The 68,349-nt window shown below is 54.0% G+C and overlaps 2 protein-coding genes across 2 annotated transcripts in view; both read right to left on the reverse strand.

Moving 5' to 3' along the window:
• Positions 1–4,726: 4,726 nt before the first annotated feature.
• Positions 4,727–26,877, reverse strand: LOC137484395 (centrosome-associated protein CEP250-like). Its single transcript, XM_068208269.1, has 30 exons — positions 26,863–26,877; positions 25,868–25,915; positions 25,486–25,718; positions 24,888–25,041; positions 23,383–23,573; positions 21,950–22,077; positions 21,602–21,771; positions 20,681–20,857; positions 20,368–20,382; positions 19,928–20,062; positions 19,508–19,651; positions 18,765–19,045; positions 17,853–18,012; positions 17,033–17,276; positions 16,252–16,406; positions 14,967–15,308; positions 14,119–14,309; positions 12,693–12,820; positions 12,345–12,514; positions 11,424–11,600; positions 11,111–11,125; positions 10,674–10,808; positions 10,254–10,397; positions 9,511–9,791; positions 8,598–8,757; positions 7,718–8,021; positions 6,974–7,128; positions 5,690–6,031; positions 5,128–5,262; positions 4,727–4,771 (listed from the first exon to the last, which is right to left on the reverse strand). The coding sequence occupies exons 1-30, from the start codon at positions 26,875–26,877 to the stop codon at positions 4,727–4,729; spliced, it is 4,974 nt and encodes a 1,657-aa protein (XP_068064370.1).
• A 23,768-nt stretch (positions 26,878–50,645) lies between these two features.
• The window catches only part of LOC137484396 (centrosome-associated protein CEP250-like), a 20,098-nt gene continuing 2,394 nt past the window's right edge, over positions 50,646–68,349 (reverse strand). The window contains exons 5-28 of the mRNA XM_068208270.1: positions 67,255–67,445; positions 65,822–65,949; positions 65,475–65,644; positions 64,554–64,730; positions 64,241–64,255; positions 63,803–63,937; positions 63,383–63,526; positions 62,640–62,920; positions 61,728–61,887; positions 60,908–61,151; positions 60,126–60,280; positions 58,812–59,153; positions 57,964–58,154; positions 56,531–56,658; positions 56,183–56,352; positions 55,262–55,438; positions 54,949–54,963; positions 54,519–54,653; positions 54,099–54,242; positions 53,356–53,636; positions 52,443–52,602; positions 51,564–51,867; positions 50,782–50,936; positions 50,646–50,726 (exon numbers count right to left, since the gene is read on the reverse strand). Of these exons, the coding sequence (XP_068064371.1) occupies positions 50,646–50,726; positions 50,782–50,936; positions 51,564–51,867; positions 52,443–52,602; positions 53,356–53,636; positions 54,099–54,242; positions 54,519–54,653; positions 54,949–54,963; positions 55,262–55,438; positions 56,183–56,352; positions 56,531–56,658; positions 57,964–58,154; positions 58,812–59,153; positions 60,126–60,280; positions 60,908–61,151; positions 61,728–61,887; positions 62,640–62,920; positions 63,383–63,526; positions 63,803–63,937; positions 64,241–64,255; positions 64,554–64,730; positions 65,475–65,644; positions 65,822–65,949; positions 67,255–67,445 (4,083 nt within the window). The remainder of the gene's footprint in view (positions 50,727–50,781; positions 50,937–51,563; positions 51,868–52,442; positions 52,603–53,355; positions 53,637–54,098; positions 54,243–54,518; positions 54,654–54,948; positions 54,964–55,261; positions 55,439–56,182; positions 56,353–56,530; positions 56,659–57,963; positions 58,155–58,811; positions 59,154–60,125; positions 60,281–60,907; positions 61,152–61,727; positions 61,888–62,639; positions 62,921–63,382; positions 63,527–63,802; positions 63,938–64,240; positions 64,256–64,553; positions 64,731–65,474; positions 65,645–65,821; positions 65,950–67,254; positions 67,446–68,349) is intronic.

Genomic DNA, 68,349 nt, shown 5'->3' on the forward strand with positions numbered 1-68,349 from the left:
CCCATGTCCTGGGCTGGCCCCACAGAGTGGGCAGCAGGGGACAAGGGGGATTCTGCACCTCTGCCCTGCTCAGGTGAGACCCCACCTGCAGAGCTGCCTCCAGCCCTCGGGTCCAGCATCAGAAGGATGTGGAGCTGCTGGAGTGAGTCCAGAGAGGCCAAAGAGATGCTCCAAGGTCTGGAGCCCCTCTGCTCTGAGCCGAGCTGGGAGAGCTGGGAGTGTTCAGCCTGGAGAAGAGAAGGCTTCAGGGAGACCTTAGAGACATTTCCAATGCCTAAAGGGACTCTAAGAGAGCTGAGGGCTGACCTTGGACAAGGGCTTGGAACGCCAGGACAAGGGGAATGGCTTTCCACTGGCAGAGGGCAGGGTTAGAAGAAACTCTTCCCTGTGGGGATGGTAAGACACTGGCACAGGTTGCCCAGAGCAGCTGTGGCTGTCCCGTCCCTGCACGTGTCCGAGGCCAGGTTGGAGGCGGCTTGGAGCAACCTGGTCTGGTGGCAGGTGTCCCTGCCCATGGCGGGGGGTGGAATAGGATGAGCTTTGAGGTCTCTCCAGCCCAAACCAGTCGGGGATTCTATGCTGAGGTGAAACATCACCATAGTTGATGCCAAATCCAGGGGTTGCCAAGCTGCCATGGCATCATGTCCATTGAGTGGTCCCTGGCAAGGTCAAAGGGCAGCTCCTGAGGAGACAGGGTCATCTGACTGGGCCAAAGCTGCAGAAGTGGGATGCCATCACTCAGTGCTGAAGGCTCACTGTCAGGTGCCCTGACCCTTGACCGGTAGAAGCTGGAGGCTCTTGTGCCTTCAAGGCGGGGCAGCCTGAGCACATGGCTTCTGCCTCTCCTGCCTGTGGTTCTCCCCTGTCTGGGCAAGGGATGCGAGCTGAGCTGAGGCTGGACATGACATCAGTGCGTGGCATGTCTGTCAGCCGCAGGGACCACAGAAATGGGGGTGGCTCCAGCCAGGAAGACGCATTGCTGCCACTCACCGTGACAGAAAACGTGGAAAACAGAAAGTGTTGGTTGCAAAATACAGCTTAAAGACTAACTAGCAAATGAGATAAAAGAATGTAAAAGTAGACAGACGGGATGTTGAACAGAGCTGGAAGCAGTGGAAAAACAGATTATAAGGCACCCAAGTGGGTTTTGTGGCAAAGTTATGTAACAAGAAACAACAGTGCATGCCCTAAGAGAAGTTCAAGGCAAGGGCACTTCCAGTTTTGAGGGCTCACTGTGAATATGACCACCAGAGACCTCTTTAGATGACCCTCCAAGACCATAAAGGGACTTCCAGCAAGAGGCAGAGGTGGGTAAAATAGTTCTATGAAAAGTAATGTTTATGTATGAGCTAGGAACTACCTTGTGATATGTATGATCATGGTGGAATAAACCCCCTGTTGTAAAGTTTCTTCGATTAGAGGAGACATTCTCTGCATATAAATATTAGTCATTAATCAACAGTAATGCTGGCTCCAGGGATGATCTGGAGTGGGTGGTGTCACCACAGCCTGGCCACTTCATACATCTGATCCAGCAGCACTGAGCCCGCTGGTTTGGGCGGTTTTCCCTTGGCCATTCACTCAGTCCATATCTCACCAGTCGGGCTGTAAGGGGACTGCGTGGCTGCTGAATGTTTTGCAATGTCGGGCAACACCATGCCTGGTCTCCCGTAATTTGCAGAGTCGCTCAGGTTGGCCAGGCACCATGTCCCTGTGCTAAATCTGTGCTGGCTGTTCCCAATGCCCTTCTCTCTCAGTTGCTTGAAAGGGTGTCCAGGAGGATTTGCTCCATCACTTTCCCAGGGATTCCAAAGCAGCTGATTAGCCTGTAGGTCTTCAGACCCTCCTTTGTGCCCATCTTTAAGACTGCTGTAGTTCTCAGGAAGTTCTCAGGAACCACCTGCACTGGCCAGGCTCTTCTGAAGACAATGGACAGCTGACGTAGCTTCCTCCAGTCCTTAGACCTGGTGTATGCCTGGCTTAAGATTCTAACTATTCTCCCTAACTATTCTCCCCCTTCCCTACTGCTGTGGCATATGAATGTGAGAGACACAAGCTAGAAGCAAGTGAATTGGGTTTATTGCAAAGTTAAGACATTATTTATACATTTTATTGTGAGAAACTGTGCTCAGCAGTTTGCTCAAAAGCGGTTGCAGGCCTGTAATAAATCCGTCCTTTTGACGGCTTGTTCTTCTTCTCACAAGGTTTACAGGCTTGACAATCAGGACGCCTTTCCAGTTTTCAGATCGTGTGTAATCAGCTTTCTTCCCCATTTCTCAGCATTCTTGCTCACATGATGCAGGGCAGGCTTCCTCTTAACTCCATAACTGCTTCCACAGCAATGTCTGTACACGCCCCCTGGATAACTTGATTCTTCTTCCACATCCCTCCTTTCTGAGATGAGGTTGGTCAGAAGTTTCCGGTTCACTTGATCTCCTATCACCCAGGGTTGTGATTCTGCTTTTCACTTTGCTAAGTTATTTTAAATTATGCCCTCAACCCTTGACCTTGTATGTCACACCAGTCTGGCACAGTTCCTCTGCAGGTGACCTCCACTGTCACCAACAACAGGACCTCTTTTCCTTTAGCCACTGCCAGTGAGAGGGAGCATGGATCATTACATTTTTTCCCACTTAAGATATGGAGCAGAAATGCCTGTTGTAAATCCTGCCAATTCTTTCTGAATTTGTGCATACAAGCAAAGACGCCTTGCACAGAATCTACCTTCTTGGAACCCTGGAGATCAGTGGCACAAAGTCTAGCGGTGGAGCCTGGAGGACAATGCTGAGTCCAGTCCTTGCTGACACCTTTGTCAGTAAACTGGGTGATGGGGCCAGGGGGTGCCCTCCCACAAACCGGGAGCGGTGGCTGCTCTGCCAGAGAGAAGTGCTGCCATCCCGAGGGACAGTTCAACAAGGGTGACAGTTCTATGACAGGTGCTGAGTCCTGTCCTTGGGAAGGAACAACCACAGGCACCGGTATCTGCTGGGGGCCACCCGGTTGAAAAACTAAAGTTTGGCAGGGTCCTGCTGGACACCAGGATGCCCACGGGCCAGCAATGTGCTCCTGCAGCAATGCAGAACAGCGTCCTGGGCTGCACCGGGAGCTGCGACACAGCTGCTGGAGGGAGGGGATCCTTTCCCTCTGCTCCACAGCAGTGAGGCCAGCCCTGGAGTGCTGGGCCCAGAGCTGGGCTGCCCAGTACAGGAGACAGGGACAGACTGGACAGAGTCCAGCACAGGGCCATGAAGGTGACGGAGGGACTGGAGCATCTCTGCCGTGAGGAGAGGCTGAGAGAGCTGGCACTGCCCAGCCTGGAGCAGAGCAGGCTCAGAGCATCTCATCCCTGGGGATAAATACCCGGGGGGAGGCTGCAGAGGGGACAGAGCCAGGGACATTCCAGGGGCCTCGGGCACCAAGTGACACACAGGAGGGGCTCTCTGAGCTCAGGAGGCACTTCTGCACTGGGAGGGTGGCCGAGCACTGGTGCAGGTGCCCAGGGAGGTGGTGGAGTCTCCATCCCTGGAGAGACTCAAAAGCCACCTGGACACATCCTGGGCAGCTGGCTCTGGGTGGCCCTGATGGAGCAGGGGCTGGGCAAGGTGACCTGCAGAGGTGCTTCCAGCCTCCCCCGGCCTGAGATTCTGGGACTCTGAGAATAATCAGGCTGCAGTTTCCTAAGGACAAATGACAAAGCTCCACACATGGCAGGTTTCTCCTGCTCTCACCAAAGTGGTTCATGTCACATGTCTCCCTTCTGCAGATTCCACCCTGGAGTGAGGATGCTTCTCAAGGTCATGCCTTGAGGCTGAGAGAAATGTTTGCCCGTGGTCCTTGCTTTGGGTGAGTAGCATCAATCTTCAAGAATTGGTTTTGCTGGCTTGACTAGAATTGCTACAATGTTGCTTCAAAACATAATGCACTATACTGGAAGTTATAGGTCTCTGTACTGGGTAGTAAATAACCCTGATAAAGATCTATTAGTTTAATCATGATCATCATAAACTCTTTATTTTTCTATAAATATGTCTTTCATCCTATGGAACACAGTTGTGTAAAGGTTCAATTTCACCTATACTATCCTTTAAACATAAACTACTGACTAAGTCTAAGACTGCATCCAGCTGCACCCTGGCTGCTCTCTGAGTCGTTCAGGAAGCAAGGAGGTCCCTTCTGCACCTTGTGTCTCCTGCCTGCTCCCTGCACAGCTCTCCAGGTGGTCCTGTCGGTCTTGGGCCAGCTGTGACTGCAGCAGGGACACCTGAAAGAGGCACAAGGCCCGGCTCAGACAAGCCCACGCTGGCAGGAGCACCTGCAGCCCCACGGTACCGGCTCTCGGGGCAGACACAGCCTCCAACTCCAGCCCTCACCAACTCTCTGCCCTGGGGCAAGGGGAAGGGAACAGGCTCCCACACAGAGCAGAGCTCAGATGATCAACAGGTCCAGTTCAAGGCTGGCAAAGCCTTCCCACGGACATCCCCCAGCCACCACAGGTCTGTTAGAGAGAGTTCCGAGGGGATTTAGGAACCCAACTCTGATTTCCAAATTTGGGCCACTGACCCCTTTCTCCACAGGCTGTGCATCAGCAGGAGGGCTGCTGCTTCCCTGAGCTACTGGAGGAGTCTTCTGTTGTAGAAGTCGACGATTTCGATAGGCAGGCTTGTGGACAGGAAACGTAAAGCAATCTGGGGGGAACACTCTCCTAAAAGTTCTGTTTCTTCTCCTTTCAGGTTCCACCTGCACGTTGGATGGGAGAGAGGGTCACAGAAACCTGTCAGCAAACACGGAGCAAAAAGACCTGTGGACATCATGGCAAGGAGATCTCTGCTCTGAGACCCTGAATTGCACTAGACAACACTGGGGGCAAAAAGCTCTCGCTGGGGGCTGTGCAAGAGAGGCCAGTGTGTGTGCGGGGACACAGGGCCAGGGAGGGAGGCAGCGGAGTGAAGGTGCCCTTGTGAAAGCCATGGGCTGCCCCAAGAGAGAGGACAAACAAAAGGGTGTGCCCACAGCAGGGACAGGGAGAGGCAAGGAAACAAGCAGAGGTCTCCAAAGCACTGCCTGGGCTAACGTGCCAAGTTCCAGAGGAGCCTGAGGCTCGGCAGAGGCAGTGAAAGCCCAATTTACCCGCTCGCCACTTCTGGGCTCAGTGGTTAATTCAGGCCTCTCTCTCTTCTCCTCTTCTAGTGATGCAATTGGTTGCTTGGATTCCAGGATGGTCCCTGAGCCACGTAACAGCTGTTCCACTTGTGCTCCAACAGCCTGCAGGGTATTCAGAGAGGAGATGATGCCCATATTTCAAACACCACAGAAGCTGTCCCTCAGGAATCTCCATCTCAGGAAGCATCCTCGAAGCACCAGCAGTGCAGCTGCTCTTCAGCCCTCTCAGTACAAAACTCAGCTGGGTTTAGTGCATCCCTCTGCTCACCTGCTCCATTACTTCCCACACCAAATCCAAACCCCCATGTGTTGCATGGGCACAGGAAAAGCAGCTCCCCATGCCCAGCTTTTGGCCTGGAGCAGATTGGAACAGTAAGCTCCAGAGCTGGAGCAGTCTTTCTGGGCGAGCCAGGAAACAATCTGGCAGTCAATGGTCTCTGGCTGGAGCCAGGCAGACAGACAAGGCTGCCTGCTGCAGCCCGGGCTGCTTTACCCAAGCAGGCCTGGACTGACAGGGATAGAGACCCACCTCCTCATGGGAAACAGCACTGGAATAATTCAGGGACCCTGGAGTGGACTTAAGGTCAATGCCAGTGCCTGCCTGGATACCAGACTTTCCCTTCAGGATGTACAAGTGTTTCATCAGAGTCCCTTTGGCAATTTCACTTTTCTTCAGTGCAGCACTCAGTACTTGGGTGTTCTCTCTCCATTTCTTCAAAGAAGCAGCCCCATGCTCCAACTCTTCCTGCTCGCCTTCTCTCTCCACTTCCCATTCTTGAGTATTTTCCTTATGAATTCTTAACTCATCTGCATGCATTTCATTCTTCTCTTCCACATCTCTCATGTGCTGCTGGTTCAATTCCTGTCCATGCTGCCAAAACAGGGAGAAAAAGGGTCACTCATTCGCCCCCTCGGTTTGCTTTTCAGACCAGATCTGGACTCCTGCTGCAGGGGCAGGCACTGGCTGCCCCTCTCTCTCTGCCCCTCGGGATGCTGCAGACCTTTGCTGGGTTCCCCCCTTGATTCTGCTCCTTCCCTCAGCCTGTCCCAGCTTCCTTTCTGCCCTTCCCCAAGCTCTTGCAGCCCCACTCCAGTGCTCCTCTGGGGAGGAGCTGCCAGAACTGCAGCCAGGATTTCAAGTCCATGCTAAGCAGGATTTAGGCAGTGCCACGAGGATGTGCTCTCCATCAGGGAGGAAGGGAAGAGCAAACACCGCCAGCATTTCCTTCCCTGGGCTTGGGCTGACAGCAGTGGTTTTCCAGCTCTGCTGTGTAGAGTTTCCATGGCTCCATCCCCGAGAGCCCCACTGCCCTCTCTTGGAGCAGCAATGGCCAGATCCCTCTGTCATCCTCTGCTGCCACTCAGGACGAGTTCTCCCCTTGCAGGCACACGTCCTGGTGTGGATCAGCACTTGGCTTTCCTCTCTTCTCTCCCCACTGGCTGCTCTCAGATGGCCAAGGCCAAACACCTTTCTATTCACAGCAAACTTGGTCTTCTCACCCCTCCTTCCAGATCCAGATATTTAGGAATCTGGACATGGGTTTGGACACGAGGAATTCCCCAAAGCATGCAATGTCCATAGAGGCAGTGTGGACATTGAGGACTAAAGCTTCTAGGGCACAGAAGCCCAGCATGGAGGAAAATCAGCAGGCTCAGCATTAACTGGCTTTGACATGACTACAACATCTTCTCCTCCTTATTCAGAAGAACGCAGTTGGAGAAGTTTAACTGGAAAAAGGTGCTCCTTAGAACTATTAACTGAATGTGCAAACACAGCTAGGAAATGGCCCTTTGTGGCATCTGCCAATCTCACCAGCACATCCATCCTTTCCTTCTGCAGGCTCTCCAATTTCCTCTGCAGAGATGCCACCTCCTGACGAAGAGCCACAGCCTCTTCCTGCCTTTCACAGGCCTCTTTCTCCAGGGCAGTTTCTCGAGAGGTGTGCTTGACTGCTGCCTCCCACAAATCTGCAGCAGGGAGGGGGAAGGAACAGGAGAAAGGAGAAGGGGAAAAGCAAAGCAAAGGCAAACTGATGTGCATCCTGCAGACAACAGCAGTGTCTTCTCTGCCTGCCTGAGTTTGCCAGGCCCTGAGCCCACAAGGCAGAGAAAAAAGCAGGAATGAAAGGGGAAATGTTCAGAGGGATGGGAAAGTGTGTTTGCTCTAGGCCTTGTGCAGAGTGAGCAATCCAAGAGAGACAAAGGAGAGGGGATGCCTGTGCAGCTCTGCTCCAGAGAAGCCAGTAGCCTGGAGGCTCTGGCAGGGCCTGGAGTTTGGGGGAATCGAGCTGAGGCATCCAGCTACAGCTCCTCAGCACAGACACGGCACCTGGAAGGCTCCAGCTGTGCACGGGATCAGCCATGGCACAGCCGGATGGCACTGCCAGCCACAGCATCTTTCTCAAGAAAAAGCTTTCACTGGCACTTGGATGGATAAATCTCCTGCTGGTTGTTTTTCCCCTCTGCCATCTCTGGGCACTTTTCCTCTGCGAGCCATCAGCGAGATCCCTGCAGGTGAGGCAGGATGGGGCAGTGAGTGGGAGAGGAGAAGCTGTACCTTGCTCACTTTGCTCCAGCTGTTTCAGCAGCTCCTGATTGTGGGCTCTGAGATGGTCCCTCTGAGCCTGTGTCTTCCTCAGCTCCAGCTCCACGTCCTTACACTGTATGGCCATGGCCTCTGCTCTTTCCTCAGAGCTCTGGAGCCTCACACGCAGCTCAGACACCTCAGCCTCCAGCACGTCCACAGAGTCCCTCAAAGCCCATTCTCCTGCTCGAGACTCCTCAAACGTCTGCAGCAGCTTCTTCTTTCGAGTTGTTTGGGAAGCCTCCATCTGCAGCACTGTGTCCTGCAGGGCCTGGATCTGGAAGATGGATGCACAGAGCCTCAGGGACAGGGCTGCTCCTGAGGCTGCAGAGTGGGCCGCAGGGAGAGCAGCAAAGAAGAAATGATTTCAGACAAAAACCATGCCAAAACCAAAAGGCAGAAAAGCAAGGATTCCAAAGGAGACCAATGTAGAGAAAAGAGGGAAAGGGAGGCAATGGGCATCCTTGAGGCTGCAGCTCTGAACAGCAGCTGAGATGGCTGCGCTGGAAGTGCCCTGCCCAGCCTGCCATAGCCACCTCTGTGTCCCCACATTGCTCAGTGCCCGGCACAGGCACCAACTCTGTCTGGGACAACACTGCTAACTGAGGGACACAGAGGCTCCAGAGGAGTCTGCTGCTGCTCCCCTCCCAGATTTCCTGCTGGGAGCCGGGAGAGAACGGTGCAAAACTTGGGCAGCAGACAGCAGATCCAGCCTCGGCCTCAGGGTGCAGCAGCAGCCCCGGGCAGAAGACGGCAGCTGTGCGTGCTGCTGGGAGGGGAAAGAGGTTGGGGCCTCCAAGGCAAAGGTGCTGTTGTGTGTCCCTGGAGAAGAGGATGCCACTGCACAGCTTACCTGGGTGTTGAGCTCCCGCAGTTGTCCAGCGCGGTGAGAAGAGAGCTGCTCTGCCTGCTGAAGAGCAGAGTGATACTGAGACACCTGATAGTTCAGCAGCAGGTTCTGTTTTTCCAGAGTTCTGAGGCGCTGGTTCTTCTCCTCCAGAGACACTATCAGCCTAGAAGGGAAGCAAGCAACTCATTGCTACACGGTATCAGATTTTATAAACTCTCAGGACTTGCAGCACCTCAGGGAAAAACTCCTCTGTCTGATGAGGTCTGTCTAAACAACTTGGCTGTTTGTTCTCCCTGCAGTCAAAGCCCAGCATGTGCCTACTCTGCTTTTGGCCCTGAAAGAACAGGGAGTTCCTGCCTACATGCCCTACCTTCTTTTTGAGGTGGGAATGTGAATACAAACCTAACAAAGTCTTGCAATGAAGACGCCCTCCAGGCACCGGGGCACATTTTATGAGGAACCATGCAACAGAGCCGCTCTTGTTGCTGGGCTGCCTCCGAGGGCAATCTGGCCTAGATCAGCAATCAGGGCCTTCAGATGGTTCTGCCCAGAAAAAGCATCAGAGGCCAGGCTGATCCACATCCCAGAGGCTTCAAGTTACAGGACCCAAGGTGGAGCTGATGGATGTATCCAGCTCCTTACAATGCAGCTCGGGCAGTGTCAACACACCCACCTAAAAACACAATACCCCCTAGAGGGAAAGAGCTACCCCCAAATCCTTTCTCTGCAGAAAAACTCTGTTTGAAGTCTTAAAAGTAAAGAAAATGAAAGACAACATCCAGACAAGGAGAAGTGTCTGCACGGAGAGTTCAGAATCTGCCACTTAGGAAATGCTGCCAGAGCCCCTGGCAGGTGCAAAGAGGGCAAAGAGGGAATCCATTCACCACAATGCAGAGTCCCACAGGCTTTCATTTACCTGGCTTTTTCACTCTCTAGGACATCCACCGAAGCCTGCAATTCTGAATTTTGCTGAGCCACTTCTTCCCAGCGATTCCTTTCCCTCTTCAAGGACTCCACATGCACTTGCAGCTCCTTGTTCAGATTTTCTGCCTCCTCCAGGATCTTCTGGACGTGTTCAACCTCCGACAGCTTCTGCCTGGACTCTTCCTGGGCCTCCCTCACCTCTTGCTGGGCTCTCTGGACAGTCGTTTCCCGGGACTCTCGGGAGGCTGCCAGCTGAGATGTCAACTCTCCCACCTCCAGTCAAAGGGAACAAAGCAGTCAGGGGCTGCAGCCACAGCTTGTCACTGTCAGCCACAGCACAGGCTGAGAGGAAAGGCAAAGGACAACTTTCCATTTCTCCCTGTCCTGAGAGCACCAGATTCACACTGGATATGGACAACTTGTTTCAGTCTCTAAGTGGCCCACCACCAAGGGCACCTGAAAAAGCACCTCCCAAACCAAGGCTGGCAAGGAGAGGCCAGCAGGAATCCATGCTGATGGTTGCTGGCCAACAGCCCAGAGGACTAGCCCAGCTGTCCAGAGCAGCAGCTGAGATTCAGCAGAGCACTGTGTGTCCTACAGAGCAGCTGCCATGGAGCCCCCAGAGCCCGAGACAGCCCCAGGGATCACCCCACCAGCTGCTGCTCTGCCATGGAAAAGCAAGAAGGCCACAGACCCCTCGCTGCATGGCTGCCGTGCCAGTGCTGTTTCACTCACCTGCTTTTGTAGAGCCTCCCTCTGCTCAAGGAGCAGATTCATTTCCTCTTTGAGGCCGTGTAGCTCTTCCTTGTGCCTCCTCTGCACTGCCTGGACTTCACTGCGAGCTTCCTGCAGCTCAGCTTGCAGATTTGCCTTGATGGTCTGGCAACAAAATGCAGAGCAACTTCCTGGGACCTGCCCTCAGGCTCAGCTTGTTCCACGTGCTGCCTCAAAATCCCATTCCTTCAGCTGCTTCTTTTGGCTTCTCTAGCCAGCTCTGCTTCCACTGCAAGCCTTCCTTCCTGGGGCTGAGCTCTGGAGCTTACCAGGCTCTGTGCTCCCAGGGCCTGAAGCAGCCCTTGCCTCCTCAGTCCCAGGAGCTGCCTTTTGTGCCCTTGTCCCTGCCCTGCCCTCTGTTGCCTGCCTACTCACACTTACCTGCCCCTTCTCTTGCAGCTCTTTCACCTCCTGCCTGAGCTGCTGGACCTGCTGGTGGGCTCGGCTGAGCTCTCCCTGAGTCTGGAGCAGTGCCTCTGATAAAGCACTCTTCTCCTTCTGCTCTTCCAGCAGCACCTGCACCGAAGGAAAGAGCAGAGGGCTTCACACTTCTCCTGCAGCATCCGTGTGGCAGAGGCAAAGACTGATGGGCTCACGTGCTCTCACAGCACTCGGCTGCTGCTCCCCTGGGCCACTGCCTGCCCCGGGGCCAACACAGCTTCCCAGGAAGTGACTTAAAACACAGCCCAGAAGACATCTCTGGGTTACTGTTCAGAAATACTCCAGGCAAGTCTTTAAAAAGATTTTTCTCTTGTCAATGTTGCTGCTGCACCCCCCTCCCCCCCCGTTCCCACATAAGAAAAGAGCTACAAACTCACTTTGGCTGTGAACACCTACCAGTACACACCAAAAGGGGAGCGGAAAGAGAACAGCGAAGGTACCCTGAGGTACATCTTAGAACAACAGAGCACAAGAGCAGCACAAAGATCTCAGCTGATAGCTGATGTTTCTGCCTGGCTTCCTATGAGAGGGCTCATTGCTGGTCCCAAAGACAGCCCCGTTCAGCTTTCACCTCCCCCAGTTCAATGTAGAAGACACGGAGGGCATGCTCCACACAGCCCCATGTCCTGCCATCTCCCACAGCTCCAGCCTTGCAAAAAATCACACCAGTTCTCCTCTCTCAGTCATTACCTGTCGCTTGGCATTTTCAAATCTCCTTAGTTCTTCTTGTTGGGCCAGCAGGGTGGCATCTTTCTGCCTCATCTCAAACAGCACCTTCTTGTGCTCCTGCTCTCTCTCTGCCTTCTCTTTTTCCCATTGCTCCAGCGTCTCCTGCATCTCTGCACGGTGCCTTTCGCGCTCACTTGCCTGAGGAGGGGAGGAGAAATTTGCAAGATGAAGTCCCAGGCAAGCTCCCTGCTGAAAAAGGTGAAGCTTCATCCCTCCCACAACCCCCAACCGGAAAAGACAACAGCACTCCAGAAACCGTGTCCTGTCATGGAATTCAAAAGGAGGCTCAGCAGGTGCAAGAATCACAGACTCGTGGAATCTCTTCTGTTGGCAAAGACCTTCCCAAGCGTTGAGTCCAAGTGCTCAGAAAAGGAGGTGTCACCTTCCCTTCCCTGACACCCCAGTCACAAGGACTGAAGGACCAGGGACAAGGGGCCTGTTCCCTTTGCTTCCAGCCCAAAGCTAATCCGTCTGTCCTCCATGGAAGCACAGCAAGAAAGGAACCGAGTTCCCACGCCTGCAGCCAGCAGCACTGTTGGCATCTGCTCCATGCCGGCAAGTGCTCCACGCTGGCATCTGCTCCGTGGCAGGTGGGACTCAGGGACAATCCTGCCCTGGGCTGCCACGCTTTGGGTGGGCACTGCCCAACCTGCTCTGGAACTCCTCTTACGCCCTCACTGAAGCTGTGGCTGCATTTACTGTCCCAGCACCATCCTGGGGGCTCTCAGGCACCTCCAAGTCCAAGCTGCTGCCTCTGCTGCCCGGCCCAGCAGCGGGAGGCCTTGGCAGAGGATTGCTGCCCTTTCACACCCTCAGGCTCTGCTTGTGCTAAACCAACCCACAGGGCTGGCTTGGACACTCCAGAAGTGTACTGTCCCCTACCAGGTCTTGCAGGAGCTTCTTTATTTCCAGTTGCTGAGCAGTTCCCTGAAGCCTGAGGCTTTTGTGATGCTGCTGCTCTGCCTGCAGGAGCTGTTGAGCTGTGTCTTCCCGTTCCTGCCTCCTGAGAGATCTCTCTGCTTCCAGCTCATCTTGCAGGCACTTCACTTCTCCTACAAACACGACCAACAGCAAGAGTCAGAGTCTTTACTGACTTTACTGACCTCAGGCCCTTTCAGTGCCACCAAGCCCCACCACTTCTCAGAAGCTCTGTGGACAGAGGCAGCTTTACAGGGTGCTTAGTTCTCTAGGCAGGGGCAGCACCACAAACAAAGCACACGAGGTTCTCACCTTCTATCACCTCCTTGGCCTGTGTGACTGTGAGCACTTGATCCTCCAGATGGTTCCTGGTGGTCTCCAGCTGAGATATCTGCTGCTGAGCAGCACTCAGCCTGGATTCCAGGCTCTCCTTTGCTGACCTATGAGTTGCACATACGGAGAGACATGAGTTGCTTGCTCCAGACACCCACAGCCGGGTATTCCAGGACGACGTGGCTCAAGATCCCCACACCTGAGTATGGGAAATGGGTCACGTGGAAATTCGCCCAGGCAAGGCACATTTGTGCCATCTCAACAGCAGAGCAGGGCCCTCTGAGGGACTGCCCAGGCCTTCCCTATGGCCTGGCACAGCACAGACAGCCCAGCCCAACTTGGCCTCAACAGCCAAACCTTCAGTTGCTGATCCTGACCTATGACACTGGCTAGCTGTGTCCAAACAGGCTGGGGCGACGAGCAAAAGCCCAGCCCCTGCTCACAGCCCTTCTCTCATTAGCACTTCCAAGCTGCTCTGCAGGGGGACACAACAGACTCTTGTCCTTGCTGACTGCTGACTTTTTAATGCTCTTGATAATGGACATAAAGGTCCATCATCTTCCAGACACCCTGTATTTATGTGGCTTCAGAACTACTTTGCGTGACACAGTAAAATCTCATGGTCATCTCACAGCAGCACTTGTAAAAAATCAGGACACCCTTTTGTCTGAACAACAACTACCTGAATGCAGGGACTGCAGTTTAAACTCTTGCAAGGTCATGGAGTAGACTTGCCACCTTTATTTTAGTGTTGCGGGGCAAGCAGGCAGTAGCCCGAGGCACTTGTCCTTCTTTACAGAGTGAGAGGGACCATCCAAAGGGAGGTTGGCAGGTTTGGCAGCTGGGTGCCCATCAACAATCAGCAAGAATCCCCAGAGGCTGTTGAGAATTCCAAAGAGCTTTCCCTGCTGCTCTCCAGCCAGCTCTAGGGCCTGTCCCACACTTCTCAAGAGTGTGCTTGGAAGCAGAAAGCCCTCAAGATTTTCAGCAGGAGCCTCTGGCTTCCCCCTGAATGGCAGTGTGCTACCCCCAACGTGCCAAGGTCGGAGCCTGGAATGCTGAAGACGAAGCTTCAGTTCTGAAGATCAGGATCATGTCAAGCTACTTGCTAAGGAATGAGGGACGTTCAATGCCCAGAAGAAGAAACCAAAGCCAAGAGAAACCTGAGGTTTCACTCAGCATCGGCATGGTTTACCTACTACTCAGTTCAGGGCTGGGTGGATTGCTTTGGACTTCCCACAGGAGTGTGCTCGGCAGCACAAACAGGAGCCCAAGAGAGCTTTGCTGGCTTTAGGTGTCAGAAAAAGAACCTTCACATTGTGGCATATTTTTGTTCTTGGGACTCTTCCATATTCTGTCCATGGAATGTAAATAGATCTGAAAAGGTTCTGCTCCCTGCCTTTACCTGGTCTCCTCCAGCTGCCTGGAAAGGTCTTGTTGGAGCCACTCCATGGCTGCCAGTCGGCCCTCAAGGTCAGCCTTCTGGCCCAGCAGCTCCTGCTCTCGGCACACCTGGGCCAGTGCGTGCCCTTGGCCAGAGGATTCCGGGCCCAGCTGCTCCAGAGAGCAGCTCGATGAATCTTGCTCCTGGGAAACCTGGAAGTGGGACAAGGTACAGCTCGAGCCCTTCCTCGGGAGCCCTGTGCAGAGCCAGCCAGTGGCACCTCGCAGGCAGCCAGAGGACAAGGAGCACCTGTGCTCTGGGCTCAAAGTTTCACAGCATCTGCCCTATGCAGCTGTGATAGCCGGGGCTGCCAAAAGCCTCTGGCACTGTTACCTTGGAAGTGCTGTGTCAGGCCCTGCTGGCTTGCCTGGGACCAGACAGCTCCTTCCCAACAAACATCCCCACTCCAAACTCCGTGTTGTCACCCAAAAATACTGCATCTTCTGCAACTGGCAATACCATTTACTCTAAGCACCAGGAGTGCAGCTGATTTTCAGCCATTGGTCCACTTTAGTCCATCACTCAGTTTAGTCCATCCCTCTGCTCACCTGCTCCATTACTTCCCACACCAAATCCAAACCCCCATGTGTTGCATGGGCACAGGAAAAGCAGCTCCCCATGCCCAGCTTTTGGCCTGGAGCAGATTGGAACAGTAAGCTCCAGAGCTGGAGCAGTCTTTCTGGGCGAGCCAGGAAACAATCTGGCAGTCAATGGTCTCTGGCTGGAGCCAGGCAGACAGACAAGGCTGCCTGCTGCAGCCCGGGCTGCTTTACCCAAGCAGGCCTGGACTGACAGGGATAGAGACCCACCTCCTCATGGGAAACAGCACTGGAATAATTCAGGGACCCTGGAGTGGACTGAAGGTCAATGCCAGTGCCTTCCTGGATACCAGACTTTCCCTTCAGGATGTACAAGTGTTTCATCAGAGTCCCTTTGGCAATTTCACTTTTCTTCAGTGCAGCACTCAGTACTTGGGTGTTCTCTCTCCATTTCTTCAAAGAAGCAGCCCCATGCTCCAACTCTTCCTGCTCGCCTTCTCTCTCCTCTTCCCATTCTTGAGTATTTTCTTTACGATTTCTTAACTCAGCTGCATGCATTTCATTCTTCTCTTCCACATCTCTCATGTGCTGCTGGTTCAATTCCTGTCCATGCTGCCAAAAAAGGGAGAAAAAGGGTCACTCATTCGCCCCCTCGGTTTGCTTTTCAGACCAGATCTGGACTCCTGCTGCAGGGGCAGGCACTGGCTGCCCCTCTCTCTCTGCCCCTCGGGATGCTGCAGACCTTTGCTGGTCTTCCCCCCTTGATACCGCTCCTTCCCTCAGCCTGTCCCAGCTTCCTTTCTGCCCTTCCCCAAGCTCTTGCAGCCCCACTCCAGTGCTCCTCTGGGGAGGAGCTGCCAGAACTGCAGCCAGGATTTCAAGTCCATGCTAAGCAGGATTTAGGCAGTGCCACGAGGATGTGCTCTCCATCAGGGAGGAAGGGAAGAGCAAACACCGCCAGCATTTCCTTCCCTGGGCTTGGGCTGACAGCAGTGGTTTTCCAGCTCTGCTGTGTAGAGTTTCCATGGCTCCATCCCCGAGAGCCCCACTGCCCTCTCTTGGAGCAGCAATGGCCAGATCCCTCTGTCATCCTCTGCTGCCACTCAGGACGACTTCTCCCCTTGCAGGCACACGTCCTGGTGTGGATCAGCACTTGGCTTTCCTCTCTTCTCTCCCCACTGGCTGCTCTCAGATGGCCAAGGCCAAACACCTTTCTATTCACAGCAAACTTGGTCTTCTCACCCCTCCTTCCAGATCCAGATATTTAGGAATCTGGACATGGGTTTGGACACGAGGAATTCCCCAAAGCATGCAATGTCCATAGAGGCAGTGTGGACATTGAGGACTAAAGCTTCTAGGGCACAGAAGCCCAGCATGGAGGAAAATCAGCAGGCTCAGCATTAACTGGCTTTGACATGACTACAACATCTTCTCCTCCTTATTCAGAAGAACGCAGTTGGAGAAGTTTAACTGGAAAAAGGTGATCCTTAGAACTATTAACTGAATGTGCAAACACAGCTAGGAAATGGCCCTTTGTGGCATCCGCCAATCTCACCAGCACATCCATCCTTTCCTTCTGCAGGCTCTCCAATTTCCTCTGCAGAGATGCCACCTCCTGACGAAGAGTCACAACCTCTTCCTGCCTTTCACAGGCCTCTTTCTCCAGGGCAGTTTCTCGAGAGGTGTGCTTGACTGCTGCCTCCCACAAATCTGCAGCAGGGAGGGGGAAGGAACAGGAGAAAGGAGAAGGGGAAAAGCAAAGCAAAGGCAAACTGATGTGCATCCTGCAGAGACAACAGCACTGTCTTCTCTGCCTGCCTGAGTTTGTCAGGCCCTGAGCCCACAAGGGCTCCAAAGCTGACAGAAATGAAGGAAATTTGCAGGCAGAGAAAAAAGCAGGAATGAAAGGGGAAATGTTCAGAGGGACGGGAAAGTGTGTTTGCTCTTGGCCTTGTGCAGAGTGAGCAATCCAAGAGAGACAAAGGAGAGGGGATGCCTGTGCAGCCCTGCTCCAGAGAGGCCAGTAGCCTGGAGGCTCTGGCAGGGCCTGGAGTTTGGGGGAATCGAGCTGAGGCATCCAGCTACAGCTCCTCAGCACAGACACGGCACCTGGAAGGCTCCAGCTGTGCACGGGATCAGCCATGGCACAGCCGGATGGCACTGCCAGCCACAGCATCTTTCTCAAGAAAAAGCTTTCACTGGCACTTGGATGGATAAATCTCCTGCTGGTTGTTTTTCCCTCTGCCATCTCTGGGCACTTTTCCTCTGCGAGCCATCAGCGAGATCCCCGCAGGTGAGGCAGGATGGGGCAGTGGGTGGGAGAGGAGAAGCTGTACCTTGCTCACTTTGCTCCAGCTGTTTCAGCAGCTCCTGATTGTGGGCTCTGAGATGGTCCCTCTGAGCCTGTGTCTTCCTCAGCTCCAGCTCCACGTCCTTACACTGTATGGCCATGGCCTCTGCTCTTTCCTCAGAGCTCTGGAGCCTCACGCGCAGCTCAGACACCTCAGTTTCCAGCAGCTGCTTCTCTTGAGTTGCCTGGTGAGCTGTCTGCTCTATCTCTGCCAGCAGCTTGGCCTGGATCTGGAAGATGGATGCACAGAGCCTCAGGGACAGGGCTGCTCCTGAGGCTGCAGAGTGGGCCGCAGGGAGAGCAGCAAAGAAGAAATGATTTCAGGCAAAAACCATGCCAAAACCAAAAGGCAGAAAAGCAAGGATTCCAAAGGAGACCAATGTAGAGAAAAGAGGGAAAGGGAGGCAATGGGCATCCTTGAGGCTGCAGCTCTGAACAGCAGCTGAGATGGCTGCGCTGGAAGTGCCCTGCCCAGCCTGCCATAGCCACCTCTGTGTCCCCACATTGCTCAGTGCCCGGCACAGGCACCAACTCTGTCTGGGACAACACTGCTAACTGAGGGACACAGAGGCTCCAGAGGAGTCTGCTGCTGCTCCCCTCCCAGATTTCCTGCTGGGAGCCGGGAGAGAACGGTGCAAAACTTGGGCAGCAGACAGCAGATCCAGCCTCGGCCTCAGGGTGCAGCAGCAGCCCCGGGCAGAAGACGGCAGCTGTGCGTGCTGCTGGGAGGGGAAAGAGGTTGGGGCCTCCAAGGCAAAGGTGCTGTTGTGTGTCCCTGGAGAAGAGGATGCCACTGCACAGCTTACCTGGGTGTTGAGCTCCTGCCTTTGTCTTCTATGCTCAGAACAGAGCTGCTCTGCCTGCTTAAGAGCAGAAAATAACCGAGATACGCGATTGTTCAGCAGCAGGTTCTGTTTTTCCAGAGTTCTGAGGCGCTGGTTCTTCTCCTCCAGAGACACTATCAGCCTAGAAGGGAATATGCAACTCATTGCTACACGGTATCAGATTTTATAAACTCTCAGGACTTGCAGCACCTCAGGGAAAAACTCCTCTGTCTGATGAGGTCTGTCTAAACAACTTGGCTGTTTGTTCTCCCTGCAGTCAAAGCCCAGCATGTGCCTACTCTGCTTTTGGCCCTGAAAGAACAGGGAGTTCCTGCCTACATGCCCTACCTTCTTTTTGAGGTGGGAATGTGAATACAAACCTAACAAAGTCTTGCAATGAAGACGCCCTCCAGGCACCGGGGCACATTTTATGAGGAACCATGCAACAGAGCCGCTCTTGTTGCTGGGCTGCCTCCGAGGGCAATCTGGCCTAGATCAGCAATCAGGGCCTTCAGATGGTTCTGCCCAGAAAAAGCATCAGAGGCCAGGCTGATCCACATCCCAGAGGCTTCAAGTTACAGGACCCAAGGTGGAGCTGATGGATGTATCCAGCTCCTTACAATGCAGCTCGGGCAGTGTCAACACACCCACCTAAAAACACAATACCCCCTAGAGGGAAAGAGCTACCCCCAAATCCTTTCTCTGCAGAAAAACTCTGTTTGAAGTCTTAAAAGTAAAGAAAATGAAAGACAACATCCAGACAAGGAGAAGTGTCTGCACGGAGAGTTCAGAATCTGCCACTTAGGAAATGCTGCCAGAGCCCCTGGCAGGTGCAAAGAGGGCAAAGAGGGAATCCATTCACCACAATGCAGAGTCCCACAGGCTTTCATTTACCTGGCTTTTTCACTCTCTAGGACATCCACTGAAGCCTGCAATTCTGAATTTTGCTGAGCCACTTCTTCCCAGCGATTCCTTTCCCTCTTCAAGGACTCCACATGCACTTGCAGCTCCTTGTTCAGATTTTCTGCCTCCTCCAGGATCTTCTGGACGTGTTCAACCTCCGACAGCTTCTGCCTGGACTCTTCCTGGGCCTCCCTCACCTCTTGCTGGGCTCTCTGGACAGTTGTTTCCCGGGACTCTCGGGAGGCTGCCAGCTGAGATGTCAACTCTCCCACCTCCAGTCAAAGGGAACAAAGCAGTCAGGGGCTGCAGCCACAGCTTGTCACTGTCAGCCACAGCACAGGCTGAGAGGAAAGGCAAAGGACAACTTTCCATTTCTCCCTGTCCTGAGAGCACCAGATTCACACTGGATATGGACAACTTGTTTCAGTCTCTAAGTGGCCCACCACCAAGGGCACCTGAAAAAGCACCTCCCAAACCAAGGCTGGCAAGGAGAGGCCAGCAGGAATCCATGCTGATGGTTGCTGGCCAACAGCCCAGAGGACTAGCCCAGCTGTCCAGAGCAGCAGCTGAGATTCAGCAGAGCACTGTGTGTCCTACAGAGCAGCTGCCATGGAGCCCCCAGAGCCCGAGACAGCCCCAGGGATCACCCCACCAGCTGCTGCTCTGCCATGGAAAAGCAAGAAGGCCACAGACCCCTCGCTGCATGGCTGCCGTGCCAGTGCTGTTTCACTCACCTGCTTTTGTAGAGCCTCCCTCTGCTCAAGGAGCAGATTCATTTCCTCTTTGAGGCCGTGTAGCTCTTCCTTGTGCCTCCTCTGCACTGCCTGGACTTCACTGCGAGCTTCCTGCAGCTCAGCTTGCAGATTTGCCTTGATGGTCTGGCAACAAAATGCAGAGCAACTTCCTGGGACCTGCCCTCAGGCTCAGCTTGTTCCACGTGCTGCCTCAAAATCCCATTCCTTCAGCTGCTTCTTTTGGCTTCTCTAGCCAGCTCTGCTTCCACTGCAAGCCTTCCTTCCTGGGGCTGAGCTCTGGAGCTTACCAGGCTCTGTGCTCCCAGGGCCTGAAGCAGCCCTTGCCTCCTCAGTCCCAGGAGCTGCCTTTTGTGCCCTTGTCCCTGCCCTGCCCTCTGTTGCCTGCCTACTCACACTTACCTGCCCCTTCTCTTGCAGCTCTTTCACCTCCTGCCTGAGCTGCTGGACCTGCTGGTGGGCTCGGCTGAGCTCTCCCTGAGTCTGGAGCAGTGCCTCTGATAAAGCACTCTTCTCCTTCTGCTCTTCCAGCAGCACCTGCACCGAAGGAAAGAGCAGAGGGCTTCACACTTCTCCTGCAGCATCCGTGTGGCAGAGGCAAAGACTGATGGGCTCACGTGCTCTCACAGCACTCGGCTGCTGCTCCCCTGGGCCACTGCCTGCCCCGGGGCCAACACAGCTTCCCAGGAAGTGACTTAAAACACAGCCCAGAAGACATCTCTGGGTTACTGTTCAGAAATACTCCAGGCAAGTCTTTAAAAAGATTTTTCTCTTGTCAATGTTGCTGCTGCACCCCCCTACCCCCCCCCCGTTCCCACATAAGAAAAGAGCTACAAACTCACTTTGGCTGTGAACACCTACCAGTACACACCAAAAGGGGAGCGGAAAGAGAACAGCGAAGGTACCCTGAGGTACATCTTAGAACAACAGAGCACAAGAGCAGCACAAAGATCTCAGCTGATAGCTGATGTTTCTGCCTGGCTTCCTATGAGAGGGCTCATTGCTGGTCCCAAAGACAGCCCCGTTCAGCTTTCACCTCCCCCAGTTCAATGTAGAAGACACGGAGGGCATGCTCCACACAGCCCCATGTCCTGCCATCTCCCACAGCTCCAGCCTTGCAAAAAATCACACCAGTTCTCCTCTCTCAGTCATTACCTGTCGCTTGGCATTTTCAAATCTCCTTAGTTCTTCTTGTTGGGCCAGCAGGGTGGCATCTTTCTGCCTCATCTCAAACAGCACCTTCTTGTGCTCCTGCTCTCTCTCTGCCTTCTCTTTTTCCCATTGCTCCAGCGTCTCCTGCATCTCTGCACGGTGCCTTTCGCGCTCACTTGCCTGAGGAGGGGAGGAGAAATTTGTAAGATGAAGTCCCAGGCAAGCTCCCTGCTGAAAAAGGTGAAGCTTCATCCCTCCCACAACCCCCAACCGGAAAAGACAACAGCACTCCAGAAACCGTGTCCTGTCATGGAATTCAAAAGGAGGCTCAGCAGGTGCAAGAATCACAGACTCGTGGAATCTCTTCTGTTGGCAAAGACCTTCCCAAGCGTTGAGTCCAAGTGCTCAGAAAAGGAGGTGTCACCTTCCCTTCCCTGACACCCCAGTCACAAGGACTGAAGGACCAGGGACAAGGGGCCTGTTCCCTTTGCTTCCAGCCCAAAGCTAATCCCTCTGTCCACCATGGAAGCACAGCAAGAAAGGAACCGAGTTCCCACGCCTGCAGCCAGCAGCACTGTTGGCATCTGCTCCATGCCGGCAAGTGCTCCACGCTGGCATCTGCTCCGTGGCAGGTGGGACTCAGGGACAATCCTGCCCTGGGCTGCCACGCTTTGGGTGGGCACTGCCCAACCTGCTCTGGAACTCCTCTTACGCCCTCACTGAAGCTGTGGCTGCATTTACTGTCCCAGCACCATCCTGGGGGCTCTCAGGCACCTCCAAGTCCAAGCTGCTGCCTCTGCTGTCCGGCCCAGCAGCGGGAGGCCTTGGCAGAGGATTGCTGCCCTTTCACACCCTCAGGCTCTGCTTGTGCTAAACCAACCCACAGGGCTGGCTTGGACACTCCAGAAGTGTACTGTCCCCTACCAGGTCTTGCAGGAGCTTCTTTATTTCCAGTTGCTGAGCAGTTCCCTGAAGCCTGAGGCTTTTGTGATGCTGCTGCTCTGCCTGCAGGAGCTGTTGAGCTGTGTCTTCCCGTTCCTGCCTCCTGAGAGATCTCTCTGCTTCCAGCTCATCTTGCAGGCACTTCACTTCTCCTACAAACACGACCAACAGCAAGAGTCAGAGTCTTTACTGACTTTACTGACCTCAGGCCCTTTCAGTGCCACCAAGCCCCACCACTTCTCAGAAGCTCTGTGGACAGAGGCAGCTTTACAGGGTGCTTAGTTCTCTAGGCAGGGGCAGCACCACAAACAAAGCACACGAGGTTCTCACCTTCTATCACCTCCTTGGCCTGTGTGACTGTGAGCACTTGATCCTCCAGATGGTTCCTGGTGGTCTCCAGCTGAGATATCTGCTGCTGAGCAGCACTCAGCCTGGATTCCAGGCTCTCCTTTGCTGACCTATGAGTTGCACATACGGAGAGACATGAGTTGCTTGCTCCAGACACCCACAGCCGGGTATTCCAGGACGACGTGGCTCAAGATCCCCACACCTGAGTATGGGAAATGGGCCACGTGGAAATTCGCCCAGGCAAGGCACATTTGTGCCATCTCAACAGCAGAGCAGGGCCCTCTGAGGGACTGCCCAGGCCTTCCCTATGGCCTGGCACAGCACAGACAGCCCAGCCCAACTTGGCCTCAACAGCCAAACCTTCAGTTGCTGATCCTGACCTATGACACTGGCTAGCTGTGTCCAAACAGGCTGGGGCGACGAGCAAAAGCCCAGCCCCTGCTCACAGCCCTTCTCTCATTAGCACTTCCAAGCTGCTCTGCAGGGGGACACAACAGACTCTTGTCCTTGCTGACTGCTGACTTTTTAATGCTCTTGATAATGGACATAAAGGTCCATCATCTTCCAGACACCCTGTATTTATGTGGCTTCAGAACTACTTTGCGTGACACAGTAAAATCTCATGGTCATCTCACAGCAGCACTTGTAAAAAATCAGGACACCCTTTTGTCTGAACAACAACTACCTGAATGCAGGGACTGCAGTTTAAACTCTTGCAAGGTCATGGAGTAGACTTGCCACCTTTATTTTAGTGTTGCGGGGCAAGCAGGCAGTAGCCCGAGGCACTTGTCCTTCTTTACAGAGTGAGAGGGACCATCCAAAGGGAGGTTGGCAGGTTTGGCAGCTGGGTGCCCATCAACAATCAGCAAGAATCCCCAGAGGCTGTTGAGAATTCCAAAGAGCTTTCCCTGCTGCTCTCCAGCCAGCTCTAGGGCCTGTCCCACACTTCTCAAGAGTGTGCTTGGAAGCAGAAAGCCCTCAAGATTTTCAGCAGGAGCCTCTGGCTTCCCCCTGAATGGCAGTGTGCTACCCCCAACGTGCCAAGGTCGGAGCCTGGAATGCTGAAGACGAAGCTTCAGTTCTGAAGATCAGGATCATGTCAAGCTACTTGCTAAGGAATGAGGGACGTTCAATGCCCAGAAGAAGAAACCAAAGCCAAGAGAAACCTGAGGTTTCACTCAGCATCGGCATGGTTTACCTACTACTCAGTTCAGGGCTGGGTGGATTGCTTTGGACTTCCCACAGGAGTGTGCTCGGCAGCACAAACAGGAGCCCAAGGCTCACGAGAGCTTTGCTGGCTTTAGGTGTCAGAAAAAGAACCTTCACATTGTGGCATATTTTTGTTCTTGGGACTCTTCCATATTCTGTCCATGGAATGTAAATAGATCTGAAAAGGTTCTGCTCCCTGCCTTTACCTGGTCTCCTCCAGCTGCCTGGAAAGGTCTTGTTGGAGCCACTCCATGGCTGCCAGTCGGCCCTCAAGGTCAGCCTTCTGGCCCAGCAGCTCCTGCTCTCGGCACACCTGGGCCAGTGCGTGCCCTTGGCCAGAGGATTCCGGGCCCAGCTGCTCCAGAGAGCAGCTCGATGAATCTTGCTCCTGGGAAACCTGGAAGTGGGACAAGGTACAGCTCGAGCCCTTCCTCGGGAGCCCTGTGCAGAGCCAGCCAGTGGCACCTCGCAGGCAGCCAGAGGACAAGGAGCACCTGTGCTCTGGGCTCAAAGTTTCACAGCATCTGCCCTATGCAGCTGTGATAGCCGGGGCTGCCAAAAGCCTCTGGCACTGTTACCTTGGAAGTGCTGTGTCAGGCCCTGCTGGCTTGCCTGGGACCAGACAGCTCCTTCCCAACAAACATCCCCACTCCAAACTCCGTGTTGTCACCCAAAAATACTGCATCTTCTGCAACTGCCACTTGGGAAACACAATTATTATCTGGATATATTTCATTGCTGGACATTTTCAGGAAGATTTGTGAAAACAAATTTGCTTGCTGAATCAAGGGGAAATATACAGGATTTCCCCCTGCCACATCAAAACTCTCGTCTAAGTTTCTCCTCCTCACATATTCTACGCAGCTCTCTGCAAGGAGAGGATGCCTCGCCGGGAAATGGCTCTTGTGCTGAGCAGACATTTTGTGACTTGTGGACGCCTGCCTGATGTGGCCAAATCAGAACGTCTGCTGTGCATTTGCCCAACCTATCACATTCCCCAGAACTGAGACTGTCTGACAGAGACCATCAGAAACAAAGCCTTCTCTTGCAGCTATCCTGTAACACCCAATCTAAACCTCCTCTGGCACACCTTGGGGCTGTTTCCTCTTGTCCTGTCCCTTGTTCCCTGGGAGCAGTGCCTGACCCTCACCTGGCTGCAGCTTCCTGTCACAGAGAGCTGTAGAAGGCAAGAAGGTGCCCCCTGAGCCTCCTTTTCTCCAGGCTGAGCCCCCCCAGCTCCCTCAGCTGCTCCTGGTCACACCTGTGCTCCAGACCCTTCCCCAGCTCCGATCCCCGTTTTAGAGGCTCTGTGGCTGCCCAAAGCAACACATTTTGCAGAAGCATGCAACACTTTGCTGATGAACACGCATATCCCTGGCTCATAAACGCATGTGCCGTCTTGAGCCAGGTGTGCACAGCAGTGTGCCCGTCTTCTCCTGCCAGCAACAGCATCTGGGCTGATCTGGCTGCCACAACTCCCCCTCCCACAGGTGCTGCCGAGCAATAAGGTGTTCAGAGCCGTGCTAACATCATCCCTCTCCTGCTGCAGCAGATCCCTCTGAAGCTGCAATTCCTCCAATGACTGCCTCTTGACTTCCAGCTCGCTCTGCAACAATGGGTCTTCTCCCTCGAGTGCAGCCAAGTCCTCCAGTGTAGAAGAAGGGGCAAGACGAGTTTTCAAGGGAAAACCAGTCTCATTTCCAAAACCAACCTCCATCCTGTCCTGCTGCTCTGCCTGTTCGGCCTGGGCTGATGCTTCCTTCCGCTGCTTGGTGTTCTTCAGATGCAGACACAAGGCTCCTGTCTCCGGGATTCCAGTGCATTGCAGCAGCATTTCCCTGGACTTCTCAAGGTTTGCACAGTCACTGCAGAGACAAGGCTCAGTCAGAAGAATCAAGAGGCCTGAAGAGTCAGCAATGCCATTTTCAGCTCTCCAGGATGGAGCTGGGGGCAGTGGGCTAAGGAAGACCTTGCTCTTTCCCTCCCAGGAAAATCCTCCAGAGGCTGCCTTCTTTCAGTGAGAAGCTATGGCTGGGCAGGGGCACTTAAAGAACAGAATTCAGGGAAGCAGCACGGCGAGAAGGAGTCTCCTATTGCAACATGGCTCTGCAGCTCCCAGACAGCCTTGGGAGTCACAGAAGAGCATGGAAAAACCAGACAGGACCATGCTCGAGGGCCACACTGAGGACTACACATGGTAGGCAGGTGACTTCTTCACCAGGGACTCCTCTGAACTCCCCGGCCTGGAAGCAGATTGTTTCTGGAATGCAGGAGGAGGAGGAGGAGGAGGAGGAGGAGGAAAGACTCACCTACTGATTTCTTCTAGCAGAGAGTCTATCAGCTGGCAGCGGCTTCTGATCCTCTGAGTTCTCTCCTCCATTTGATCAAAATGCCGCTGCATGCGCCCCCAGTTCTCTGTAGCTTCCCGAACCAATTCAAAAGGATGCTGTTCATCAGTGGATGTCAGAGTTGAGAGGATGTTCCCAGGATTGTCGGTGCAGATGATGGAATTGGCCATGCTGTCACTGTCGCCTACCAGCGCCTGAAAGCCCACATCCAGCTGTTAGTCAGGTGTTCTGTTCCCATTCCAAAGCAGCACTGAGATACCTCTTTTCTGATCCCACAAGAACCAGCATCCATTCATGGAGAACCAGTTTCAAAATGCCAGCCAGCTCAGCACACTTTACTCACCTCAGGGGCTCCGGAGGAACGTCCCTGCTGAGAAAGCCCTCGAGCTCCCTGCAAGAGCACGGGGAAGAGCACACTCAGACTGCATGGCTGCCCCTGAGGCAGTCGCCTCTGAGTGCCTCCCAGCCTGTCCCAGAGCACAGCAATTCCAGCTGAGCTCTTCCTCCCCTCCTTGGGAATATTTTCAGCCCAGTAGTTTGACAGCAGCAGAAATCAACATGCTGGAAGGTGTTTCATCACTTCTAAGAGCACCAGAAGGGGAGTTGCCCAGAGCCCCAGCCAGTCTGGCCTTGAACACTCCTAGGGATCCAGGGGCAGCCACAGCTTCTCTGGGAAACCTCAAGCCTGGGTGCCAGGGCCTCAGCACCCTCAGAGGGCAGAACTCCCTCCCAATATCCCATCCATCCCTGCCCTGTCTTGGTGGGAAGCTTTTGTCATTTGTCCTGTCCCTGCAGGCCTCTGGCTTAAGTCCATCTCCAGCTCTCATGCAGCCCTTTCATGCATTGGAAGGGGCTCTAAGGTCACCCTGGAACCTTCTCCAGGCTGGACAACCCCAACTCTTGCATCCTTTTCCCTTGCCACTGGTGCTCCAGCCCTTGGAGCATCTTCCTATCATGCTTGTGACCTCCTCTGGGCCACTAGGGATCATTTCAGAGATGTCTGGGAGAAACTCATTCTGGACTCTGGGAAGCACTGAGGCTGTGCTGTAATTTGGGTGAGGGGAAGGCAATGAAAAGCTGCTCCCTTGTTTGTGCCCACAGCCTCCAGTGGGACAAGGATGGAGGAGGAGATGTGGCTGTGCTCTGGGATGGCCAGGAGCCACCCATTCCCTCCCACACCTGTCCCCACAGCGAGCACCAAAGCTGCTGCCAGCTCCGGAACAGCCAACTGTTAATCCCTTGCTATTGCCAAAGGGAACTGTTCCCCGAGGCCCAGCCCAGGCCCTCCCAGGTCCCTGCTGGGCTTGGCACAAGGAGAGCAGTGGCTTTCTCACTCACCCGCCGGGTCTCCATCCTCCCCTTGGCACGAGCAGAGAGTAAACAGCAATGCCCAAAGGCCCTTGGACTTAGCAGGGTCTAAACCCCAATATCCAAAGGCCCTTGGCCTTTGTAGGGTCTAAACCCCAATATCCAAAGGCTCTTGGCCTTTGCAGGGTCAATAGCACACAATCCAAGTGCCCTTGGCCTTTGCAAAGTCCAAGCCCCAAAGCTCATGAGCTGTTGACAGCTCCAGGGTCCAAACCCCAATAGCCAGGAGCTGTTGGTTGTCGCCAGGGTCTAAGCCCCAACATTCCATGGCCTTTGTGACAGTTCTCGGGCTCCAACCCCCAACATTCCATGGCCTTTGTGACAGTTGTCAGGCTCCAACTCCCAACATTCCACAGCCTTTGCGATGGTTACCAGGGTCCATAGCCCAGCATTCCAGGGGCTCTTGGAGAGGCCCTCCCTGGCTCTCCCCCCATCCCATCTTCCTGCTGGTCCTGGTGTTAAAAGCAGGCGAACTGGAGCCAAGACATTTTAAAAGGCCTGGGCCTGTTTATTAAAAACAAAGACAACTGAAGACGAGGCCCCAGGATAAGCCCAGGGCCTCAGGGGCAAGTCAGAGATCCAAGTAACTCTGTGCTACACAGGGAGTTTCTGTGGATACTAGTTCTGCAGAAAGACCCGGGTGCTCGGCACCCAGGGGTTTTTAAAGTCTCTGAAAGGTGCAAGACTGGTGCACTTTTGATCCACTTGTTGATTGGTCCACCTCCTGGTAGCTGGTTGCTCCATAAGACAGCGCATTCCTGGCCAATCATCCTGGAATTCTGAGGCACTATTGGCTGGTTAGTCTCCCAGTCATAGGTTGAGTTGCTGACATCGCTCCATGATGTAACCCGTCTAGAAGATTCTTGCCTTGACACCTTTTCCGACCCCTCTTTTCCGTGATTGACAGCTATGCACGCACACTTGACCGACAATACCTTTAACTTTGTAACTTACTAAATCAATTCCAACAATTAATTATATTAATTAGCAATTCATTACAACTCATTAAAACGATGAACTATTATTAAGCCGGCCTATTAAAACAAATTTATTTATACCACTGGCACGGGCCCTGCCTCCCCCGTGTCCCCAGAGCCCTGTTGGGCAGCTGGGCAGGGACCTGGCTCATAACATGAGTTCAAAGTTGCTGGTGCAGACAGTGTCAGTTTTAAGGCTCAGCGTTCTCAAGACCTGCGGGCTCTTTAGGGATGTGCTTGGTTCCTGAGCCACAGGAATTCTTCTGTCTTTCCTGACAAAGGAGAGATGGAAGAAAAAGCCTGCAAAGGTTCTTGCTGCTTACAAATATTCATGAAAGTAAAGCTTTGCCTTTAGAACAGCCGCATGAGGAGGAAGAATGGTGTTTCAGGGGCTTTTCAAATTCCTACAGAGAAATGCCAAGAGCTGCAGTGTTTAAGGCTTATAAAAGTGATTAAGAATGCTGAGACAACCACAAGTGCATTTTTTTTCTCTGCTCTCTGTTTGGCAATATATCACTAGGTTTTCTAGGCAGAAGAAAAGTCTTGCTGCTTACATCAGAGATTCCTCTCTAGGAACAGACCTTCAAGAACTAAATGAGCCTGCTTGTAAAAGCTTTGGCAGGTATTTTTTGCCCTCATCTTCGATAGCGTTCATCTGTGACCTAGGGAGGAATTTTGTGCCCCAGTCGACAGGAATTGGCTTCTGAGCAGGGCACAAATCCTGCGTGGAAGAGAAGAACTGCACCTGTCTTCTGCAGGGCCTGTCTCTCCAGAGACGGACAGCCCCTGGATGTCACTGCCAAGTTAAGGTTCAGAGACCGATGCAGCTTCAAGTGTCTGCTTCCACAAGAGCAGCTTTGGGCTCCTTGAGCAGAGCTGCAAAGGAGCAGGACAGCTCCTGCTGAAGGTCTGACAGCTCCTGCCTGGTCCTTGCACAGCTCTCAGTGTAGTTCTGCCGGTGGTCCTGTCGGTCTTGGGCCAGCTGTGACTGCAGCAGGGACACCTGAAAGAGGCACAAGGCCCGGCTCAGACAAGCCCACGCTGGCAGGAGCACCTGCAGCCCCACGGTACCGGCTCTCGGGGCAGACACAGCCTCCAACTCCAGCCCTCACCAACTCTCTGCCCTGGGGCAAGGGGAAGGGAACAGGCTCCCACACAGAGCAGAGCTCAGATGATCAACAGGTCCAGTTCAAGGCTGGCAAAGCCTTCCCACGGACATCCCTCAGCCACCACAGGTCTGTTAGAGAGAGTTCTGAGGGGATTTAGGAACCCAACTCTGATTTCCAAAGCACACATTTGGGCCACCGAGCCCTTTTTCCACAGGCTGTGCCTCAGCACGAGGGCTGCTGCTCCCTTCAGTTCCTGGAGGACTCTTCTACTTGAGCTGCTCAACAGCCAGCCCAAGCATGAGGGGAATGTGGTGCTTGGGGTTTCCTGGTACTTTCTTGAGGCATTTGAGCACCCCAAGCCCCATATTACACATCCCCCTTTTATACTGATATGTTAATTATGGCTTTAACTGATTTATATTTATTGATATTTGTTATGCCTCTACTCAATTTTACTTAATTTTCAGGGATTCTTAAAGGGCCTTTGGGGTTTTTCTTGGTTTTGCCACGTTTCAGTGCATAGTCTGCCTTTCCCACACTCCATTGTCTAAATGGAACTAAAATATAGCCTGAAATATTTCCTACTTATTCAAATTTATTCCATTTTGGTCAGTTTTGTGTAAATTTCGAGGAGGTTTTGAGGCTTTTTGGGGTCATTTTGCGTACCCTCCCAGCCAATCCCTGAGGGCACTTTTCCCCGTTGTCACTCACTGAGGGGGGTTGGGCTGAGGCCGGAACTCCTCCCCGCCCTCCCCTTGCCCATCACTGCCGCCGCTCCCCTGCCTCGCTGCCAGTGGCCCCTTGTGACTCTGAACTTTGCCCAGCTGCCCCAGTCTGGACTGGTTTATGCTGGTTTATTCTCCCCCCTGCCCAGGTAGTGGAGTTCCAGCACCCCCCACCGCCCAGAGCGTCAAATTCACGTGGCTCGAGGGTCGTGTCCACAAAGGAGACAGAGGAGTCCTGTAAAAGTCCCTTGGCTGGAACAAAGGGAGGGAGTCCATCAGGGTCTCTCTCAATTAGCTGGAGCAAGCAGCCTTCTTTTCTCCTTTCCCGGCTGCATTTTCTCCTCAGTCCCTTTCCCCTTTGGCTGAGCTACTTGGGAGGTACTCGGGACTTCCTGATCCGCCTATCCGTGTCCCCCTTAGTATGTGCCCTCTGTAAGACACACAAGCCATGATCATTGCAATCAGCTGAATCCATTAATTTATTTTAGAAAGCTTTACTAATTGCCATGGACTTCTTCTCAGGGAAGAAGAATAAAGACTTAATAGGGTTTTGAATATTAACTTTGTGAGAAATTATGCTCACTTTTAAAATTCCAAAGGTTTATTAAACCTGAACAAAATTGCAGCAAAAGTCTGTGTAAAATGACTACATAATATTGGCTTTCACCTTTACGTATTAGCTTTTGCATGTGGTCAGTGATTATAAGTATTTAGAAATAGTACCAACTGTAACTCTTTTTAGCTGCTTGTGAATATAATAGAATCTATCAGCTTAAGTGTGCATTGTATTGCTCATAGAAATAGTGTAATGAATATAATATCTGTGTAGCAGTTATGGAAATAAGAGTGTGATGAACGTATTGTAGAATAGAAAAGGCTTTTGTGTAACTAAGAAGAACAATGTAAGGCCGTCCACTGACCGACCCGTCCAAGTGATAAGATAACCGTCACACAAACCAGAGCACCGGAGGACAATTAGAGAATGCCATGTTCCATTTAAGGAGGACACACTAAATCCTTAACAGAGGATGTAAAACAGCAGGATGGAGACACAAGAAGAAATAAAATATATTGACCTGATACCCAGGATGTTATGCAGACAAGCCGGAGTGTGAAGAAATCAAACAAAGGAGTTCCCGAAACCTCAGAAAGTTCAAAAGAATGTTTGACTAATGTACAAAACACACGAATATGCATGTATCTCGGTGATGTAACTGTATAAAGGTGATGAAGGTGATGTCACCTTCTCCAGACCCCCAAAACCTCCCCAGAGACCCCCCAACCCTTGCTGCACTGGTGGATGAATGGCTCTATGTGTTTGGAGGTGGGGAGGGGGCTCGGGGGTCCTGGGTGAATCCTAGGGGGATTTGGGGCAGCTACAAGACAAGGGGGCCTGGGGAGTTTGGGGGAGTCAGGGAAAATTCAGAATGGGGGCAAGGTGGTGGCGTCTGGGGGGCTGGGGTTGGCAGCTCTACATGACTGGAGGTCAGGAGGAGCCCTGAGGGGCGTTCTAGGGGGGTTTAGGGAAGGTTTTGGGGTTCTACAGGATGGAGGGGGGGCTGGAGGTGCTGGAGGAATTTGGGGACGGGTGGTTGGGGGCTTTTGAAGGGCTGGGAGACAACTGGGTCTCCTTGTTTGGAGATGGGGAGGAGCTTCAGGGAGTCTGAGGGGAGCTCTGGGGAACTTTGGGCAGGGCTAAATGGGCTGGGAGAGCTTCAGGGGATCTGGGGGGGCTGGAGGACATTTGGAATAGGGGAGATATGGGAGGGCTGGGGTGGCTGGTGGGCGACTTGCTCTATATCTTCGGAGGTGTGGAGGGGGCTGGGGAGGCTGATTTTGGGGCCCCTCCTGATTTTTGGGCGGGGACCACACAGCTCAGGCCATTTTCTCCTCTCATCTGGGTGGGGGCTTTAGGGGTCCCAACTTCTTAGGGTCCAGGGTCCCTTCCTGATTTTGGGGTCCCCTCCCCAGGCTGCACATCTGAGGATGTTTTCTCCTCAGAGCTGTTCCAGTTCCCGCTGTGAGGGGGGGCCCTTGGGAGTGGTTGGGGCTTGGGGGAAGGGGAAGCCCTCCACCTGCCCACCACCAGCTACTCCATGGTCTTCCACCCCCCTCCCACACCCTCATCCTCGGTGGGTGGCACTCCACTGCCGGGGGGGATCTGGGGAGGATCCTGGGGGCTCTGTGGGGGAAGATATGGGGGACACTGGCTCTCCACCATCAGGTACAAGCCATCCTGGGGCAGTCCTAGGGCAGGGCTCGGGGGATCTCTGGCTATCTGGAGGGGGCTGAGAGGGTCCTTCAGGGGTCTGGTAGGGGAAACAGGGGGAGATATGGGGGGAATATGAGGGAATACAGGAAGCTATGGGGTCCCGAGTGGGGATATGGCTGGAGAAATGGGGGGGGATACAGGGGGTACAGGGTCCTGGGGGCCTCATGGAAGGGAGACATAGGAGAGATATGAGAGGCACAGGGAGCTGAGGACTCCTTGAGGGGATTCAGGCAGTCCTGGATGGGCTGGGAAGAGATATATGGGAGGCAGATGGGTAGTACAGAGTCCTGGGTGGGAGATATAGGAGGGGAGATGGTCGGGTCCTGGGTGGCTCTGGGGAGGTCCTGGGAGATCCTGGGGGCTTCTGGGCAGGTTGTGGGAGCAGACTGCGGGGGAGAGATGGGGGAACAGGGAAAATGCGTGGATGCAGTTTGGCCTGGTTTGGAGGAAGCACAAGCAAGGCCTTATGGATAAACTCTTTATTGATGGAACAAGGGTGTGAAGTTTGCTGTCTAGAGGCCCTTCAGCTCTCCTGCCACACGCCTTGCTCGCCTCAGACGAGCTTTGAGTGCACTGATCTGTGCCGTGCTCTGTCCTGGGCAGGGGGCGTTGGACCCTCCGGAGGGATGGGCTGTGGGGAAAACTGTGGGTCCAAGGAGGGGAGAGTGTCCTCAGCAGCACAGCTCTCCTCTCTGCCTTGGCACGTGGCTGGGTTTGGGACAGGCCATTGGAAATTCTGCCTGCAGGTTGGTGCAGGCCTATGCCGAACAACCCACCCTAATACAGACTGAACGATCCAATTTGCCATGGTCCTTATGTCCCAAGTGTTGCCTGAGATTGCTGGGTTCCTTTCTCTCACCAAGTCCCCCTTCACCATTGCTGGATACTCGGGCTCCATGGTTTTGGCATAGCCTGTCCCTTTTGCATGGAGCTGTGTTCCTAAGGCAGGCAGCTTTACTCCCGTGCTTTCTTCCTGGCTCTGTTTTTCAGATGCTCCAGGGAATCCTGGTGGCATCTGTCCTCTGGAGACCTTACCCTTGGGAAGCTTCAGGATTTTGGTGTAGTCACAGCTGGAGTCTCCTCCAAACTGAGAAGCTACCATGGATTTCTAGAGGCAGGGAATATTCTTGACAACTTGGATGGTGAGATAGTCAAGGCAAGCGTGTAAACGTCCTCTGTCTGTTTCAGCTTCCTTGGGTGTGTCTGCTTGGGTGGCTCCTCCATCAACAAGCTGCTCCTTCTGCCTGGCTGCCCTCCCTGACTCAGAAGCTTTGGACTCCAGATGGTCCCCCAAGATCTCCAACACCATCGCTGGAAGCTCCTTGGCCACCAGTTCTATTTCCTGTTGGCGGTCTAGTGGTGGCTCTGCAGGCTCTGTTCTCACAGAGCTGCCAAAAACTCTTCCTCTGATCCCCTGAGCAGTGTTTCTTAAGACACTGACACGCTGGTCCCAAGGAACCTTCTGCCTCGCAAACACTTTGTACACAATGGTCTCAACCAGCTCTTGGAGCTTCTGGCCTTCTGCTGTGGTCAGCTGCTCAAAGACAGCTTTAAAGAGGCCATCGGCAGTGTTGTCCGGCTTCCTCTGGGAGCCAGCGGCTCTGCTGGCATCTTTCTGAGCCAGCTCAGCTGTGGAGTGGGTTTGGCCCTTGTCTAAAGGTGCTTTCACTCTTCTGAATCTCCCTGATTTCAGGGGGGGTCTCTTTGCTCTTCTGTGGAGGTGGGCAGGGAGGTTTCTGAGGCTGCAGCTGCCGCTGTGCCCTGCAGGAAGTGTCAGTGGTTCCTGACAGTTTGGGACCATCCTTTAATTTGGCCAAAAGTGGCAGAAGCCCTTCCAGAAAGGTGACACCAGGTTGTGGGTCATGGCGCCTGGACAAGCACTCAGCCCCTGCGTGCTGAGGATTCCTGCGGGCCCAGGCCGGCACTCTGCTTCAGCCAGGCCACGAGGGCAGGAGAGAAGGGCTTCCCTCAGCACGGGGTGTGCCTGCACATGGCCCTGCTGCCCGTGCCCAGCTCAGCGCCCTGCGCTGGCTCAGCTCCCAGCCGTGGAGTCCTTTCCACACCACAGCACCCAGCCCAGCAGCACAGCCCTGCACAGTCCCATGGCCCTGAACACAACGCTTTGCCTACCTCTTGCCGCCCCAAGATCTGCTCCGACTGCAGCTTGGTCCTGGTCAGGCACTGCCTGCACTCGTTGAACTCCTTCACAGTGCAAATCACCTGTGGAGGGACGAGGACAGAATCCCCCAGAAACTGTCAAGCCATGCTGTCGGCCTTCCCCAAAACAGCCTGACCTCAGTGGGAGAGGAGCTGCCCCCAAGCCCTCCCCCCATACCCTGGTGTTGGGGCCAGTGATGTCCCCCCAGCCAGGGCTGAAGAGGCAGCGTGGGGCAGGCTGAGAAGGGCAGGACTGGGGCTTGCCAGGGCGATGTTGGCGCTGCTTCTGCTCCCAGAGACACCAGCGCACGGCTCTGTCCTCTGGCAGCAGCAGGCGGCTGCAGCAGGGGCTGTGGGAGCCCTGCTTGAAGAGGGCTGTTCTTGATCAGCCTGATGTCCAAACCTACCTTGTTGTCACTGGTGCTGCAGCCCTGTTTCTTCAGCATCCGCAGGATGTCCTTGCGCTTGTGGTAGTCCTGAAGGTGGGGGTCATGCAGGCAGTTGTATTGCAGGTTCAGGTGGTGCATGTAGGGGTCGTCCAGACTGAAAGAAGGACATTGCCAGTGAAGCTGTAAGAGACATTTCCCAGAGTATGAAGGAGGCCGGAGAGCTGTAAAGAGGTGCCATGCGGTACCTGTGGAAAGAGCAAGGTACTTTGAAGACCAACACTTTGAAGACCATCCTTCTGAAGACACAGAGACCCTCACAGAAAGACTGCGGGGCCGTGCTGGGCCAGGCTGGGCTGTGATGGGATGGGCTGAGGGAGAGAAAACAAACCCCAGCAGCAAATAGACACCTTAGGCCACCAGGAAGAACTGCTGACCCACCCACAAATGAACCTTCCAGCTGAAAAGGTCAGGCCCAGTGCTTCAAATGCAGACAGTGGAGAGGGGATGAAACCAGTCTCCTCGGGTTAGGCAGGCTCAAGGGCTGTGTCAGCCTGGAGCTTCCCTCTGCTGCCCAGCCCTGCCTGACTGTAGGGCTGCGGCTCCTGCTGTAGAGGAGGTGGCCACAAGAACTTCTGTGCATGATGAGGACCCCATGAAAGAGGAGAGCTTTTCTGCGCTCTTTTATTTCCTTACCTTTTCCCCCAGCTTTCCCTTGCAGAAGACAGAGTTGGACTTGGGCTTCACCTAGATCTTGACTCCGAGTGGGAGGTCCAGCAGGTCAGAATCCATCAGCCCGGTGGCTCAGTCTCCCAGGTGTGGCGTTCCGGGGCCAATCTGTGAAGACACAGACACTTGGGCAGTAGCTCAAGAAGCCTCCTGCACAGCAGGTGCAGGAGAAGGAGCTGAGGCTCTTGAGGGTCCTTAGGCCTAGAGCAGACCCGCATGCCCCAGGCTCAGCGGCTGAGCTCTCTCTATCAGCCCACTGCTTTCCTCCCCGTCATTCCCAGTGCACTCAGCAGTGCCTCTGCCTTTTGGCAGGACACCAGCAGTGAGATGGAGCTCCACAGCTCCTTCCAAGAGCTCTTGTGGTGCTCCTGTCCACAGGCCCCTTCCCCCCTCCCCTGTTGTGTCATTCTGTCAGGCAAAGCTTCCTCACCAACAGGAAGGAATGGGAGGAATTGCCACGCCAAAGATGCCCAGTTTGGGGGCTGCTTTTCCTCCTTTCCCTTTTTAGGGCTTCTTCCCTGTCATGGCCAAGCAGCAACGGCTGGGGAAATTGCAGAAAACTGGATATTTGGCCCATCCCTGGCAACGTGAGATTCCTTGGTCATGTTTTGAGAAAGAGAAGAGAAGCACGGGCTGAGGGAAAGCCTTCTCCTCCCCTTTCCTCAGGATCCCCTTCAGCCCAGACACCTCTCTGCCACCTTCCCAGTCTCCCCTGCTCTGGCTTCTGCTGTTCCTGTCTGCTCTTGTGATGAATGCTTTGATCAAATAATCAGATCATATAAAAGGGTTACTATGATTATAAGTAGACAGTTGTGAAGTATAAGGTATAGAAATGTCAGGAGCGCTGTGTTTGGAATGTAACTGGTGAAACCTCCCCAGGAAGTTACTGGACCCTTCTGTTGCAGTCACGCTCACCAGTAACACTGCTTGGAAACCCACTATCCTTCCCATCTTGATTTTAAGATTAAGGATTCCAGTCAGTAGACCTCAGGAGAGATGAGCAATGATTGGTTTAGAATATTGGCGAAGTTATTAACTCTTAGAACCAATCAATGTAAAGGTTAAATTTAAGAGTGGGCATAGTATGCGCAGTATGTAAAAGAAGGCACATAATGATGATTCAGCAGAAAAAGTAAATAAAATGGATGGGTTTTGTTTGTTAAGTGGAACACATTTCCAGAGGAGTTATCCCTGTGTTCCCAGCACCTGAATAAAGAAGTGTCTGCTTATTCACATCAAATTGGTATTGGATAAGTTCCCTTTTTCCTGTTTGGTGACACTCTCTGTTCCTACCCCTTCTTGGCTGGATGTGGCGAGGTCTCTGGCGCCCGTTCCTCCAGCCTGTCTGGTTCCTTGGGGCAGCTTTCACCCTACAGAGCCCTGCCAGCCTCGCTCTTTGCACAAAGGCAAGAGACAGGCAGAGCAATCTGTTGGAGGTGCAGTGATTGATCACCACGGGGCTCTTGGGAAACAGCGAGGGGCGCAGCCCAGGGACACTGTTCCTCTGCTCCCAAAGCAGTTCCTGGCACACGCTCCAGCTGCAGCTCTTCTCCAGCTTGGCCAGGGGAGGAGCAGCATTGGCTGTGCCCCAGCTTCCCTGGGCCACGTGGACTGCTCAGCCACGAGGGCCGTGAGCCCCGCAGCGCGTTCACGCACACCCGCAGCTGGGGCAGTGCTCAGGCAGCTCCAGCAGCTCCAGCGTGCGGTCCCGGAGGCCGAGTGGGCGGTCCTGTGTGCAGTTCCTCGGCAGCTGCAAAGCACAGGTGCTGAGGAATACACCTGGTGCAGGTAGCTCGGGGTGCAGCTGCAGTGCCAGCTCCAGGCTGAGCTCTGGCTGGCAGGAGCCCAAGGGAAGAGCCCGTGACCTGCTGACCCTTGGCATGACAAAGAGCCCAAGGACCTGTGGCACAGCCAGAGACAGTGGCCGCTCAGAGACAGGGCAGATGCCAAGCCTCGGGAGGAAGAGCTGAGACTTTGATGTGCTCTGACCGTGAAGGCGTAACAGCCCAGGGGTTCGAGGTCCCTCCCTGGAGGCACCGGCTCGGGCTATTTCTGTGTTCCTGTGCTGCAAATAAATTGTTTTTTGGAATGAGACACGTGAGACTCTGCTGTGGGAAACCTGGCCTGACTGTGTGAGAGTGGGGGGAGTGCAGGGAGTCAATGGGGGCACCCTTTGGCTCACCTGAGCCACCCACTGCAAAGGGGATTTGGTCCCTGCAGGAACAGTCTGGTGATGGGAGTGTGAATGCCAGAGTGCCTCGGGGATGCTCAGACAGGGAAGTTTCCTTAACAACAGGGCTGCCTGAGAGCTGGAGCAGAGCCCAGGCCGTGCATCCGCTGGGCTCTGCCCGTAAGAAACCGGGCAAGGTGCAGCAGGGTTCCCTGGTGTGGCAGGGCATCTCCCCTGCCACGAGAGCTTATCTATTGCTTGTTCTTGCCAATTGGTGGGATAACTCTCTCAAGACCCCTTGTCTCGTCTTAAGTAGTCCATTGTGCTGTTTCTCTTTCTGTCCTAGGGTGATGTTATGATGCTTGTATCCCCAGTCGTCTGTTCTGTTTATGCTGGATATTGTATTCAGTGCCTTCAAGACTGGTTCTGAGAGCAAAGGAGGGGAGAAGACGAAGCACGGAGTTTGTTACCAGATCGCACTCCTCCACATTCTGCTTGACTGTGTTGTCTGGGCACAAATGGAGCAGAACAGAGCGCTCCTTTGCTTTTTAGTTAGTTTAGCTAGCTGAGGCAGTGAAGTTTTCCCTGGACTGTCTTTCTTTCTTTCCCTTTTCCTGGAACCATTCGAACCTGCTCTGGACCAGGACCCGGGGAGCACCGAGAGCTCGCACTTTGTGGCCTACTCTGGGCAGCAGCCTTTCCCAGTGCCGGAGGGACTGATAACAGAGCGAGCAGCCACAGGAGAGACTTTCTGAATTTGTCATCTCTTCAGAGCAGCAAATGAGTTTTGTCATCTGGTATTGTTCATTTTTTTGCACGGGACAGTGCTTTGCCTGTTAAATAAACAGGTTTTCTCCACTTCTCTCTGAGGAAATTTTTCCCGAACCGGTTGCGGGAAGGGGGCTGTGGGGGTTTTCTTTCTGGGGGCTGTGGGGGGGGGGGGGGCAGAGGGGGGGAGGCTTTTGGCCAACCCCCTCCCAGTTTCTGTACTGGGCAGGAGGTTCTGTGGTCCAGAATATCCCTCTGGCCAGTTGGGGTCAGGTCTCCTGGCCATGCTGCCCCTTGCTGGCAGAGCGTGGGACACTGAAAAGTCCTTGACTGGGCTGCAACTCAAACATCAGTGTGCAACCAACACTGTTCTCATGCTAAATCCTGAATGTAGCCCTGGACACACTTCTGGGAAGAAAATTAACTCTATCCCAGCCAAAACCAGTGCACTGGAGCATCCCAGGAAGAGATAGGCGTTTGGGGAAGTGTATTCCTGAATGGATGCCACCTTGCTTTGTGAAGGAGCTTGACCTCCCAGAGGCCACACCACTCATCCAGGAGGTATTGGGTCAGCTGGAGTGGACCACAGAGGGAGAAAGGTGGCTCGAGGGGCTGTGGACCTACTTTGACAGGATGGTCCCCTCCAGGACTTCAGATGTGGACATGAAGTCGTTCATGAATCATCTCCAGAATACGGCAGTGCTGCCTATTCAGGGGAGTAAGACAGACTCAAAGCACCTACTGCCACTATCCTCCCTCTCCAAGGTTCTTTTTGAGTGTCACTCTAAAGTAGAAAAGGTGCTGCACAAACTGGGCATCCCTGTGCTCCAGCAGTCCCTGCTGCCCTGGAGTTTTGCCTACTGTTGCCTGAAGCCAAGGGCACTGCAGGTCACAGATGCCAGGGCTGTAGTGGCCCATCTGGCAGACACAAGAGCTGATCTCTGCTGGGGGGATTTAGGGGAGCAGGACGTGTCAGCCCTGCTAAGGTTTGTCCAGGAGGGAAAGCTGGATTCTCGTGCACTGGAGCAGCTCCTCCATGGAGAAGCATGCTGCTTCTCACACTAAGCCAGGACCCCAAATGGCTGGCCAAGCGTTTGAAGGGGGAGTTCACCGATGACCAAGAGCTCTTCATGACTGTGGTACTTCCCCGGCTGTCCCAGCTCACACAGCAAGACCTCATGGAAGCTGTACGCTTGTTCTTTGTCCTGCGACCCATCTGTTCCACTCAGAGCGTGGACGCCATTGTGGCAGCATTTCGGAAGGCGGCCTTTATACCAGATGCCCACAGAACACTGCGCCTGGCCTCCTACTTCTACCATGACATGCGGCTCCAAAACCGCTTTGCGCCTAAATCTTTCTTTAAGAAGCTGCCTTCGAACTGCATAGTAATTGTGGATTTCTTCCTTAAGGCAGGTGTCCGCACCAGCCTCTCTGTAGAGGACTTTGTGGCGCTGGCTGAGGAGATAGAGCGTGAAGCCACTCAGGCTACATGCCATGCTGCAGAACTGCTGGAGCGACAGCAGGAGATGCTCAAGCAACTTGCAATCCTGTTGGAAAATCCTGAGGAAAATTTCCTGAGAAAAATTGCCTCAATCCAATTCCTGCCTCCACTGGATATCCCCCCAAACTTGATGAACTTTCACCCTCCTTTTGCAGACTGCACTAAGGCCGTGGCTCTGAAAGGCAGCGTTTCCTACTGCAAAAATGTGGCTGAGCTCCTGTGGACATCAGCCACCATCCTGCCAGAATCCCTTGAACTTGAGGAGCGGTCCCTGGAGGCCATGGAAGTCTTTGCAGAGATACCCACTGCCCTGGTGGTGGCCAACCTGGAGCATGTGTGCAGGGCAGCCTGCTCGACAGAACTGCAGGTAAGCACACGGGCCAGGGTGCCCCATAGCATGTACAGCTTCCTGCAGACCCGTCTGAAGGAGGTGGACGCAGAGCACCTCTCTGAGCTGCCCGTGGTGCTGGCCAAGTCATGGGACATGGCCAGGCCATGGCAGGTGGTGACATCACTCCCGGACGAGGCTGACTTTTACCCCTACCTCCTCACGCCTCACCCCCACGTGGCTGCCTTTGGAGATCTCCTGCAACACCTTGGTGTCGTCCTGGTCCCCACACTGACTCACTACAGCCGTGTCCTGGCCCAAATCTACCAGGAGAGCCATGGCAGTGGAACCCTTTCCAGTAGCCAGGAGAAGACAGTCCTGCTGGCCACACGGCATTTCTTCCAGCTGCTGCGGGAGGAACCGGAGCCCCCCGATTGCTCTGCTGTGGCTGAGCTGTACCTGCTGAGCACTGCTGACTGCCTGGAGCCATCCCACAGACTGTGCTTCAATGACTGTGTGCCCTCAGAGACCGCTCGGGCCCTAGAGAAGACCTTTGTGCTCATGGCTACGCTGCCAGTGTCTGGGTGTAATGTCAGGTGGCTGCTGCAAAGGCTGCCACCGCACCTGCGGCCGCGGGCACTCTCAGAGGTGACAGAGAAGCAGCTGGAGGAGGGTGGTCCGCAGCCATGTCATTACGGCTCTCAGTGCGCTGCGCAGAGGCGTCTCCAGACCCTGCTGGTATCCCCGTGGTTTAGGCTGGGGCTGGAGTCCCTGCTGCAGTGGCAGACCCCCAAGGCTACGATGGGAATGGAGGGGGATGGTGGCTTTGCAGTGGAGCAGGTGAAAGTGCAGTGCTGCAAGGACATCTGCACTGTGCTGGTGCACAGTGGGGCAAAGGTGGAGGGCAGCTCCCAGTCACAAGTTATCTATGTGTGCCCGTCTGGTGGTGCCCAGCGGCTCCTCTACATCCGGCATGCAGAGATGGTGCTGAACTGGCAGCAGCTGAGGGTCGTGGAGACACTGGCACAGGAGATCAATAACATCCTGGGTGGGCAGCTGGAGGCACAGGCTTTGTCCATGCTGCGTGAAATGCTGGTCTGCCAGGAGCCACAGGACGTGGCCTTGGTTCTGGAGGCGAACAACGTGGACCTGGTGGGTGCTGCACCAGAGCCAGAGAAAAGGCTGCAGGAGGAGGCTGAAGCTGATCCATGGAAGGATCCCAGCCTGCCAGCCTTGAGGCCTCTGCATGGTGTCAGGGGGCCAAAGGTGTGGGTCCAATACAAACCTGTGAGTGCTGCCCAGCACCACAGACAGGGAGGCTGTGGCTCCTGGCTGAGCAGTGAGGAGCTCATGGCCCTGACTCCATCCATCCCCGAGGCCCTGCGTTGGCTGTGTCAGGCCACGAGTGACCTGCAGGCAGCCCGCAATGACATCCGGCACTGCTGCCCCAACTGGGTGCCCTTCAAAGTGCACCAGGCCCTGGAGAAGGCACTGGTGGCGGCCGTGCTTTGCCGTGGTGAAGCTTTTGCGGGCCACAGGGGGCCGATGGGTACGGCCCAAAGGCTGGAGGCGGAGGAGCCGGAGCTGAGGGGCCTTGTCCTGGACGTGCAGTGGTTGTGTGACCGTGGCACGGACGGCAAGGCCACACAGTACCCGAGTTACCATCCCTTTCCCATGACCCCCAGTGAGGCCTTCCCCAGCGTGGATGAGGAGGAGGTCCTGAAGCGGGCACAAAAAGTGCTGGTAACACTGAAGGACCACGTGGGCAGAAAGTGACAGCTCCCCACCAAGGCGCACGGCACCTGGGCCAAAGGACCATCAGGCGCCCATCAGAGACCCACCATGGACCTGTTGTGGACTTGCCGTGGGCGTGCCACAGACCTGCCACAGCCAATTCCAGACTGTCCAGCCCTGGCAGGGGAGTTCTGGTGGCAGACGCGGGCCCAGAGCACTGGACATCACAGAGTTGCCTGTGCCATTGGCATGTCTGGAGTGTGCAGTAAATAAAGTGCAAAATAAATGCTGCAATGCTGGAAGACCCTTCACTGACAGTGGAGTCAGGGACATGAAGAAGTCATGGGCAATGGGTGTTGAAGGTGGAGGTGGTGATGAAGGAGTTTGGAGAACTGTGGTTGGTCAATTTTGGCTAGCCAGGTGCTCACTGAGCCACTCCATTACTTCCCCTCTTTGACTGAAAAGGAGAAGAAAATGTGATAAAAATCCCACGGGTCAGGGAGATCACTCACCAATTACTGCCACAGTCAAAGCAGACTCACCTCGGGGAAATTAATTTATTTTATAACCACTTAAACAGAGTAGGAAAATGAGAACTAAGAATAAACCTAAAACCACCTCCCCCTACCCTCCCTTCTTCCCAGACTCAACTTTACTCCCAACTCTTTTACCTCCTCCCCTTGAGCAGTGCGCAAGATGGGGAACGTGGATTGCTGTCAGCTCATAACACTTGTCTCTGCTGCTCCTTTCTCCTCATAGATTCCCCTCTCCATGGGAGACAGTCCTGCACCAACTTTCCCAATGTGGGTCCTTCCCACGGGCTGCAGTTCTCTAAGAACTGCTCCAGCAAGGTGCCTTTCCCTGGGGTCCAGTCCTTCAGGAACAGCCTGCTCCAGTGTTCTGCCAGCTCCTGCATGGACTCCTCTCCACAGAGCATAGCCCCTGCCAGGAGCCCGCTTGTGGCAAGCACATTTCTCTCTCTCTCAGGATTTTTCTTAGAGGTGCACAGAGAGAGAGAAGGAGAAAACAGTTTCTATTTCTGCTCCTTGTTTTTCCTTGTGGAATGTGTTTGGAGAGTTGTTTACCTGGGGTGATTGCTGGATTGGATTCTGGTCAGAATTGTTTGGGCCTGATGCCAATCGGATCCACCTGTGTCTGGACTCTGGAGAACAGGGTCACAAGCTGTTGGTTAGTTAGATTTAGTAGTGTTAGAGAAAGTAGCATGTAGTTTTAGTATCCTCCTTTATATAGTCAATTAATGTATTATAGCATAGTTATAATAAAGAAATCGTTCAGCCTTCTGAACTGAGTCAGACATCATCATTCTTCCCACTGGGTTCGCCTGCCTTTACAATACCTGCTGGAGCGTGGGCTCCTTCCAGGCTGCAGATCCCTTCAGGGCATCCCCACCCGCTGTGCTGTGGGCTCCTCACATGGGCTGCACTGGGGATCTGTTCCTCTGCTCACCTACACAGGCTATGGGTCAAAATCCACTGTTGCTCTCCCATCTTCTTCCTCCCTGCCAGCTGCTGTTGCACAGCAGTGTTTAGCCCTTTTTTAGTACCTAATCCCAGAGGCCCTCCCAGCATCACTGGTTGGCTCAGCCTTAGCCAGTGGCAGGTCCCTCCTGGAGCCCTCTGGAGCCGGCTCTGCCCAACACGGGAGCAGCTTCTGGTGTCTTCTCATAGAGGGTCACCCTGCGGGCCCCTGCTACCCGGATGTGACCACGCAAACCTGCGACAAGGATGATGAGGCAGTACCAAAGGGAGCATGGGGTTCTCAAGAAAAGCATGAGGTAGGGGAAGCAGCAAGAGGAGCTTAAAAGTTTCAAGGAGCTGGAGTCATTGCCATAGGCCCAGAGACCATCACCAAAGTCCCAGTGTGACTCTGCTGGTATGAGGCCAAGGACATGGCCTGCCCCTGGGCCAGGGCAATCCCAAGCACAGACTCAGGCTGGGCAGGGCAGGGGTTGAGAGCAGCTCTGAGCAGAAGGACTGGGGCATGTTGGTGGACAGAAGTCCCAGTGTGCCCCAACCCCTTGCGCTGTCACCCAGAAAGCCCCATGTCCTGGGCTGGCCCCACAGAGTGGGCAGCAGGGGACAAGGGGGATTCTGCACCTCTGCCCTGCTCAGGTGAGACCCCACCTGCAGAGCTGCCTCCAGCCCTCGGGTCCAGCATCAGAAGGATGTGGAGCTGCTGGAGTGAGTCCAGAGAGGCCAAAGAGATGCTCCAAGGTCTGGAGCCCCTCTGCTCTGAGCCGAGCTGGGAGAGCTGGGAGTGTTCAGCCTGGAGAAGAGAAGGCTTCAGGGAGACCTTAGAGACATTTCCAATGCCTAAAGGGACTCTAAGAGAGCTGAGGGCTGACCTTGGACAAGGGCTTGGAACGCCAGGACAAGGGGAATGGCTTTCCACTGGCAGAGGGCAGGGTTAGAAGAAACTCTTCCCTGTGGGGATGGTAAGACACTGGCACAGGTTGCCCAGAGCAGCTGTGGCTGTCCCGTCCCTGCACGTGTCCGAGGCCAGGTTGGAGGCGGCTTGGAGCAACCTGGTCTGGTGGCAGGTGTCCCTGCCCATGGCGGGGGGTGGAATAGGATGAGCTTTGAGGTCTCTCCAGCCCAAACCAGTCGGGGATTCTATGCTGAGGTGAAACATCACCAGAGTTGATGACAAATCCAGGGGTTGCCAAGCTGCCATGGCATCATGTCCATTGAGTGGTCCCTGGCAAGGTCAAAGGGCAGCTCCTGAGGAGACAGGGTCATCTGACTGGGCCAAAGCTGCAGAAGTGGGATGCCATCACTCAGTGCTGAAGGCTCACTGTCAGGTGCCCTGACCCTTGACCGGTAGAAGCTGGAGGCTCTTGTGCCTTCAAGGCGGGGCAGCCTGAGCACATGGCTTCTGCCTCTCCTGCCTGTGGTTCTCCCCTGTCTGGGCAAGGGATGCGAGCTGAGCTGAGGCTGGACATGACATCAGTGCGTGGCATGTCTGTCAGCCGCAGGGACCACAGAAATGGGGGTGGCTCCAGCCAGGAAGACGCATTGCTGCCACTCACCGTGACAGAAAACGTGGAAAACAGAAAGTGTTGGTTGCAAAATACAGCTTAAAGACTAACTAGCAAATGAGATAAAAGAATGTAAAAGTAGACAGACGGGATGTTGAACAGAGCTGGAAGCAGTGGAAAAACAGATTATAAGGCACCCAAGTGGGTTTTGTGGCAAAGTTATGTAACAAGAAACAACAGTGCATGCCCTAAGAGAAGTTCAAGGCAAGGGCACTTCCAGTTTTGAGGGCTCACTGTGAATATGACCACCAGAGACCTCTTTAGATGACCCTCCAAGACCATAAAGGGACTTCCAGCAAGAGGCAGAGGTGGGTAAAATAGTTCTATGAAAAGTAATGTTTATGTATGAGCTAGGAACTACCTTGTGATATGTATGATCATGGTGGAATAAACCCCCTGTTGTAAAGTTTCTTCGATTAGAGGAGACATTCTCTGCATATAAATATTAGTCATTAATCAACAGTAATGCTGGCTCCAGGGATGATCTGGAGTGGGTGGTGTCACCACAGCCTGGCCACTTCATACATCTGATCCAGCAGCACTGAGCCCGCTGGTTTGGGCGGTTTTCCCTTGGCCATTCACTCAGTCCATATCTCACCAGTCGGGCTGTAAGGGGACTGCGTGGCTGCTGAATGTTTTGCAATGTCGGGCAACACCATGCCTGGTCTCCCGTAATTTGCAGAGTCGCTCAGGTTGGCCAGGCACCATGTCCCTGTGCTAAATCTGTGCTGGCTGTTCCCAATGCCCTTCTCTCTCAGTTGCTTGAAAGGGTGTCCAGGAGGATTTGCTCCATCACTTTCCCAGGGATTCCAAAGCAGCTGATTAGCCTGTAGGTCTTCAGACCCTCCTTTGTGCCCATCTTTAAGACTGCTGTAGTTCTCAGGAAGTTCTCAGGAACCACCTGCACTGGCCAGGCTCTTCTGAAGACAATGGACAGCTGACGTAGCTTCCTCCAGTCCTTAGACCTGGTGTATGCCTGGCTTAAGATTCTAACTATTCTCCCTAACTATTCTCCCCCTTCCCTACTGCTGTGGCATATGAATGTGAGAGACACAAGCTAGAAGCAAGTGAATTGGGTTTATTGCAAAGTTAAGACATTATTTATACATTTTATTGTGAGAAACTGTGCTCAGCAGTTTGCTCAAAAGCGGTTGCAGGCCTGTAATAAATCCGTCCTTTTGACGGCTTGTTCTTCTTCTCACAAGGTTTACAGGCTTGACAATCAGGACGCCTTTCCAGTTTTCAGATCGTGTGTAATCAGCTTTCTTCCCCATTTCTCAGCATTCTTGCTCACATGATGCAGGGCAGGCTTCCTCTTAACTCCATAACTGCTTCCACAGCAATGTCTGTACACGCCCCCTGGATAACTTGATTCTTCTTCCACATCCCTCCTTTCTGAGATGAGGTTGGTCAGAAGTTTCCGGTTCACTTGATCTCCTATCACCCAGGGTTGTGATTCTGCTTTTCACTTTGCTAAGTTATTTTAAATTATGCCCTCAACCCTTGACCTTGTATGTCACACCAGTCTGGCACAGTTCCTCTGCAGGTGACCTCCACTGTCACCAACAACAGGACCTCTTTTCCTTTAGCCACTGCCAGTGAGAGGGAGCATGGATCATTACATTTTTTCCCACTTAAGATATGGAGCAGAAATCCCTGTTGTAAATCCTGCCAATTCTTTCTGAATTTGTGCATACAAGCAAAGACGCCTTGCACAGAATCTACCTTCTTGGAACCCTGGAGGTCAGTGGCACAAAGTCTAGCGGTGGAGCCTGGAGGACAATGCTGAGTCCAGTCCTTGCTGACACCTTTGTCAGTAAACTGGGTGATGGGGCCAGGGGGTGCCCTCCCACAAACCGGGAGCGGTGGCTGCTCTGCCAGAGAGAAGTGCTGCCATCCCGAGGGACAGTTCAACAAGGGTGACAGTTCTATGACAGGTGCTGAGTCCTGTCCTTGGGAAGGAACAACCACAGGCACCGGTATCTGCTGGGGGCCACCCGGTTGAAAAACTAAAGTTTGGCAGGGTCCTGCTGGACACCAGGATGCCCACGGGCCAGCAATGTGCTCCTGCAGCAATGCAGAACAGCGTCCTGGGCTGCACCGGGAGCTGCGACACAGCTGCTGGAGGGAGGGGATCCTTTCCCTCTGCTCCACAGCAGTGAGGCCAGCCCTGGAGTGCTGGGCCCAGAGCTGGGCTGCCCAGTACAGGAGACAGGGACAGACTGGACAGAGTCCAGCACAGGGCCATGAAGGTGACGGAGGGACTGGAGCATCTCTGCCGTGAGGAGAGGCTGAGAGAGCTGGCACTGCCCAGCCTGGAGCAGAGCAGGCTCAGAGCATCTCATCCCTGGGGATAAATACCCGGGGGGAGGCTGCAGAGGGGACAGAGCCAGGGACATTCCAGGGGCCTCGGGCACCAAGTGACACACAGGAGGGGCTCTCTGAGCTCAGGAGGCACTTCTGCACTGGGAGGGTGGCCGAGCACTGGTGCAGGTGCCCAGGGAGGTGGTGGAGTCTCCATCCCTGGAGAGACTCAAAAGCCACCTGGACACATCCTGGGCAGCTGGCTCTGGGTGGCCCTGATGGAGCAGGGGCTGGGCAAGGTGACCTGCAGAGGTGCTTCCAGCCTCCCCCGGCCTGAGATTCTGGGACTCTGAGAATAATCAGGCTGCAGTTTCCTAAGGACAAATGACAAAGCTCCACACATGGCAGGTTTCTCCTGCTCTCACCAAAGTGGTTCATGTCACATGTCTCCCTTCTGCAGATTCCACCCTGGAGTGAGGATGCTTCTCAAGGTCATGCCTTGAGGCTGAGAGAAATGTTTGCCCGTGGTCCTTGCTTTGGGTGAGTAGCATCAATCTTCAAGAATTGGTTTTGCTGGCTTGACTAGAATTGCTACAATGTTGCTTCAAAACATAATGCACTATACTGGAAGTTATAGGTCTCTGTACTGGGTAGTAAATAACCCTGATAAAGATCTATTAGTTTAATCATGATCATCATAAACTCTTTATTTTTCTATAAATATATCTTTCATCCTATGGAACACAGTTGTGTAAAGGTTCAATTTCACCTATACTATCCTTTAAACATAAACTACTGACTAAGTCTAAGACTGCATCCAGCTGCACCCTGGCTGCTCTCTGAGTCGTTCAGGAAGCAAGGAGGTCCCTTCTGCACCTTGTGTCTCCTGCCTGCTCCCTGCACAGCTCTCCAGGTGGTCCTGTCGGTCTTGGGCCAGCTGTGACTGCAGCAGGGACACCTGAAAGAGGCACAAGGCCCGGCTCAGACAAGCCCACGCTGGCAGGAGCACCTGCAGCCCCACGGTACCGGCTCTCGGGGCAGACACAGCCTCCAACTCCAGCCCTCACCAACTCTCTGCCCTGGGGCAAGGGGAAGGGAACAGGCTCCCACACAGAGCAGAGCTCAGATGATCAACAGGTCCAGTTCAAGGCTGGCAAAGCCTTCCCACGGACATCCCCCAGCCACCACAGGTCTGTTAGAGAGAGTTCCGAGGGGATTTAGGAACCCAACTCTGATTTCCAAATTTGGGCCACTGACCCCTTTCTCCACAGGCTGTGCATCAGCAGGAGGGCTGCTGCTTCCCTGAGCTACTGGAGGAGTCTTCTGTTGTAGAAGTCGACGATTTCGATAGACAGGCTTGTGGACAGGAAACGTAAAGCAATCTGGGGGGAACACTCTCCTAAAAGTTCTGTTTCTTCTCCTTTCAGGTTCCACCTGCACGTTGGATGGGAGAGAGGGTCACAGAAACCTGTCAGCAAACACGGAGCAAAAAGACCTGTGGACATCATGGCAAGGAGATCTCTGCTCTGAGACCCTGAATTGCACTAGACAACACTGGGGGCAAAAAGCTCTCGCTGGGGGCTGTGCAAGAGAGGCCAGTGTGTGTGCGGGGACACAGGGCCAGGGAGGGAGGCAGCGGAGTGAAGGTGCCCTTGTGAAAGCCATGGGCTGCCCCAAGAGAGAGGACAAACAAAAGGGTGTGCCCACAGCAGGGACAGGGAGAGGCAAGGAAACAAGCAGAGGTCTCCAAAGCACTGCCTGGGCTAACGTGCCAAGTTCCAGAGGAGCCTGAGGCTCGGCAGAGGCAGTGAAAGCCCAATTTACCCGCTCGCCACTTCTGGGCTCAGTGGTTAATTCAGGCCTCTCTCTCTTCTCCTCTTCTAGTGATGCAATTGGTTGCTTGGGTTCCAGGATGGTCCCTGAGCCACGTAACAGCTGTTCCACTTGTGCTCCAACAGCCTGCAGGGTATTTAGAGAGGAGATGATGCCCATATTTCAAACACCACAGAAGCTGTCCCTCAGGAATCTCCATCTCAGGAAGCATCCTCGAAGCACCAGCAGTGCAGCTGCTCTTCAGCCCTCTCAGTACAAAACTCAGCTGGGTTTAGTGCATCCCTCTGCTCACCTGCTCCATTACTTCCCACACCAAATCCAAACCCCCATGTGTTGCATGGGCACAGGAAAAGCAGCTCCCCATGCCTAGCTTTTGGCCTGGAGCAGACTGGAACAGTAAGCTCCAGAGCTGGAGCAGTCTTTCTGGGCGAGCCAGGAAACAATCTGGCAGTCAATGGTCTCTGGCTGGAGCCAGGCAGACAGACAAGGCTGCCTGCTGCAGCCCGGGCTGCTTTACCCAAGCAGGCCTGGACTGACAGGGATAGAGACCCACCTCCTCATGGGAAACAGCACTGGAATAATTCAGGGACCCTGGAGTGGACTGGGGCTCAATGTCAGTGCCTGCCTGGATACCAGACTTTCCCATCAGGATGTACAAGTGTTTCATCAGAGTCCCTTTGGCAATTTCACTTTTCTTCAGTGCAGCACTCAGTACTTGGGTGTTCTCTCTCCATTTCTTCAAAGAAGCAGCCCCATGCTCCAACTCTTCCTGCTCGCCTTCTCTCTCCACTTCCCATTCTTGAGTATTTTCCTTATGATATCTTAACTCATCTGCATGCATTTCATTCTTCTCTTCCACATCTCTCATGTGCTGCTGGTTCAATTCCTGTCCATGCTGCCAAAACAGGGAGAAAAAGGGTCACTCTATCGCCCCCTCGGTTTGCTTTTCAGACCAGATCTGGACTCCTGCTGCAGGGGCATGCACTGGCTGCCCCTCTCTCTCTGCCCCTCGGGATGCTGCAGACCTTTGCTGGTCTTCCCCCCTTGATACCGCTCCTTCCCTCAGCCTGTCCCAGCTTCCTTTCTGCCCTTCCCCAAGCTCTTGCAGCCCCACTCCAGTGCTCCTCTGGGGAGGAGCTGCCAGAACTGCAGCCAGGATTTCAAGTCCATGCTAAGCAGGATTTAGGCAGTGCCACGAGGATGTGCTCTCCATCAGGGAGGAAGGGAAGAGCAAACACCGCCAGCATTTCCTTCCCTGGGCTTGGGCTGACAGCAGTGGTTTTCCAGCTCTGCTGTGTAGAGTTTCCATGGCTCCATCCCCGAGAGCCCCACTGCCCTCTCTTGGAGCAGCAATGGCCAGATCCCTCTGTCATCCTCTGCTGCCACTCAGGACGACTTCTCCCCTTGCAGGCACACGTCCTGGTGTGGATCAGCACTTGGCTTTCCTCTCTTCTCTCCCCACTGGCTGCTCTCAGATGGCCAAGGCCAAACACCTTTCTATTCACAGCAAACTTGGTCTTCTCACCCCTCCTTCCAGATCCAGATATTTAGGAATCTGGACATGGGTTTGGACACGAGGAATTCCCCAAAGCATGCAATGTCCATAGAGGCAGTGTGGACATTGAGGACTAAAGCTTCTAGGGCACAGAAGCCCAGCATGGAGGAAAATCAGCAGGCTCAGCATTAACTGGCTTTGACATGACTACAACATCTTCTCCTCCTTATTCAGAAGAACGCAGTTGGAGAAGTTTAACTGGAAAAAGGTGCTCCTTAGAACTATTAACTGAATGTGCAAACACAGCTAGGAAATGGCCCTTTGTGGCATCCGCCAATCTCACCAGCACATCCATCCTTTCCTTCTGCAGGCTCTCCAATTTCCTCTGCAGAGATGCCACCTCCTGACGAAGAGTCACAGCCTCTTCCTGCCTTTCACAGGCCTCTTCATCCAGGGCAGTTTCTCGAGAGGTGTGCTTGACTGCTGCCTCCCACAAATCTGCAGCAGGGAGGGGGAAGGAACAGGAGAAAGGAGAAGGGGAAAAGCAAAGCAAAGGCAAACTGATGTGCATCCTGCAGAGACAACAGCAGTGTCTTCTCTGCCTGCCTGAGTTTTCCAGGCCCTGAGCCCACAAGGGCTCCAAATCTGACAGAAATGAAGGAAATTTGCAGGCAGAGAAAAAAGCAGGAATGAAAGGGGCAAGGTTCAGAGGGACAGGAAAGGGTGTTTGCTCTTGGCCTTGTGCAGAGTGAGCAATCCAAGAGAGACAAAGGAGAGGGGATGCCTGTGCAGCCCTGCTCCAGAGAAGCCAGTAGCCTGGAGGCTCTGGTAGGGCCTGGAGTTTGGGGGAATCGAGCTGAGGCATCCTCCTACAGCTCCTCAGCACAGACACGGCACCTGGAAGGCTCCAGCTGTGCACGGGATCAGCCATGACACAGCTGGATGGCACTGGCAGCCACAGCATCTTTCTCAAAAAAAAGCTTTCACTGGCACTTGGATGGATAAATCTCCTGCTGGTTGTTTTTCCCCTCTGCCATCTCTGGGCACTTTTCCTCTGCGAGCCATCAGCGAGATCCCCGCAGGTGAGGCAGGATGGGGCAGTGGGTGGGAGAGGAGAAGCTGTACCTTGCTCACTTTGCTCCAGCTGTTTCAGCAGCTCCTGATTGTGGGCTCTGAGATGGTCCCTCTGAGCCTGTGTCTTCCTCAGCTCCAGCTCCATGTCCTTACACTGTATGGCCATGGCCTCTGCTCTTTCCTCAGAGCTCTGGAGCCTCACACGCAGCTCAGACACCTCAGCCTCCAGCACGTCCACAGAGTCCCTCAAAGCCCATTCGCCTGCTCGAGACTCCTCAAACGTCTGCAGCAGCTGCTTCTTTCGAGTTGTTTGGGAAGCCTCCATCTGCAGCACTGTGTCCTGCAGGGCCTGGATCTGGAAGATGGATGCACAGAGCCTCAGGGACAGGGCTGCTCCTGAGGCTGCAGAGTGGGCTGCAGGGAGAGCAGCAAAGAAGAAATGATTTCAGGCAAAAACCATGCCAAACCAAAAGGCAGAAAAGCAAGGATCCCAAAGGAGACCAATGTAGAGAAAAGAGGGAAAGGGAGGCAATGGGCATCCTTGAGGCTGCAGCTCTGAACAGCAGCTGAGATGGCTGCGCTGGAAGTGCCCTGCCCAGCCTGCCATAGCCACCTCTGTGTCCCCACATTGCTCAGTGCCCGGCACAGGCACCAACTCTGTCTGGGACAACACTGCTAACTGAGGGACACAGAGGCTCCAGAGGAGTCTGCTGCTGCTCCCCTCCCAGATTTCCTGCTGGGAGCCGGGAGAGAACGGTGCAAAACTTGGGCAGCAGACAGCAGATCCAGCCTCGGCCTCAGGGTGCAGCAGCAGCCCCGGGCAGAAGACGGCAGCTGTGCGTGCTGCTGGGAGGGGAAAGAGGTTGGGGCCTCCAAGGCAAAGGTGCTGTTGTGTGTCCCTGGAGAAGAGGATGCCACTGCACAGCTTACCTGGGTGTTGAGCTCCCGCAGTTGTCCAGCGCGGTGAGAAGAGAGCTGCTCTGCCTGCTGAAGAGCAGAGTGATACTGAGACACCTGATAGTTCAGAAGCAGGTTCTGTTTTTCCAGAGTTCTGAGGCGCTGGTTCTTCTCCTCCAGAGACACTATCAGCCTAGAAGGGAAGCAAGCAACTCATTGCTACACGGTATCAGATTTTATAAACTCTCAGGACTTGCAGCACCTCAAGGAAAAACTCCTCTGTCTGATGAGGTCTGTCTAAACAACTTGGCTGTTTGTTCTCCCTGCAGTCAAAGCCCAGCATGTGCCTACTCTGCTTTTGGCCCTGAAAGAACAGGGAGTTCCTGCCTACTTGCCCTACCTTCTTTTTGAGGTGGGAATGTGAATACAAACCTAACAAAGTCTTGCAATGAAGACGCCCTCCAGGCACCGGGGCACATTTTATGAGGAACCATGCAACAGAGCCGCTCTTGTTGCTGGGCTGCCTCCGAGGGCAATCTGGCCTAGATCAGCAATCAGGGCCTTCAGATGGTTCTGCCCAGAAAAAGCATCAGAGGCCAGGCTGATCCACATCCCAGAGGCTTCAAATTACAGGACCCAAGGTGGAGCTGATGGATGTATCCAGCTCCTTACAATGCAGCTCGGGCAGTGTCAACACACCCACCTAAAAACACAATACCCCCTAGAGGGAAAGAGCTACCCCCAAATCCTTTCTCTGCAGAAAAACTCTGTTTGAAGTCTTAAAAGTAAAGAAAATGAAAGACAACATCCAGACAAGGAGAAGTGTCTGCACGGAGAGTTCAGAATCTGCCACTTAGGAAATGCTGCCAGAGCCCCTGGCAGGTGCAAAGAGGGCAAAGAGGGAATCCATTCACCACAATGCAGAGTCCTACAGGCTTTCATTTACCTGGCTTTTTCACTCTCTAGGACATCCACCGAAGCCTGCAATTCTGAATTTTGCTGAGCCACTTCTTCCCAGCGATTCCTTTCCCTCTTCAAGGACTCCACATGCACTTGCAGCTCCTTGTTCAGATTTTCTGCCTCCTCCAGGATCTTCTGGACGTGCTCAACCTCCGACAGCTTCTGCCTGGACTCTTCCTGGGCCTCCCTCACCTCTTGCTGGGCTCTCTGGACAGTCGTTTCCCGGGACTCTCGGGAGGCTGCCAGCTGAGATGTCAACTCTCCCACCTCCAGTCAAAGGGAACAAAGCAGTCAGGGGCTGCAGCCACAGCTTGTCACTGTCAGCCACAGCACAGGCTGAGAGGAAAGGCAAAGGACAACTTTCCATTTCTCCCTGTCCTGAGAGCACCAGATTCACACTGGATATGGACAACTTGTTTCAGTCTCTAAGTGGCCCACCACCAAGGGCACCTGAAAAAGCACCTCCCAAACCAAGGCTGGCAAGGAGAGGCCAGCAGGAATCCATGCTGATGGTTGCTGGCCAACAGCCCAGAGGACTAGCCCAGCTGTCCAGAGCAGCAGCTGAGATTCAGCAGAGCACTGTGTGTCCTACAGAGCAGCTGCCATGGAGCCCCCAGAGCCCGAGACAGCCCCAGGGATCACCCCACCAGCTGCTGCTCTGCCATGGAAAAGCAAGAAGGCCACAGACCCCTCGCTGCATGGCTGCCATGCCAGTGCTGTTTCACTCACCTGCTTTTGTAGAGCCTCCCTCTGCTCAAGGAGCAGATTCATTTCCTCTTTGAGGCCGTGTAGCTCTTCCTTGTGCCTCCTCTGCACTGCCTGGACTTCACTGCGAGCTTCCTGCAGCTCAGCTTGCAGATTTGCCTTGATGGTCTGGCAACAAAATGCAGAGCAACTTCCTGGGACCTGCCCTCAGGCTCAGCTTGTTCCACGTGCTGCCTCAAAATCCCATTCCTTCAGCTGCTTCTTTTGGCTTCTCTAGCCAGCTCTGCTTCCACTGCAAGCCTTCCTTCCTGGGGCTGAGCTCTGGAGCTTACCAGGCTCTGTGCTCCCAGGGCCTGAAGCAGCCCTTGCCTCCTCAGTCCCAGGAGCTGCCTTTTGTGCCCTTGTCCCTGCCCTGCCCTCTGTTGCCTGCCTACTCACACTTACCTGCCCCTTCTCTTGCAGCTCTTTCACCTCCTGCCTGAGCTGCTGGACCTGCTGGTGGGCTCGGCTGAGCTCTCCCTGAGTCTGGAGCAGTGCCTCTGATAAAGCACTCTTCTCCTTCTGCTCTTCCAGCAGCACCTGCACCGAAGGAAAGAGCAGAGGGCTTCACACTTCTCCTGCAGCATCCGTGTGGCAGAGGCAAAGACTGATGGGCTCGCGTGCTCTCACAGCACTCGGCTGCTGCTCCCCTGGGCCACTGCCTGCCCCGGGGCCAACACAGCTTCCCAGGAAGTGACTTAAAACACAGCCCAGAAGACATCTCTGGGTTACTGTTCAGAAATACTCCAGGCAAGTCTTTAAAAAGATTTTTCTCTTGTCAGTGTTGCTGCTGCACCCTCCCCATTCCCACATAAGAAAAGAGCTACAAACTCACTTTGGCTGTGAACACCTACCAGTACACACCAAAAGGGGAGCGGAAAGAGAACAGCGAAGGTACCCTGAGGTACATCTTAGAACAACAGAGCACAAGAGCAGCACAAAGATCTCAGCTGATAGCTGATGTTTCTGCCTGGCTTCCTATGAGAGGGCTCATTGCTGGTCCCAAAGACAGCCCCGTTCAGCTTTCACCTCCCCCAGTTCAATGTAGAAGACACGGAGGGCATGCTCCACACAGCCCCATGTCCTGCCATCTCCCACAGCTCCAGCCTTGCAAAAAATCACACCAGTTCTCCTCTCTCAGTCATTACCTGTCGCTTGGCATTTTCAAATCTCCTTAGTTCTTCTTGTTGGGCCAGCAGGGTGGCATCTTTCTGCCTCATCTCAAACAGCACCTTCTTGTGTTCCTGCTCTCTCTCTGCCTTCTCTTTTTCCCATTGCTCCAGCGTCTCCTGCATCTCTGCACGGTGCCTTTCGCGCTCACTTGCCTGAGGAGGGGAGGAGAAATTTGCAAGATGAAGTCCCAGGCAAGCTCCCTGCTGAAAAAGGTGAAGCTTCATCCCTCCCACAACCCCCAACCGGAAAAGACAACAGCACTCCAGAAACCGTGTCCTGTCATGGAATTCAAAAGGAGGCTCAGCAGGTGCAAGAATCACAGACTCGTGGAATCTCTTCTGTTGGCAAAGACCTTCCCAAGCGTTGAGTCCAAGTGCTCAGAAAAGGAGGTGTCACCTTCCCTTCCCTGACACCCCAGTCACAAGGACTGAAGGACCAGGGACAAGGGGCCTGTTCCCTTTGCTTCCAGCCCAAAGCTAATCCCTCTGTCCACCATGGAAGCACAGCAAGAAAGGAACCGAGTTCCCATGCCTGCAGCCAGCAGCACTGTTGGCATCTGCTCCATGCCGGCAAGTGCTCCACGCTGGCATCTGCTCCGTGGCAGGTGGGACTCAGGGACAATCCTGCCCTGGGCTGCCACGCTTTGGGTGGGCACTGCCCAACCTGCTCTGGAACTCCTCTTACGCCCTCACTGAAGCTGTGGCTGCATTTACTGTCCCAGCACCATCCTGGGGGCTCTCAGGCACCTCCAAGTCCAAGCTGCTGCCTCTGCTGCCCGGCCCAGCAGCGGGAGGCCTTGGCAGAGGATTGCTGCCCTTTCACACCCTCAGGCTCTGCTTGTGCTAAACCAACCCACAGGGCTGGCTTGGACACTCCAGAAGTGTACTGTCCCCTACCAGGTCTTGCAGGAGCTTCTTTATTTCCAGTTGCTGAGCAGTTCCCTGAAGCCTGAGGCTTTCGTGATGCTGCTGCTCTGCCTGCAGGAGCTGTTGAGCTGTGTCTTCCCGTTCCTGCCTCCTGAGAGATCTCTCTGCTTCCAGCTCATCTTGCAGGCACTTCACTTCTCCTACAAACACGACCAACAGCAAGAGTCAGAGTCTTTACTGACTTTACTGACCTCAGGCCCTTTCAGTGCCACCAAGCCCCACCACTCCTCAGAAGCTCTGTGGACAGAGGCAGCTTTACAGGGTGCTTAGTTCTCTAGGCAGGGGCAGCACCACAAACAAAGCACACGAGGTTCTCACCTTCTATCACCTCCTTGGCCTGTGTGACTGTGAGCACTTGAGCCTCCAGATGGTTCCTGGTGGTCTCCAGCTGAGATATCTGCTGCTGAGCAGCACTCAGCCTGGATTCCAGGCTCTCCTTTGCTGACCTATGAGTTGCACATACGGAGAGACATGAGTTGCTTGCTCCAGACACCCACAGCCGGTTATTCCAGGACAACGTGGCTCAAGATCCCCACACCTGAGTATGGGAAATGGGCCACGTGGAAACTCGCCCAGGCAAGGCATATTTGTGCCATCTCAACAGCAGAGCAGGGCCCTCTGAGGGACTGCCCAGGCCTTCCCTATGGCCTGGCACAGCACAGACAGCCCAGCCCAACTTGGCCTCAACAGCCAAACCTTCAGTTGCTGATCCTGATCTATGACACTGGCTAGCTGTGTCCAAACAGGCTGGGGCGACGAGCAAAAGCCCAGCCTCTGCTCACAGCCCTTCTCTCATCAGCACTTCCAAGCTTCTCTGCAGGGGGACACAACAGACTCTTGTCCTTGCTGACTGCTGACTTTTTAATGCTCTTGATAATGGACATAAAGGTCCATCATCTTCCAGACACCCTGTATTTATGTGGCTTCAGAACTACTTTGCGTGACACAGTAAAATCTCATGGTCATCTCATAGCAGCACTTGTAAAAAATCAGGCCACCCTTTTGTCTGAAGAACAACTACCTGAATGCAGAGACTGCAGTTTAAACTCTTGCAAGGTCATGGAGTAGACTTGCCACCTTTATTTTAGTGTTGCGGGGCAAGCAGGCAGTAGCCCGAGGCACTTGTCCTTCTTTACAGAGTGAGAGGGACCATCCAAAGGGAGGTTGGCAGGTTTGGCAGCTGGGTGCCCATCAACAATCAGCAAGAATCCCCAGAGGCTGTTGAGAATTCCAAAGAGCTTTCCCTGCTGCTCTCCAGCCAGCTCTAGGGCCTGTCCAACACTTCTCAAGAGTGTGCTTGGAAGCAGAAAGCCCTCAAGATTTTCAGCAGGAGCCTCTGGCTTCCCCCTGAATGGCAGTGTGCTACTCCCAACGTGCCAAGGTCGGAGCCTGGAATGCTGAAGACGAAGCTTCAGTTCTGAAGATCAGGATCATGTCAAGCTACTTGCTAAGGAATGAGGGACATTCAATGCCCAGAAGAAGAAACCAAAGCCAAGGGAAACCTGAGGTTTCACTCAGCATCTGCATGGTTTACCTACTACTCAGTTCAGGGCTGGGTGGATTGCTTTGGACTTCCCACAGGAGTGTGCTCAGCAGCACAAACAGGAGCCCAAGGCTCACGAGAGCTTTGCTGGCTTTAGGTGTCAGAAAAAGAACCTTCACATTGTGGCATATTTTTGTTCTTGGGACTCTTCCATATTCTGTCCATGGAATGTAAATAGATCTGAAAAGGTTCTGCTCCCTGCCTTTACCTGGTCTCTTCCAGCTGCCTGGAAAGGTCTTGTTGGAGCCACTCCATGGCTGCCAGTCGGCCCTCAAGGTCAGCCTTCTGGCCCAGCAGCTCCTGCTCTCGGCACACCTGGGCCAGTGCGTGCCCTTGGCCAGAGGATTCCGGGCCCAGCTGCTCCAGAGAGCAGCTCGATGAATCTTGCTCCTGGGAAACCTGGAAGTGGGACAAGGTACAGCTCGAGCCCTTCCTCGGGAGCCCTGTGCAGAGCCAGCCAGTGGCACCTCACAGGCAGCCAGAGGACAAGGAGCACCTGTGCTCTGGGCTCAAAGTTTCACAGCATCTGCCCTATGCAGCTCTGATAGCCGGGGCTGCCAAAAGCCTCTGGCACTGTTACCTTGGAAGTGCTGTGTCAGGCCCTGCTGGCTTGCCTGGGACCAGACAGCTCCTTCCCAACAAACATCCCCACTCCAAACTCCGTGTTGTCACCCAAAAATACTGCATCTTCTACAACTGGCAATACCATTTACTCTAAGCACCAGGAGTGCAGCTGATTTTCAGCCATTGGTCCACTTTAGTCCATCACTCAGTTTAGTCCATCCCTCTGCTCACCTGCTCCATTACTTCCCACACCAAATCCAAACCCCCATGTGTTGCATGGGCACAGGAAAAGCAGCTCCCCATGCCTAGCTTTTGGCCTGGAGCAGACTGGAACAGTAAGCTCCAGAGCTGGAGCAGTCTTTCTGGGCGAGCCAGGAAACAATCTGGCAGTCAATGGTCTCTGGCTGGAGCCAGGCAGACAGACAAGGCTGCCTGCTGCAGCCCGGGCTGCTTTACCCAAGCAGGCCTGGACTGACAGGGATAGAGACCCACCTCCTCATGGGAAACAGCACTGGAATAATTCAGGGACCCTGGAGTGGACTGAAGGTCAATGCCAGTGCCTTCCTGGATACCAGACTTTCCCATCAGGATGTACAAGTGTTTCATCAGAGTCCCTTTGGCAATTTCACTTTTCTTCAGTGCAGCACTCAGTACTTGGGTGTTCTCTCTCCATTTCTTCAAAGAAGCAGCCCCATGCTCCAACTCTTCCTGCTCGCCTTCTCTCTCCACTTCCCATTCTTGAGTATTTTCCTTATGATATCTTAACTCATCTGCATGCATTTCATTCTTCTCTTCCACATCTCTCATGTGCTGCTGGTTCAATTCCTGTCCATGCTGCCAAAACAGGGAGAAAAAGGGTCACTCTATCGCCCCCTCGGTTTGCTTTTCAGACCAGATCTGGACTCCTGCTGCAGGGGCAGGCACTGGCTGCCCCTCTCTCTCTGCCCCTCGGGATGCTGCAGACCTTTGCTGGTCTTCCCCCCTTGATACCGCTCCTTCCCTCAGCCTGTCCCAGCTTCCTTTCTGCCCTTCCCCAAGCTCTTGCAGCCCCACTCCAGTGCTCCTCTGGGGAGGAGCTGCCAGAACTGCAGCCAGGATTTCAAGTCCATGCTAAGCAGGATTTAGGCAGTGCCACGAGGATGTGCTCTCCATCAGGGAGGAAGGGAAGAGCAAACACTGCCAGCATTTCCTTCCCTGGGCTTGGGCTGACAGCAGTGGTTTTCCAGCTCTGCTGTGTAGAGTTTCCATGGCTCCATCCCCGAGAGCCCCACTGCCCTCTCTTGGAGCAGCAATGGCCAGATCCCTCTGTCATCCTCTGCTGCCACTCAGGACGAGTTCTCCCCTTGCAGGCACACGTCCTGGTGTGGATCAGCACTTGGCTTTCCTCTCTTCTCTCCCCACTGGCTGCTCTCAGATGGCCAAGGCCAAACACCTTTCTATTCACAGCAAACTTGGTCTTCTCACCCCTCCTTCCAGATCCAGATATTTAGGAATCTGGACATGGGTTTGGACACGAGGAATTCCCCAAAGCATGCAATGTCCATAGAGGCAGTGTGGACATTGAGGACTAAAGCTTCTAGGGCACAGAAGCCCAGCATGGAGGAAAATCAGCAGGCTCAGCATTAACTGGCTTTGACATGACTACAACATCTTCTCTGGCTTTGACATGACTACAACATCTTCTCCTCCTTATTCAGAAGAACGCAGTTGGAGAAGTTTAACTGGAAAAAGGTGCTCCTTAGAACTATTAACTGAATGTGCAAACACAGCTAGGAAATGGCCCTTTGTGGCATCTGCCAATCTCACCAGCACATCCATCCTTTCCTTCTGCAGGCTCTCCAATTTCCTCTGCAGAGATGCCACCTCCTGACGAAGAGTCACAGCCTCTTCCTGCCTTTCACAGGCCTCTTTCTCCAGGGCAGTTTCTCGAGAGGTGTGCTTGACTGCTGCCTCCCACAAATCTGCAGCAGGGAGGGGGAAGGAACAGGAGAAAGGAGAAGGGGAAAAGCAAAGCAAAGGCAAACTGATGTGCATCCTGCAGAGACAACAGCAGTGTCTTCTCTGCCTGCCTGAGTTTGTCAGGCCCTGAGCCCACAAGGGCTCCAAAGCTGACAGAAATGAAGGAAATTTGCAGGCAGAGAAAAAAGCAGGAATGAAAGGGGAAATGTTCAGAGGGATGGGAAAGTGTGTTTGCTCTAGGCCTTGTGCAGAGTGAGCAATCCAAGAGAGACAAAGGAGAGGGGATGCCTGTGCAGCTCTGCTCCAGAGAAGCCAGTAGCCTGGAGGCTCTGGCAGGGCCTGGAGTTTGGGGGAATCGAGCTGAGGCATCCAGCTACAGCTCCTCAGCACAGACACGGCACCTGGAAGGCTCCAGCTGTGCACGGGATCAGCCATGGCACAGCCGGATGGCACTGCCAGCCACAGCATCTTTCTCAAAAAAAAGCTTTCACTGGCACTTGGATGGATAAATCTCCTGCTGGTTGTTTTTCCCCTCTGCCATCTCTGGGCACTTTTCCTCTGCGAGCCATCAGCGAGATCGCCGCAGGTGAGGCAGGATGGGGCAGTGAGTGGGAGAGGAGAAGCTGTACCTTGCTCACTTTGCTCCAGCTGTTTCAGCAGCTCCTGATTGTGGGCTCTGAGATGGTCCCTCTGAGCCTGTGTCTTCCTCAGCTCCAGCTCCACGTCCTTACACTGTATGGCCATGGCCTCTGCTCTTTCCTCAGAGCTCTGGAGCCTCACACGCAGCTCAGACACCTCAGTTTCCAGCAGCTGCTTCTCTTGAGTTGCCTGGTGAGCTGTCTGCTCTATCTCTGCCAGCAGCACGGCCTGCATCTGGAAGATGGATGCACAGAGCCTCAGGGACAGGGCTGCTCCTGAGGCTGCAGAGTGGGCCGCAGGGAGAGCAGCAAAGAAGAAATGATTTCAGGCAAAAACCATGCCAAAACCAAAAGGCAGAAAAGCAAGGATTCCAAAGGAGACCAATGTAGAGAAAAGAGGGAAAGGGAGGCAATGGGCATCCTTGAGGCTGCAGCTCTGAACAGCAGCTGAGATGGCTGCGCTGGAAGTGCCCTGCCCAGCCTGCCATAGCCACCTCTGTGTCCCCACATTGCTCAGTGCCCGGCACAGGCACCAACTCTGTCTGGGACAACACTGCTAACTGAGGGACACAGAGGCTCCAGAGGAGTCTGCTGCTGCTCCCCTCCCAGATTTCCTGCTGGGAGCCGGGAGAGAACGGTGCAAAACTTGGGCAGCAGACAGCAGATCCAGCCTCGGCCTCAGGGTGCAGCAGCAGCCCCGGGCAGAAGACGGCAGCTGTGCGTGCTGCTGGGAGGGGAAAGAGGTTGGGGCCTCCAAGGCAAAGGTGCTGTTGTGTGTCCCTGGAGAAGAGGATGCCACTGCACAGCTTACCTGGGTGTTGAGCTCCTGCCTTTGTCTTCTATGCTCAGAACAGAGCTGCTCTGCCTGCTTAAGAGCAGAAAATAACCGAGATACGCGATTGTTCAGCAGCAGGTTCTGTTTTTCCAGAGTTCTGAGGCGCTGGTTCTTCTCCTCCAGAGACACTATCAGCCTAGAAGGGAATATGCAACTCATTGCTACACGGTATCAGATTTTATAAACTCTCAGGACTTGCAGCACCTCAGGGAAAAACTCCTCTGTCTGATGAGGTCTGTCTAAACAACTTGGCTGTTTGTTCTCCCTGCAGTCAAAGCCCAGCATGTGCCTACTCTGCTTTTGGCCCTGAAAGAACAGGGAGTTCCTGCCTACATGCCCTACCTTCTTTTTGAGGTGGGAATGTGAATACAAACCTAACAAAGTCTTGCAATGAAGACGCCCTCCAGGCACCGGGGCACATTTTATGAGGAACCATGCAACAGAGCCGCTCTTGTTGCTGGGCTGCCTCCGAGGGCAATCTGGCCTAGATCAGCAATCAGGGCCTTCAGATGGTTCTGCCCAGAAAAAGCATCAGAGGCCAGGCTGATCCACATCCCAGAGGCTTCAAATTACAGGACCCAAGGTGGAGCTGATGGATGTATCCAGCTCCTTACAATGCAGCTCGGGCAGTGTCAACACACCCACCTAAAAACACAATACCCCCTAGAGGGAAAGAGCTACCCCCAAATCCTTTCTCTGCAGAAAAACTCTGTTTGAAGTCTTAAAAGTAAAGAAAATGAAAGACAACATCCAGACAAGGAGAAGTGTCTGCACGGAGAGTTCAGAATCTGCCACTTAGGAAATGCTGCCAGAGCCCCTGGCAGGTGCAAAGAGGGCAAAGAGGGAATCCATTCACCACAATGCAGAGTCCTACAGGCTTTCATTTACCTGGCTTTTTCACTCTCTAGGACATCCACCGAAGCCTGCAATTCTGAATTTTGCTGAGCCACTTCTTCCCAGCGATTCCTTTCCCTCTTCAAGGACTCCACATGCACTTGCAGCTCCTTGTTCAGATTTTCTGCCTCCTCCAGGATCTTCTGGACGTGCTCAACCTCCGACAGCTTCTGCCTGGACTCTTCCTGGGCCTCCCTCACCTCTTGCTGGGCTCTCTGGACAGTCGTTTCCCGGGACTCTCGGGAGGCTGCCAGCTGAGATGTCAACTCTCCCACCTCCAGTCAAAGGGAACAAAGCAGTCAGGGGCTGCAGCCACAGCTTGTCACTGTCAGCCACAGCACAGGCTGAGAGGAAAGGCAAAGGACAACTTTCCATTTCTCCCTGTCCTGAGAGCACCAGATTCACACTGGATATGGACAACTTGTTTCAGTCTCTAAGTGGCCCACCACCAAGGGCACCTGAAAAAGCACCTCCCAAACCAAGGCTGGCAAGGAGAGGCCAGCAGGAATCCATGCTGATGGTTGCTGGCCAACAGCCCAGAGGACTAGCCCAGCTGTCCAGAGCAGCAGCTGAGATTCAGCAGAGCACTGTGTGTCCTACAGAGCAGCTGCCATGGAGCCCCCAGAGCCCGAGACAGCCCCAGGGATCACCCCACCAGCTGCTGCTCTGCCATGGAAAAGCAAGAAGGCCACAGACCCCTCGCTGCATGGCTGCCATGCCAGTGCTGTTTCACTCACCTGCTTTTGTAGAGCCTCCCTCTGCTCAAGGAGCAGATTCATTTCCTCTTTGAGGCCGTGTAGCTCTTCCTTGTGCCTCCTCTGCACTGCCTGGACTTCACTGCGAGCTTCCTGCAGCTCAGCTTGCAGATTTGCCTTGATGGTCTGGCAACAAAATGCAGAGCAACTTCCTGGGACCTACCCTCAGGCTCAGCTTGTTCCACGTGCTGCCTCAAAATCCCATTCCTTCAGCTGCTTCTTTTGGCTTCTCTAGCCAGCTCTGCTTCCACTGCAAGCCTTCCTTCCTGGGGCTGAGCTCTGGAGCTTACCAGGCTCTGTGCTCCCAGGGCCTGAAGCAGCCCTTGCCTCCTCAGTCCCAGGAGCTGCCTTTTGTGCCCTTGTCCCTGCCCTGCCCTCTGTTGCCTGCCTACTCACACTTACCTGCCCCTTCTCTTGCAGCTCTTTCACCTCCTGCCTGAGCTGCTGGACCTGCTGGTGGGCTCGGCTGAGCTCTCCCTGAGTCTGGAGCAGTGCCTCTGATAAAGCACTCTTCTCCTTCTGCTCTTCCAGCAGCACCTGCACCGAAGGAAAGAGCAGAGGGCTTCACACTTCTCCTGCAGCATCCGTGTGGCAGAGGCAAAGACTGATGGGCTCACGTGCTCTCACAGCACTCGGCTGCTGCTCCCCTGGGCCACTGCCTGCCCCGGGGCCAACACAGCTTCCCAGGAAGTGACTTAAAACACAGCCCAGAAGACATCTCTGGGTTACTGTTCAGAAATACTCCAGGCAAGTCTTTAAAAAGATTTTTCTCTTGTCAGTGTTGCTGCTGCACCCCCCTCCCCCCCCCGTTTCCACATAAGAAAAGAGCTACAAACTCACTTTAGCTGTGAACACCTACCAGTACACACCAAAAGGGGAGCGGAAAGAGAACAGCGAAGGTACCCTGAGGTACATCTTAGAACAACAGAGCACAAGAGCAGCACAAAGATCTCAGCTGATAGCTGATGTTTCTGCCTGGCTTCCTATGAGAGGGCTCATTGCTGGTCCCAAAGACAGCCCCGTTCAGCTTTCACCTCCCCCAGTTCAATGTAGAAGACACGGAGGGCATGCTCCACACAGCCCCATGTCCTGCCATCTCCCACAGCTCCAGCCTTGCAAAAAATCACACCAGTTCTCCTCTCTCAGTCATTACCTGTCGCTTGGCATTTTCAAATCTCCTTAGTTCTTCTTGTTGGGCCAGCAGGGTGGCATCTTTCTGCCTCATCTCAAACAGCACCTTCTTGTGCTCCTGCTCTCTCTCTGCCTTCTCTTTTTCCCATTGCTCCAGCGTCTCCTGCATCTCTGCACGGTGCCTTTCGCGCTCACTTGCCTGAGGAGGGGAGGAGAAATTTGCAAGATGAAGTCCCAGGCAAGCTCCCTGCTGAAAAAGGTGAAGCTTCATCCCTCCCACAACCCCCAACCGGAAAAGACAACAGCACTCCAGAAACCGTGTCCTGTCATGGAATTCAAAAGGAGGCTCAGCAGGTGCAAGAATCAAAGACTCGTGGAATCTCTTCTGTTGGCAAAGACCTTCCCAAGCGTTGAGTCCAAGTGCTCAGAAAAGGAGGTGTCACCTTCCCTTCCCTGACACCCCAGTCACAAGGACTGAAGGACCAGGGACAAGGGGCCTGTTCCCTTTGCTTCCAGCCCAAAGCTAATCCCTCTGTCCACCATGGAAGCACAGCAAGAAAGGAACCGAGTTCCCACGCCTGCAGCCAGCAGCACTGTTGGCATCTGCTCCATGCCGGCAAGTGCTCCACGCTGGCATCTGCTCCGTGGCAGGTGGGACTCAGGGACAATCCTGCCCTGGGCTGCCACGCTTTGGGTGGGCACTGCCCAACCTGCTCTGGAACTCCTCTTACGCCCTCACTGAAGCTGTGGCTGCATTTACTGTCCCAGCACCATCCTGGGGGCTCTCAGGCACCTCCAAGTCCAAGCTGCTGCCTCTGCTGCCCGGCCCAGCAGCGGGAGGCCTTGGCAGAGGATTGCTGCCCTTTCACACCCTCAGGCTCTGCTTGTGCTAAACCAACCCACAGGGCTGGCTTGGACACTCCAGAAGTGTACTGTCCCCTACCAGGTCTTGCAGGAGCTTCTTTATTTCCAGTTGCTGAGCAGTTCCCTGAAGCCTGAGGCTTTTGTGATGCTGCTGCTCTGCCTGCAGGAGCTGTTGAGCTGTGTCTTCCCGTTCCTGCCTCCTGAGAGATCTCTCTGCTTCCAGCTCATCTTGCAGGCACTTCACTTCTCCTACAAACACGACCAACAGCAAGAGTCAGAGTCTTTACTGACTTTACTGACCTCAGGCCCTTTCAGTGCCACCAGCCCCACCACTTCTCAGAAGCTCTGTGGACAGAGGCAGCTTTACAGGGTGCTTAGTTCTCTAGGCAGGGGCAGCACCACAAACAAAGCACACGAGGTTCTCACCTTCTATCACCTCCTTGGCCTGTGTGACTGTGAGCACTTGAGCCTCCAGATGGTTCCTGGTGGTCTCCAGCTGAGATATCTGCTGCTGAGCAGCACTCAGCCTGGATTCCAGGCTCTCCTTTGCTGACCTATGAGTTGCACATACGGAGAGACATGAGTTGTTTGCTCCAGACACCCACAGCTGGGTATTCCAGGACGACGTGGCTCAAGATCCCCACACCTGAGTATGGGAAATGGGCCACGTGGAAACTCGCCCAGGCAAGGCACATTTGTGCCATCTCAACAGCAGAGCAGGGCCCTCTGAGGGACTGCCCAGGCCTTCCCTATGGCCTGGCACAGCACAGACAGCCCAGCCCAACTTGGCCTCAACAGCCAAACCTTCAGTTGCTGATCCTGATCTATGACACTGGCTAGCTGTGTCCAAACAGGCTGGGGCGACGAGCAAAAGCCCAGCCTCTGCTCACAGCCCTTCTCTCATCAGCACTTCCAAGCTTCTCTGCAGGGGGACACAACAGACTCTTGTCCTTGCTGACTGCTGACTTTTTAATGCTCTTGATAATGGACATAAAGGTCCATCATCTTCCAGACACCCTGTATTTATGTGGCTTCAGAACTACTTTGCGTGACACAGTAAAATCTCATGGTCATCTCATAGCAGCACTTGTAAAAAATCAGGCCACCCTTTTGTCTGAAGAACAACTACCTGAATGCAGAGACTGCAGTTTAAACTCTTGCAAGGTCATGGAGTAGACTTGCCACCTTTATTTTAGTGTTGCGGGGCAAGCAGGCAGTAGCCCGAGGCACTTGTCCTTCTTTACAGAGTGAGAGGGACCATCCAAAGGGAGGTTGGCAGGTTTGGCAGCTGGGTGCCCATCAACAATCAGCAAGAATCCCCAGAGGCTGTTGAGAATTCCAAAGAGCTTTCCCTGCTGCTCTCCAGCCAGCTCTAGGGCCTGTCCCACACTTCTCAAGAGTGTGCTTGGAAGCAGAAAGCCCTCAAGATTTTCAGCAGGAGCCTCTGGCTTCCCCCTGAATGGCAGTGTGCTACCCCCAACGTGCCAAGGTCGGAGCCTGGAATGCTGAAGACGAAGCTTCAGTTCTGAAGATCAGGATCATGTCAAGCTACTTGCTAAGGAATGAGGGACGTTCAATGCCCAGAAGAAGAAACCAAAGCCAAGAGAAACCTGAGGTTTCACTCAGCATCTGCATGGTTTACCTACTACTCAGTTCAGGGCTGGGTGGATTGCTTTGGACTTCCCACAGGAGTGTGCTCGGCAGCACAAACAGGAGCCCAAGGCTCACGAGAGCTTTGCTGGCTTTAGGTGTCAGAAAAAGAACCTTCACATTGTGGCATATTTTTGTTCTTGGGACTCTTCCATATTCTGTCCATGGAATGTAAATAGATCTGAAAAGGTTCTGCTCCCTGCCTTTACCTGGTCTCCTCCAGCTGCCTGGAAAGGTCTTGTTGGAGCCACTCCATGGCTGCCAGTCGGCCCTCAAGGTCAGCCTTCTGGCCCAGCAGCTCCTGCTCTCGGCACACCTGGGCCAGTGCGTGCCCTTGGCCAGAGGATTCCGGGCCCAGCTGCTCCAGAGAGCAGCTCGATGAATCTTGCTCCTGGGAAACCTGGAAGTGGGACAAGGTACAGCTCGAGCCCTTCCTCGGGAGCCCTGTGCAGAGCCAGCCAGTGGCACCTCGCAGGCAGCCAGAGGACAAGGAGCACCTGTGCTCTGGGCTCAAAGTTTCACAGCATCTGCCCTATGCAGCTCTGATAGCCGGGGCTGCCAAAAGCCTCTGGCACTGTTACCTTGGAAGTGCTGTGTCAGGCCCTGCTGGCTTGCCTGGGACCAGACAGCTCCTTCCCAACAAACATCCCCACTCCAAACTCCGTGTTGTCACCCAAAAATACTGCATCTTCTGCAACTGCCACTTGGGAAACAAAATTATTATCTGGATGTATTTCATTGCTGGACATTTTCAGGAAGATTTGTGAAAACAAATTTGCTTGCTGAATCAAGGGGAAATATACAGGATTTCCCCCTGCCACATCAAAACTCTCGTCTAAGTTTCTCCTCCTCACATATTCTACGCAGCTCTCTGCAAGGAGAGGATGCCTCGCAGGGAAATGGCTCTTGTGCTGAGCAGACATTTTGTGACTTGTGGACGCCTGCCTGATGTGGCCAAATCAGAACGTCTGCTGTGCATTTGCCCAACCTATCACATTCCCCAGAACTGAGACTGTCTGACAGAGACCATCAGAAACAAAGCCTTCTCTTGCAGCTATCCTGTAACACCCAATCTAAACCTCCTCTGGCACACCTTGGGGCTGTTTCCTCTTGTCCTGTCCCTTGTTCCCTGGGAGCAGAGCCTGACCCTCACCTGGCTGCAGCTTCCTGTCACAGAGAGCTGTAGAAGGCAAGAAGGTGCCCCCTGAGCCTCCTTTTCTCCAGGCTGAGCCCCCCCAGCTCCCTCAGCTGCTCCTGGTCACACCTGTGCTCCAGACCCTTCCCCAGCTCCGATCCCCGTTTTA

This window comes from Anomalospiza imberbis, chromosome 17 (genome assembly GCF_031753505.1).
Source record: "Anomalospiza imberbis isolate Cuckoo-Finch-1a 21T00152 chromosome 17, ASM3175350v1, whole genome shotgun sequence".
Taxonomy (NCBI): Eukaryota; Metazoa; Chordata; class Aves; order Passeriformes; family Viduidae; genus Anomalospiza; species Anomalospiza imberbis.

What these genes read in the sequence shown, in the direction of transcription:
- LOC137484395 (XM_068208269.1), bottom strand. An exon ending in CTGCTAGAAGAAATCAGTAG is followed by an intron (nt 25,042 to 25,485) that starts GTGAGTCTTTCC and finishes TTGTCTCTGCAG; the next exon opens with TGACTGTGCAAACCTTGAGA. An exon ending in AGGCAGCTGGAGGAGACCAG is followed by an intron (nt 22,078 to 23,382) that starts GTAAAGGCAGGG and finishes TGCAACTCATAG; the next exon opens with GTCAGCAAAGGAGAGCCTGG.